This window comes from Diceros bicornis, chromosome 1, assembly GCF_020826845.1.
Source record: "Diceros bicornis minor isolate mBicDic1 chromosome 1, mDicBic1.mat.cur, whole genome shotgun sequence".
Classification (NCBI taxonomy): Eukaryota; Metazoa; Chordata; class Mammalia; order Perissodactyla; family Rhinocerotidae; genus Diceros; species Diceros bicornis.
Window position 1 is genome coordinate 52,254,082 of NC_080740.1, and position 51,953 is coordinate 52,306,034.

The following is a 51,953-nucleotide window of genomic DNA, read 5'->3' on the forward strand; positions in this document are numbered from 1 at the left end:
ATATTTTTTTGGCTGCTACAATCAAACATGATTTAATGAACTTGCCGTCAGTAAACGGCTTTCCTTGCTTGGATAAAAACATGAGTCACTCAGAAATTTACTTTGGTTGCAGCCTCCTTTTCATTTTTGATTTTTGTGAAGAAATTCAGTTACAATGAGATGGTCCATTTAAATTTTCAGTCTTGGATGATCTAGTCTCAGAAGTCATATTTATTTCTGCAATACCTTATTGGGTGCACAAGTCAGCCCTATTCAGCGTGGGAGGAGACTGTATAGGGACACGAATACCAGGAGTGAGGAGCCACTGGGGGCCATTTTAGAGGCTGCCTCCCACAATGCCCTTTTAAGAAAAGCGAATCAACAAAAAATTGCAGGTATAAACATTATTTTTGGCTGGCCCTGTGGCTTGGTAGTTAAGTGCGCGAGCTGCGATGCTGGCGGCCCGGGTTCGGATCCCAGGTGCGCATCGAGGCACCACTTCTCCATCCATCCTGAGGCCGAGTCCCACATACAGCAACTAGAAGGGTGTGCAGCTATGACATACAACTATCTACTGGGGCTTTGGAGGGAAAAAATAAAATAAATAAAATTAAAAAAAATAATAATATAAAAATAAACATTATTTTTCTCATTTCTTGAACAAGTTTTTGTTATAATGATTTTAATGCAAATATTCAGACAAGTAGTTAGTACAAATTCACACATGACTTATAGTCTTTATACACACCCCCAAATAAAATCTAAGTATACTATTAAGGCAAATGTGAATATTAATGATTTTATTTATCATTCATTTATTCATTCTTTCAACAATTATCTATTGAGTGCCTATCATATACCTCGTAGCATTATAAGCATTCTAGGCCTTAGAGGCAGGAGTGAACAAAATAGTCCTTATCCTTGTGGGGCTTCCATTTTAATGTAGAACAAAGGCACCCACAGACACAAACACACACACTTACATAATTAAAACTTTCAGGTATAAATACAAAGAGGAAAAAGCAGGGCAAAGAGACCGAATGAGTACAGGTACTATTTTAGCTAGGTTGGAGATGAGCTTTGAATAGAAACTTGAATGTGGTCTTTTAATAAATATTTACTTTAAAACATATAAGCATTAGTGTTCTTTTTAATTATTATTATTATTGCATAACAAATTGCTCAAAACTTAGTGGCTTAAGACAACAATAACCATTTATTATCTCTCACAATTTCTGTGGGTCGGAAATTCAGGTGCGGCTTTGCTAGGCAGTTCTTGCTTGGGGTCTCCCTGAGGACTTAACTGGGGATGGAGGATCTGCTTCCCCAGTTGGCTCCCTGACATGACTGGCAGGTTGCTGCTGGTTGTTGGCTGGAGGACTCAGTTTCTCTCCAGAGGGGTCTCTCTATAAGGCTGCTTGAGTATCCTCATGCCATGGAGGCTGGTTTACCCCAGAGTGAGTGTTTCAAGAGATGAGGCAGAAGTTGTAATGCCTTTTATGACCTAGTCTCTGAAGTCACACACTGTTATGTTTGTACTATTCTACTGGTCACATAGATTAGCCCTGATTCAGTGTGGGAAGGGACTAACCAAAGGCATAATTAAGAGGAAATGAGGATCACTGGGAACCATCTTGGAGGCTGGTTATGCCAATCCAAATCATAATTTTCTCTCATATGTTTGTAAAGATTTTAAGCAATTTACACAGGGGAAAAATCCACTAATGAACACTGAAGTCTAATTTTTTTATATTGGTTCAATTTCATTTCCAGTCCTTATCCACATGCATAACCTGTGTACATTAACATTTATAGAACACTCCACCCAACAATACCAGAATACACATTCTTTTCAAAGTGCACCCAGACCATTTACTAAGGTACATTTACAAAGGTACCCCATATTCCAGATCATTAAACAAGTCTTAATAAATGTAAAAGGATCCAAGTCATACAAGATATATACAAGGTATATCTGATCACAGTGAAATTAAATTAGAAATCAATAATAGAAACATCTCTGGAAAATGTCCCAATATATGGATTTCTTCTTTTTTTTTTTTTTTGTGAGGAAGATCAGCCCTGAGCTAACATCCACGCCAATCCTCCTCTTTTTGCTGAGGAAGACCGGCCCTGAGCTAACATCTATTGCCAATCCTCCTCCTTTTTTTCCCCTTTTTTCCTCCTCAAAGCCCCAGTAGATAGTTGTATGTCATAGCTGCACATCCTTCCAGTTGCTGTATGTGGGATGCGGCCTCAGCATGGCTGGAGAAGCGGTGCGACAGTGCACGCCCGGATCGGAACCCAGGCCGCCAGTAGCAGAATGCCCGCACTTAACCGCTAAGCCACAGGGCCAGCCCCCCAATATACGGAAACTGAATTTTATGCCCCTTTAAATTATTCCCTGTCTGAATTTTATTCTATTTTTGTTTATAAATTTAAATGTTTATAAAAAGTACAAAAACACTTTCTAAAAAAAATGGAGTTCTCATTACCCTGATACCAAAACCAGACAAGGACAACACAAAAAAAGAAAATTACAGGCCAATATCACTGATGAACATTGATGCAAAAATCCTCAACAAAAAATGGAGTTCTCTTTGTGGGACAGTTTTTAACTAAAAATTTAATTTCCTTACAAATATATGGATATTTGGGTTATCTGTTTATGCTTAAGTAGAAATTGTTAGTTTGGATTTCAAGGAAATTTTCCATTTCATCTAATTTATTAGATGAGTAAAGTCATCATACTATTCTCTTAGTGTCTTTTTAATATCTGTGGAATCTGTAGTGATGTCATCTCTCTCATTCCTGATATTGGTCATTGTATCTTCTCTCTTTTTATCCTGAGTAATCTGGCTAGAAGTTTATTAATTTTGTTAACCTTCTCATAGAACCACCTTTTGGATTCATTGACTTTCCCTGTGGTTTGCTTTCTATTTCATTCATCTCTGCTCTGATCGTCATTATTTCCTTTCTTCTGCTTATTTTGAGATTTATTTGCTCTTCTTTTTCTAGTTTCTTAAGGTGCAAGGTGAAGTCATTGATTTGAAACCTTTCTTTTTTTGTAATATTTAGTGCTATAAAATCTCCCTAAGGACTGCTTTAAAGGCATCCCAAAAATATTGATATGTTTGCTTTCATCTTTGGTTAGTTAAAAATACTTTCTAATTTTCCTTTGAGTTCTTCTTTAACCCATGGGTTATACAGAAGTGTATTAGTTTCCATATATTGGGGGATTTTCCAGAGATGTTTCTGTTATTAATTTCTAATTTAATTCCACTGTGGTCAGATATATCCTGTATATATCTTGTATGACTTGAATCCTTTTACCTTTATTGAGACTTGTTTTATGATCTGGAATAGGGGCTACCTTGGTAAATATGCCTTAGTAAAAGGTCTGGGTGCACTTTGAAAAGAGTGTGTATTCTGCTATTGTTGGGTGGAGTGTTCCATATATGTTAGTTATGCCAAATTATTGTGTTGATTCAAGTTGTAGATTGTATTGTTCAAGTCTTCTATATCCTTATGGACTTTCTGTCTACTTGTTCTACCAGTTATTGAGTATGGGTATTGTAATCTCTGATTATAGTGGTAGATTTGTCTATATCCCATTTTATTTCTATCAGTTTTACTTCATATTTTCAAGATCTATATTTTCAGATTATTATGTCCTCCTGATGAATTGACCACATTATCATACAAAATGACCTTCTTTAGCCCTGATAATATTCTTTCTTCTGAAATCTTCTTTGTCTGATATTAATATAGCCTCTCTAGTTTTCTTTTTATTAGTGTTAACGTATCTATTTGTATGTTTATATTTATTTTTTTTTTAATAATTTTATTTATTTATTTATTTTTTCCCCCAAACCCCCAGTAGATAGTTGTATGTCATAGTTGCACATCCTTCTAGTTGCTGTATGTGGGACGCTGCCTCAGCATGGCCGGAGAAGCGGTACGTCGGTGCGCGCCCTGGATCCGAACCCGGGCCGTCAGCAAAGAGCGCGCACACTTAACTGCTAAGCCACGGGGCCGGCCCCGTAAGTTTATATTTAAAGTGCATTTCTGGTTGGCAGTGTGTCTTGCTCTTTTATCCAATCTGAATCCTTACCTTTTTTTTTTTTAATAATTTTATTTATTTATTTATTTTCCCCCAAAGCCCCAGTAGATAGTTGTATGTCATAGCTGTACATCCTTCCAGTTGCTGTATGTGGGACGCGGCCTCAGTGGCCGGAGAAGTGGTGCGTTGGTGTGCGTCCGGGATCCGAACCCGGGCCGCCAGTAGCAGAGCACGCGCACTTAACCTCGAAGCCATGGGGCCGGCCCTGAATCCCTACCTTTTAATTGGAGTGTTTAGACCATTTATATTCGATGAGATTATTGATATGATTAGGTTTAAATCTATCATCTTGATATTTATTGTCTACTTGTCCAATTTGATTTTTGTTGTCTTTTTCCTCTTTTACTTTCTTTTCTTTGGATTCCGTTTATCTCGTCAGGTTCTTAGCTATAGCTCTTTGTTTTGCTATTTTATTGGTTGTGTTAGGGTTCATAGTATATTTAGTCATTCCCTCTAGGACTTTCTCCAAGAGAAATGAAAGCATATATCCATACAAAGATTTGTATGTGAATGTTCATAGTAGCTTTATTTGTAATAGCCAAAAATTAGAAACAATGTAAATGTCCATCAATATATGAGTGGATAAACAAATTTGGTATATCCATACAATAGGATACTACTCATCAATAAAAATAAATGAACTGTTGATAGACGGAAGAACAAGCATGACTCTCAAAATAATTATGCTGAGAGAAAGAAGGTAAAAAAAGTACATACTATATAATTCTATTTATATAAAATTTAAAAATTCAAAAAAAACTATATTTGTAGTTGTCTGGGATTGGTGGGTGGTAGGGTAAGCAGGTTAAAGTGGGTGGGAAGAATTACAAAGAAGCACAAGGAAGCTTTGGAGGGAAATGGTTTAATTATCTTCTTTGTGGTGATTTCATGAATATATACATATGTCAAAACTTATCAAATTATACACTATAAAAATGTGCAGATTATTGTATGTCAACTGCACCTCAATAAAGTTTAAAAAGAATATTGAAAAATAAGAAAACAAAAAATTTGATCTGTAACCTTACCACCCAAATATGAGAACCATTAGCAATTTGGTCACTATCAAACTCTATAGACACATTTTCAGATACCCAAGTGATATCTGAAAATTTTCAAAAACCGTAGTATTCCATTATGTTAATAAAAAATAGTTTGACCTTTCTCCCATTGCTAGGGTCAGTTTAAATTTGTCAAGGTAGAGTTGCTATTATTGTTATAATTGTATTGAAAATGAACTAAATATTTTTATTTCAATATTTATCTAGCCATCCTAACAATAGATCTTGAAATCTTCCTAGGTATACCTCTCTCACCACCATGATCAACTGTTTGCTAAGTTCTGTTATTTCTATCTTCTCAATATCTCTCATATCTGTCAGCTTCTTTCCATTCTCATTGTTAATGTGTTAGGTTAGCATAAATGTATTAGATTTGTATAAGTTATAAACAAGAGCATAAAAATCACACAACATAGTCTCTACCATAAGGGGGTGTGTTTCCTCTGGCCTTGCAGAGAGTGATGGGGATGAGATGCTGTATCAAGGTTCTGATGACCAAGGTCCCCAGGAGTGACCCTCATTTCTCTTCTGGACAATTGCAATAAAATCTCTCATTCTTTTTGTTAATGCTAAAGATATTAAACCAATAAATCTAATAAAATGTGAAAAAAAATTTTCCTTGAGCATTTAAATGTTTATTACAAGCTGATCAATTAATTAGCTATGTATTTCGTATAACTGAGTATTAATCACACACACACATATTTACAAACACCATTAACATCATGGGTTTTATTAATTTCTTCATTATTTCTGTACTAATTTTTGTCTTCCTAGTTCTACTATTTTCTCTTTTTTTGATATTTTCTGAAGAGTCTGGTAATATTATTTTGATTTCTTCCTAGGATTACATTAATATTACCAGACCCCAGAGAAAAGTTATACCATCTCAGACAAACTGAGATTGTAGAATTTGGGTCACAAATAATTTGACTCTTACTGGAATCATGGGGCTTGGCTTCTTCTTATAGTTCAAGTCACTTAATTGGTTTCTCTACTTCCAGTCTTGACACTCTTAAAAAGATTTTAAATGTTTCTTGAATGTGAGGCTCTCCTGTCATCTTTCAGATAAAATACAAATTCTTGGGCCGGCCCTGTGGCTTAGCGGTTAAGTGCACGCGCTCCGCTGCTGGCGGCCCGGGTTCGGATCGCGGGCGCGCACCACTTCTCCGGCCATGCTGAGGCCGCGTCCCGCATACAGCAACTAGAAAGATGTGCAGCTATGACCTACAACTATCTACTGGGGCTTTGGGGGGAAAAAATAAATAAATAAAATCTTTAAAAATAATAATAATAAAATAAAATAAAATACCAATTCTTTAGCCTGACATTTAATACCCTTGAGAATACAGCAATCCTCTTCGTGCCTTTGCAGCTTCAACTCCTGCCGTTCTCCAGTACAAACAGGCTTCCAGCCATGCTCAACTCTTCCTCAGACAAATACACCCTCCTTTAAAGGCTCTACCAAACTCTCCCAGTGATTATTTAAGACTCAAAGCTCTCTAGCGACTTGTTTGCAGCACTTAAGACATATCTATAATTATTAGTAGCCTGTGAATCCTCGGAGGACAGAGAAAGGTACTTAGTAATAGTTGTTAAATTTTGCATGAATGAGTGTTTTCTCCTTTGTCCGCATACTCATTTATTCCCTTCAAGATAGCTAACTAGTTAGGGATGATTTTCCTTGCGCAAATATGTAGTTGTATTGGCTTACGTGTTTTGTGATCCTAGACTTTATTATAGATTTGCCTAGTACAGAACTCATCTTTTCAGAGTCCCCTCAGGACTTCTTCAGGCAGGGAATCATTTTATCAAGTGTACAGCACAATGTCCATATAAAAAAATGTTACCCAGCAGTTCTATGGTTTTTCATTCTTGATTTTGTCTAGAATTTTTGAGAGTAAGATCTAGTACTGGGGATTTATCAGTGTGGTCTAATAGCATTTATTGGCTATACACCCAAGTGACTCTTAGCCTATGGCAACTTGTATTGTCTTATTTAATTTAAAATTAACGTAACACTCATTAATCATGACAGGTTGAACACAGGTTTTCACTGCTGCTCACTCACAAAGTGTCACAGTAAAGGGATAAAAGTAATAAAAAAATAAACCCACTAAGACAGCATGAACAGGAAAGGAGTGCACAGGAGTGCAGCGTCTTACATAAACTTTCCACCAGTCTTTCTGTCTTCAAGCCCTCCCTGCACTCTAGCTGACAAGTGTATGGTGCCATCAAATTTGGAGCCTTTCCAGAGTTCTGTGGCATAAAACGGCTTGCTTCCTTTCGACTTTCCCTCACTGCAGGCTTATGCTTTGGCCTTGTTTGGTTGTTTAAGTCAGCATCCACTATTCTATCAACTTTCCAGCTTCCAAAAGAGTTGTCACTTCTTATCTGTTTCATCTCCTCTTCTTTTTCTCTTTGCCTTATGGGTTTATGCTTTTTGTTTGTTTCTTTTCTGCCATTTTAGTTAGATTTCAAGAGGAATGGTAATAAACACATGGGTTCAATTTGCCATGTTCAACTGAAAGTTCTCTATTCATTGTTCTTTATGTTTTTGTGCATTTCTGGTCTCCCTAATAGATAGTGAACACAAAGAAACCATTCTTGAAGTGTTATTTATACATCGTTGTATAGTACCTTTCAAATAGTTCTAATGTTTGTAGTTGATATTACTGATTACTTTGAATAACATGCACAAGTACCCTTGGCAGTACACAAAAGACTTTTCCAGAACATTGGCAATTTCCAGTCCTCAACTTCCATCTGTACCCTCTTCTAAAAGTCATCTGAGAATGTTTGCAGCCCACGTATCACGTTGGCTTTCCTCTCTCTTTTATGATGCCTTTCTTCCTCTTTACTACACAATCACACATACACACAAACACACACACGCACCATATCTAAATCTTTTTATGGCGCAATTTTCACAGAGTGTAAAAACCTACAGGGCAGCATACAAAAATACAATTTGAAATATTGCTTTGGCCAACTTCTTTCTTTTTTTTTTTTTAATAATTTTATTTATTTATTTTTTCCCCCAAAGCCCCAGTAGATAGTTGTATGTCATAGCTGCACATCCTTCTAGTTGCTGTATGTGGGACGCAGCCTCAGCATGACCGGAGAAGTGGTGCGTCAGTGCAGGCCCGGGATCCGAATGCGGGCCGCCAGCAGCGGAGCACACGCACTTAACCACTAAGCCACGGGGCCGGCCCATGGCCAACTTCTTTCAACTCAGGCATCATAACCCAAGGTCTGGAGAGAGATATATATATATATTCCACGCCAACCCTCCACCCCCAGTCAAGAAACAGCCTGAAATTTAGAAAATGGATATTTGGCCTACGTCTGAATTTAGATATATTGTAGAGTGGGGAAAGGGAGGCAAGGCAGTAATGACAATTCTTAATTAAAGACTTTGCCTCTTTCATCTGTTGTCAATGAAAGCATTGCTCCTGAGGAAGAATCCTATGAAAACAAAGCAAAGAAAGCTAAGATGAGAAATGTAGAAGGTGATGACACTATTTCTTTCAGCTAATGGCAAGGCTCCACGCCTTAGGATCTAACTACCTTAGAACACTATCATCAGGGGCCGGCCCTGTGGCGCAGCGATTAAGTGCGTGCGCTCCGCTGCTGGCCGCCTGGGTTCGGATCCTGGGGGCGCACTGATGCACTGCTTGTCAGGCCATGCTGCGGCTGCGTCCCATATAAAATGGAGGCACAGATGTTAGCTCAGGGCTGGTCTTCCTCAGCAAAAAGAGGAGGATTGGCATGGATGTTAGCTCAGGGCTGATCTTCCTCACAAATAAAAAAAAATAAAAAAGAACGCTATCATCAAAATGTGTAAAAAACATACTAAGCACCCAGATCTTGAATTGTAAACACCATTCTCCAATTAAAAATCAGGGCAAACCTCTTGGAAAAGTGGTTGGTTCCAAAGATGGGGCAGGGAGACCACAAGATGAACCTGGAACAACTTGGGGTCCCAGAAGGTAAGGAAATACTAAAAAAAAAAAAAAAAAAAAAAAGAGGATTTGTTGAAAGAACAAAGGAGCCAAATTGGAGAAGTTCTCCTAATAGCCAAAAGTAGAACAATTTGAGCAACAAAATAAATAATGGTATTATTGGATTTTAACCTACAGAACAAAATAAACATCTATGAGTCCATAGTATAAATAATCCATTAAATAAATGGTGAAGAAGAGACAGCTCTTCCTTATGGTATAATTCCAATTAGTGTAGAAGGAAAGGAAATAGAAAATCACCATTTGCAAAACATCACAGTAATAATGGTCATAGGCAAGATCCACTAAAACTAGTGGGTGAATGTGAGGAGAAACAATTTGCATAGTCTCAAAGTATCTCCCCCAAGATATCTATTAACCAAAAAGGGAAAGACAATAACTTTACAATGGAGAAACCTGGCAGAAACCACCTTAACCAAGTGATTAAGGTCAACATCTCCAATAATAAATAAGACATATCGACATTAAGAATCCTGTGATATGATGGACCGAGGACACAACTTAATTTCTGTGATATTCTTCCAAAAAGCATAACCTCAGTTAATCAGAAGAATGATCACGGGCTGGCCCCATGGCTTAGCGGTTAAGTGCGCAGCACACCGCTGCTGGCGGCCCGGGTTCAGATCCCGGGCACGCACCGACGCACCGCTTCTCCGGCCATGCTGAGGCTGCGTCCCACATACAGCAACTAGAAGAATGTACAACTATGACATACAACTGTCTACTGGGGCTTTGGGGGAAAAAATAAATAAATTGTTAAAAAAAAAAAAATGATCAAAACTCTTCAAAAGTGATAAGGGCATGAAAGACAAGGAAAGCCTGAGGGACTACTAAGACAGCAGAAGACTTAGAAGTAAGTAAATGCATTTTCTGGGTAATATTCTGGAAATGAAAAAGGACATAAGTAGGAAAATTGGTGAAATATGAATAAAGTTTTTAATTGTTTTACCAAATATCAATTTCTTGGTTCTGATCATTGTACTATGGTTATGTAAGATGCTAACACGAGGGGAAGCTAGGTGAAGTATATTATATATGGAAACTAGAATATTTTTACGACTTTTCTGTAAATCTACAATCAGTTCAAAATAAAAAGTTAGAAGAATAAATAAAACCATGAATATGAAGTACACCTTCTTTGCACTTTTTCCTATTTCCAGTGCTAACTTGTGGCCTAATGCCATACTTTGATTCTAGAACAAAATTACTATATTGTACAGTCATACTAACAAAATGTTTATGAGATGAAAACCTATGATCTAATGACTCCTTTCGACATGGCTGTGGTTGAGAAATAATACATTTACATTTGCGAGGAACTTGACTTCCAGAGTTCTGCTTTTAGGCACGATGCGGAGAAACTCGGGAAGTTAGTCTCTACTTTGCCACTGATTCTGCTTTTTTGAGTGAACTGTGTGACTAGAAAAGAATAGAGTTCCTGCCCTCTGTACTTCTCCAGGCACACCTTTTAACAGTTTTAATAGTAAAAATAATTAGAATTTGTTTAAATGCCCTTACCCTCAAAAGGAATAAGAACTGACATTAAGTAAAATAGCAGAGATAACAGAAGCTTAAGATTATGCGTACAACTATGAGTTTTATTTAATTGCAAGTGATGCAATCTATACACACATTTTTTTTTCTCTTCCAAGTTCTTTAACTGCTAAAATTGCGCTTATAGAGACTACGAACATTGTAAAATGTGTTTAATTAGTAATTTATTAAATTTACCTGTCAATTGATACATTCTACATGGTGCCTTTGAAATGATGTTTTGAGAGTTTATTTATAATCTTTGAAAGCAGATGGTTCTGTAAAACTTACAGGTAATTAAAGGCTCCTTAAACTTGCAACATACATATATTTCAACATTTAAATAGAAGCCCATTTTCTTCAAAAGTAATTTTCTACTACTTTCTCATAAAAATATAAAAAGAGAACATTCATAGTTTTAAAAACCTATATTTAATCCAAATCAAGGTTTTTCTACAAATGATACCTCACTCCAAAAAGTTAAAAGACATCACAGGATAATGTGATATTAAACCAAATAATTTCACCACAGCACAATATTTTACTTTGAGAAATATTGTGCAGTATTTCTTTTTAACCTTTCATGCTAGATTTCAACTGTGTATGTGCTATGTAAACACACCAGATTAATCCAAGTCATTCATATTTATGCAGTAGACTGTCATATATGACCAGTTACCATATAAACTAGCATACTGCAATTACAAAAATGGTAAAAGGCAATCTTTATCAAAGCTTAAAAAAATCTTAATAAAAGGCAACCAACATTGCCCTAATTTTCTGTAAAAATTACCTCTCTTCTTCCTACCTTCCTTTTCCCTGTGAATGGTAACTTTTATAGCATATTAACACACAAAGATATTTATATCAGTTTTACTAAAGTTGGCCTTTTAAATGACTGTTTTTTTCCCAATACACTGTATTTATCAAAAGGCACCAAGATTAAACTCCTAAATAGTTTCAGAATTTTTGTTCCTTTTTAGCTTCCTCTAGAATGATTTTCCTCAAAATAGGGTAACTCTAAGAACCAAATGAAAATGAATGATACGACATAGTAACTTGAAACTTGCACCATCCAAAAGCTATAAATATATTAATAGGTATCTTGAACTTTTCATTTAGGACAAGAAGTCAGAATAACTTTCTGAACATAAACATAAAAATAGAGAACATTTATTATAACAGTAGGAAAACTCCTAAGCTTATAGTGACAATGTATTAAATCTTACATACTAACACAGCCAAAAGCATTAGAAATTCACTGCCAGATATTCTGATGCATTATTCTGAAAACATGTCTGATACATACCACTAACATATAAGAAAGTATGGCATTTATTTCACAGGGAGAAGGTAAGTTTCATCACAAAAACAGATTTACTGGATTTCAGCTCTGATTACGTTTTAGATATATATTTCAAAGATAAAAAAGGAAAACAAGATTCACCCTTAAAATAAAAAAGTCTTTATATATATATATATATACTCCATTATTAATACTCTTTATGCTCTAACAACATAAAACATTCAGAAACTTTTGAACTCTAGAAATTTTGACCAGTTAACCTATTTGGACTTAACATATTCTAAATTCCCTTCTGAGAATCACATTAATGTTTTCAGTTCATCAGTCCAGTATGGATGGAGCAATCCTATTTCTTTTTTTTCTTCTTTGGTGGTTCATCCTCAGAGCTGCTATCTGTGCTGGCGCTGCTGCTACTGGAAGAGCTGGAATCTGAGTCTGAGTCAGAGGATGAGGAAGAGCTTGTGGAGGAGGCAGAAGAGGATGAACTGGAGGAGCTTTCATCAGTGTCACTGTCCTCTGAGGAGGATGAGGTAGATGTTTCTTCACTCTCTGATGAAGAATCACTGGCGGAGCTGTCACTGCTATTGCTACTGGAACTGGTTACACTCTTAGACCTATTAGACAATGAACAGTTATGTGCATGGGAAGCTGACATGTAATAGAATGTTTAAAAGCATGTTTACAAGCAATTTCATATGAATATTATGTATATGTATATACTGAAGCTTTGTTATCATGTTATCCCTAGATTTCATGCTTTTGGGATTGCCTAACTGTTGTAACCTCCCCCTCTCCCTCCCAACAAAGTCTTTTCTTGCGTGTGTGTCAGGAAGATTAGCCCTGAGCTAACATCCGTTGCCAATCCTCCTCTTTTTGCTGAGGAAGATTGGCCCTGGGCTAACATCCGGGCCCATCTTCGTCTACTTTATGTGTGTATATATATACACAAATACACGCCTGCCATAGCATGGCTTTATAAATGGTATGTAGGTCCGCACCCGGGATCTGGGCCTGGGAACCCCGGGCCGCTGAAGCGCAGTGTGCAAACTTAACCACTACACCACTGGGCTGGCCCCAAGGTCTTTTACTTCAGCATTTTAACTCTCTTGGATGGAGTTCAAGATAAATTTACCTACTATGTTATGCTCCAGTGAATAATGTTAGAATAAAATTGTAGTATAACAATTGGATTTATTTATATCTCATGTGGAGTGGTCAATGTTTCATAATCTTAACTACTTTAGACCAGATATAGCTGGTCAATAATTTCTTACCAGTTTAATAACATTTTCTATTTTAAGCCAAGAGAAATTACTATTTTCAGGTATAAGGACTGTGGGAAGTTGGAGAAAAAGGAGAAATGAAGGCAATAAATTCCAGACAGGTAAAGAGAAAAATGTATCAGAAAATAGGATGATATTTAATCATGAATTACAACAAGAGACTTGAGATCCAAATCTCATAACTATTATTTTAAAATCACTCTTCCCATCCCTCCAACTAGTATCATATATTATCTATATAACACTCCTCAAGCCACACATACCTTTTTTTCTTGGTCTTTCTTTCTACATTAGTTTCTCCAATGCTGATAAACATGAGGGGGGAAAAAAAGCTCCTGTTAATAGAGTGATTATACATAGCTTAGATAAACCCTTCTGCTATCCCCAAAACTGTTTTACATTGGAGAAACACTTTGTCTTTTATAACATGTACTCAGAGTCCAGCATTTCTTGTTATAACCAAGTGGAAAGTTTCCTATTGTAGGCTGTATATGGGATATGCAGTCAACTTAACCAGCACTTAAGGAAGACAGATGTTATCAACTGTATCTTAGAAGCCAGGTAAGTTAGCAGTTAAGATGACTCAATGCATCAGTTTGGTTCTTTTTTAGTTTTTTGTGTACGTGTGAGGAAGATTAGCCCTGAGCTAAGATCCTTGCCCATCCTCTTTTTGCTGAGGAAGATTGGACCTGGGCTAACATCCGTGCCCATCTTCCTCTACTTTATATGGGATGCCACCACAGCATGGCTTGACAAGTGGTGTGTCGGTCCGCACCCGGGATCCGAACATGCAAACCCCGGGCCCCTCTTTTTCAGTTTTGAACTTAGGTTGACATAGCTAAATCAACTACTTACTGAACAACAGAACAAAGCAAGTAATAGCACAACAACAGCTGTAATTTATAATTTGAGCTTCCAGAGTCTTATTATAAATGGCCGTTTCATATAAAAAGAAAAGCAATCTTTAATTTAAAATAACCATTTCTTTTTTTTTTGCATGTCCCCCAAATGTTCAGTTATTTACTGTTTAAAAAACAGAGACTTAATATTTCAAGACTGTGTTCCCTCACATTATTTATAAGGAACAAATTCTGGTGGTTTTTGAATGAATATACAAATGGCTTGCTGCTCTATTTCTGCCAAACAACATGTATACTAAATCAGGTTTTCAAATTACAGAATTACTTCTCTTACTATATTACTGTCCTGTAAATTTAATATTTTTATATTCTGGACTTCTCCATATTTCATAGATAATGCTTCTATCCTTATTTCCTGAGTCTTCGAATATAAATGTGTATGTATGTGAAGTTGTCTTACACAATGGAATTACTTACTGAATTGTCATTTTGGGGGTTAAATAAGTGGTAGAAGTACATTTATTAAGTCACACCACAAGAATTCATGATCACTGAAATTCATACACTTCCATTGTTTTATCACTGTTTTATCACAAAAAATCAGCAGTCTTTGTCCAACAGAGCCATATCTAAAATGCATGAAGTAGGGCTGGCCCCGTGGCTTAGCGGTTAATGCAGCGCTCTGCTGCTGGCGGCCCAGGTTCGGATCCCGGGCGCGCACCGACGCACCGCTTCTCCGGCCATGCTGAGGCCGCGTCCCACATACAGCAACTAGAAGGATGTGCAGCTGTGACCTACAACTATCTGCTGGGGCTTTGGGGGAAAAAAATAAATAAATAAAATTATTAAAAAAAACAACAAAAAAAGAAAATTCATTAAAAAAAAAATGCATGAAGTTCTGTGTATTTTTAAGACCAAGATACTTTTGTATAATACAGAAAAACAAAAGTAAATGTTGGAATTAAATTATTCATAACTCTTATATTTTATTCTTTAGGACAGAGAAGTCTTCAAACATTTTTTTTGCTTACATTCCTAATAAAAGAATTTTGAAAAACTCTGTTTTCCCCTTATACTTTTTTATTCTAAGTTTTAATATGTGCAAAGCGTACAGTCTCTAGCATATTATATATATTGATATTTTAAAAAGAAAATTGTTATATCACTTTGGTCATTGTATCTAATGGAAAGTAAATGACACAATAATTTGATACCTACCATAATGCACTTAAAAAAACATATTAACAATTTTATCTTTTTTTTTTTTAAGGAAGATTGGCCCTGTGCTAACATCTGTTGCCAATCTTCTTCTTTTTTTTTTTTCTTTTTTCTCCCTAAAGCCCCAGTACATAGTTGTGTATCATAGTTGTAGAGTTGTAGCTCTGCTATGTGGGATGCTGCCTCAGCATGGCTTGATGAGTGGTAAGTAGGTCCACGCCCAGGATCCGAACAAGGGAACCCCCGGCTGCCAAAGTGGAATGCGCAAACTTAACCACTACGCCACCAGGCCAGCCCCTGAACAATCTTATCTTTAACAGTTGATACTTTTACATTGCCCTTCCTCCTCTTTGAACTTGTACTTTTATTCTGCTTTCTGCACTGAATGTAACCTAATATATTTCTATGCCTGAAAATTTTAGTGATCACTTGTGATACTTCTCTGCAATAAAAATATAGATATAATTTGAAATTGTATCTTTTAATTACCTGTGATCATAAGGCTTTAAGTGTTTAAAAATTCTGAATTGAGTTACCTTTACCATTATTACCATACAATTGATTAAAATGATGTAAAAATATACTATAAATTTTAATAACCATCATACATAAAAATAATTTTATTGGAAACACATCTCTTAATGATGTCGATTTTTTTTTCTAGTTTATGTATCCATGGATCTTAGACTGTGACAAGGTTCAGCATTACTTCAATTCCTATATATATATATATATTTTTTTTTCTGAGGAGATCAGCCCTGTGCTAACATCTGCCAATCCTCCTCTTTTTTTGCTGAGGAAGACTGGCCCTGGGCTAACATCCATGCCCATCTTCCTCCACTTTATATGGGACGCCGCCACAGCATGGCTTGCCAAGCAGTCCGTTGGTGTGTGCCCAGGATCCGAACCGGCAAACCCTGGGCCGCCGCAGCGGAGTGCGCGCACTTAACTGCTTGCTCCACTGGGCCGGCCCTCAATTCCTATATTTAATTTTAATAGATTTAACCCTCAGAAACCTTGTTAACCTAAATAGGTAGATGAGAATAGAAAGAGTTTTGTTGCAGCAATGTCATTCAACTCTTTGAATTTCTCCCATGTTATATTCCACAAATTACATAATGATGTATCATTAAAATATATTTTTAAATTAACAACTTAATTAGCTCCTCCTTCAATTTTGCTGGGAAAAAAAATTTACATAAGAATTTGCTGCCAATAATTAAGAGTCATTCACTTCCTTAGTACAAACACCAGTATTTTGAAAAATCTCTAGCTTTTTACACATGAGGACAATACACCAAGGTAAGATTATAGAGATAGATGAGAGATATGCCTTTCCTTTGTGAAATTAGAGAAAGGCTGTTGGGAGAAAGGGGAAGTGTAAAAGAAGAACCAGTAGGCAAGTTCTTGGCAGATTTATTTTTGAAAAAAGTATACATGAATGTTGATGATCTAGAAATTGACTATCCATCTATTCCTACATAACCCTTGAAAAGCCTTTTATGTCCACGAATCGGAAGACTGCTGCCTTGCAAGTCCAGATGTTTAGGATACTATTAAATAGCTAACAGTCCTCATGAAGATGCTGCTTCTAATCTGTAGCACTAAGTAGACCCAACACCTTCCTATTTCAGTTTCTCTAAAACATGTATATTTACTTATTTCATAGGAATTTTAAAAGTTTTATTCAAAGGACATAAAAGGGTAAATAATAATTTTCCAGTTTCCCCCCTACCCAGCTTTCCTTCTAGAAAGGAACCACTATTATCAATCATTTATATTTCCAAAAAATCCCATTATTCTTTTTTTCTTCTTCTTTAACATAAATGATAACATATTATATACACTGTTCTCTACCTGTTTGGATACTCAATATAAGTATCTCGGATACTTATCTTGGATATCTTTCCATATCAGCTCATATACTCTACCTCAGTATTCTGCTGCCATTTCATTGGCAATTGAGGCAATAAAGCAAAACGATTAAGAGCATAGACTCTGGAGACAGGCTGGTTGGTTTAACACTTAACTTTTCCACTTACTAGCTGTGTGACACTGAGCAAGTTACTGAATCTCGCCATGCCTCAGTTTCTTCCAAAATAAAATGGGGATGATAACAGTACCTACCTTAACAGTATAGATGTGATGCTTAAATAAGCTAATACTTGTAAAGAGCTTAGTACAGTGCCTGGCATATAGTAAGCACTCATTAAATATTAGCTGGTATTATAATCTAAATCTGGATAACCACCATGAGACATTTAGTCCCTTAATAAGTTCTATAAATATAAATAAAAAAGATTCCTTTGGATACTATATGTAAACTTACCTTTGTTGTAATAATAATCTGTTTTCTTTTTCTTTTAAAGCTTTCTTTAGTTCTGCTGTCCTTGAAGGCCTATGTAGGTATTTTCTTTTTCCTGTGCATTCATAAGTCCAATGTCCAAATTCCAAGCATTTCTGACATCTTACGTGTTGCTTATTTGCTTCACTACAGAGCAAAAAATAGAATACAGACCTTAAAATTTTGACTTGACATTTTTTGCCCTGAAAAGCATAAATAATGTAAAGTGTAAAACGATGTTTACTTTTAAGGTGAACTCAAAAATAAACATCGTTTTACACTTTAAATTGTTTATGTTAGATTTAATCACAAGGCAGTATAGTCAGTGGTGAACAGCACATGGACACTAGATAGAATTGAGTTCAAATCTTCATTCCTCAATTCCATTCCAGTAATGGCAGATTAGGTAACTCAGAGCAACTCTTCAGCTCAGAACTAGAAAAGACAGTCAAAACATTTTTAATAGTCTGCTTGCAGCATTAGAAAACTAACAAAGGGGTAAAGAATAACCAAGCCAAGGGGGCTGGCCCAGTGGCGCAAGTAGTTAAGTGTGCACGCTCTGCTGCAGCGGCCTGGGGTTTGCTGGTTCGGATCCCGGGCATGCACCGACGCACCGCTTGTCAAGCCATGCTATGGCAGCGTCCCATATAAAAGTGGAGGCAGATGGGCACGGATGTTAGCCCAGGGCCAGTCTTCCTCAGCAAAAAGAGGAGGATTGGCAGATGCTAGCCCAAGGCTGATGTTCCTCATCAAAAAAATAAAAAAAAAAAAAAAAAACCAAGCCAAGATATGGAAGAAGATGGTAACCCAGAATGGTTAGCCCTGTATTTAAGTCAACTCTTGTGCTGAGGGTGTTTGCCTAATTCAAGAGGGTAAGTATCACCTCACAACAAGCTAGGGAGACAAACTTTGTATCCACAGAGGACTCTGAAGGGCTATACCCTAAGAATAAACCAACCACACACGGAGCGCAGACCAGTTTCCAGCCATCTAGGAGACTAAGAAAAAAATCTCAATCCCTGAAATTGGATTAAGACACAGCAAGTGAAGAAAAATAGGTGAAAGAATTGGAAAAGAAATAAAATTGTCATTCCTCATTGACAATATACTGATAAAGAATTTTGAAATAATTATAGTTCATAAGCAAGTTTAGCAAAGTTTTAGATTGAGGTCAGCAAATTTTGTATTTAAAGAGTCAGATAGTAAATATTGTAGGCTTTGCAGACCAAGAGGCAAAATTGAAGATACTGTGTAAGTACTTACATAACAAGAGAGAAAACAAATTTCCACAAATATTTTATTAAGGAAAATATTTCACATAAAAGAGGTTTACTAATGAGAAGAATGGAATTCTTTTCTGGAGGATAACATTTCACTCAATTGAGGTTCAAAGTTAGTGTTCCCTATCATCAAACTGATCATATACATATATATATATATATATATATATATATATAACATTCTTAGCTCGCAAGCCTACAAGAACAAGCAGTAGGCAGGATTCAGTGGACTACGGTTTGCCAAACTATGTATTAGATATTAAGATCAACACATAAAAATCAATTGAGTTTCTATATAACAAAATCAGTTAAAATGAAATTTTAAAAGGTGATATTTATAATATCCTGAAAAATACCAAAGACCTAGAAATAATCAAAGAAAATATGCTTAAGACTTCTATGCATAAAACAAACATTACTAACGGAAATTAAACATCTAAAAAAAAATCTGGGGCCCGGCCCCGTGGCTTAGCAGTTAAGTGCGCACGCTCTGCCCAGGTTTGGATCTCGGGCACGCACGGACCCACAGCTTGTCTGGCCATCCTCAGGCGGCATCCCACATACAGCAACTAGAAGGATGTACAACTATGACATATAACTATCTACTGGGGCTTTGGGGAGAAAAAGGGAAAAAAAGGAGGAAGATTGGCAATAGATGTTAGCTCAGGGCCGGTCTTCCTCAGCAAAAAGAGGAGGATTGGCATGGATGTTAGTTCAGGGCTGATCTTCCTCACAAAAAAAAAAAAAAATCTAAAAAAGTAGCTAAATAGAGGGATATACCATGTTCATAGATTGGAAGCCTCAATATTGTAAAAATGTCCATTCTCCCCCAGCTCATCAGTGCTAATCAAAATCCCAACATGTTTTTGTCTGTTTGTTTGGTGTGGAACTGGACAAACATTCTAAAATGTATATGGAAATTCAAAAAGCCAGGAATAGCCAAAATACTCTTGTAAAGGAACAAGTAGGGAAGACTTAGATTAAAACACACTGATTTATGATAAAGCTATAATAATTAAGAATGTGAGATTAGAGCAAAGATATACAAATAAGCCAATGGAACAGAATAGAATGTCTAGAAATAAACTAATGTATATATGAACACTTAATTTATGACAACCATGGCACTAGAGAGCAGTGGGAGAAAGAACAGATTATAAATGGTGCAGGGACAACTGCTTATGCACATGGAAAAAATAAGACTTAACCTCTACTTTCCACTATATGCAAACATTGATTACAGATCTGGACAAACAAGAAAGGTTTTAGAAGATAGTATTTTAAAAAGTGACATATTTGAGTTAGGAATTCCTCTTTTTTTGTTTATTTGTTTGCTGAGGAAGATTCGCCCTAAGCTAACATCTGTTGCCAGTCTTCCTCTATTTTGTTTGTCAGCTGCTGCCACAGCACGGCAACTCATAGACAAGTGGTGTAGGTCCTCCCCGGGAACCAAACCAGCGCCTCCGAAGCAGAGCACGCCAAACTTAACCACTAGGCCACTGGGGCTGGCCCAGGAATTCTTAAAAAACAAAAACAAAACACTAATCATAAAGAAAAGATTGATAAGTTAGACTATACTAAAATTAAGAATTTCTACTCATCAAAATGTACTATGAAGAGAGTAAAAAGGGAAGCCAAAAAGTGGGAGAAGATATTTGCAACATATATAACCAATGGTCTCATCTCTAGAGTATACAAAGAACTCTTACGAACCAATAAGAAAATGATGAATAGAAAAATAAGATGAAGTGGAAACTGGAAAGATAGTATAAAAATAGGATTGGGAAATATAAATGAACAATAAATATATGAAAAAGTGCTCATTACTAATCAAAGAAAAGCAAATTACAACCCCAGTAAGATACCACTAGACACCCACCAGAAAGACTAAAATTAAAAACTGGCAATAGCAAATGTTAGCAAGGATATATAGCAAGAGGAACACTCATCCATTGCTGGTACTAATGCAAACTGGTACAACCATTTTCAAAAACATTTACTATAATTGAAGAGATGCATACTCTGTGATCCAGCAATTCCACTTGTAGGTATTTATGCAATAGAAATCCATGCACAACTATACCAGATAACATGTATAAGAATATTGCTTTCCTTTATGTAGCTTTTAAAAATTTTGAAACAATCACAACCTTACAGAAAAGCTGAAAGTACAGTTCAAACAAATTGAAGTCTTGTGTCACCTGACAGGAATACAGTGAGAAGAACACAGCATGTTTCTGTTATATTCCTGCCAAAGGTGCATGATGTTCACTACTGATGATGTTCACTTTGATCCCTCGATTAAGGAAAGTCTACCAGAGTTTGCCATTGTAAAGTTACTTTTTGTCCTTTTGTAATTGCGGTGGTTTTAGATTATGTCCACAAATGCTTTGATACTCCTCACTTCAAGAGGTGGAGCCTAATTCCCCTCCCCTTGAGTGTGGCTTAGACTTAGTGACTTGCTTCTAACTGACAGGATAAAGCAGAATGATGAAGTGTGACTTCGAAGATTAGGTCACGTATGAAGACACTCAAGCAGCCTCTAGACAGCCCCATGTGGTGAGGAACTGAGGCCTCCTGCCAACATCGCTGTGAATGAGTCTAGGGCTGGTCAAGCCTTCAGATGACTGCAGCCCCTGGCAACATCCTGACCACAACCACAGGGGAAAGCCTGAGTCAAAACCACTCAGCTAAATCACTCTTGAATTCCTGACCCACAGAAACTGTGAGATAATGTTTATTGTTAGAAGCCACTAAGTTCTGGGGTAATTTGTTACACAACTGTAATTGATAACTAACATAGTAATTAATAAGTATTTTGTGGGTTGCTACGTGAAAGTACATAAATATCCTGCTCATTATATTTTTAGTTCATTTATTCACCTATCAGCATGAACTCATATTTTTCTATTTTATTCAATGATTTATAATCCATTACCATGATTTATTTTGATGCTCAGATTGACATACATTTGGTCAGCGGGACTCTTTTCATGCTGGATTCTGTATTCTTTTGACGTGGCTCCTTCATTCTTTGAGCATCTCCTTACTGATTGGTACAATAAAAAATTCCAAGCTCATCTCATACTTTCCCTGTCCCCGTCTGAAATCAGCCTGATGCTATTTACAGTCAAGATTGGGGTACACGTGTGCTCACTGTTACTGGGATGCTGCTGTTCCCAGGTATTCTCAGTGGACAGAACTAGGGAACACACACACATATCCATGTATTAAACATACACATTTACATCTATAATTAATTATGTATTTTGAAAACCAGGAATTCATAGCAATACCTTTAATTCCTATCCAACTTCACAAGGCTTACTCTACTTTTTTCCTTCTCCATACTTCCTTCTTCAGTGAGAAATCTGGCTCCCATTATCCTTAACAGATTTACTCACTTGGTCCATTCTTCTTATGTAACCAATTGCCCACTGCTGCCACTGCTGCCCCCTCCCCCATACAGACGCTCTCTTTACTCCACTTGGGATCTGATGCTCTGCCCTTTGCTCCCCCGCCCCCATGTGTACATGTTCCTCACCCTGCTTGGGCTCTAACTCCTCCTGCCATGCCAGTCCCCCTCACGTGGACACATTTCTCTTTCTACTTAGTCTCTCACATCCCATACCAAATTACACCTCTCCTCCTCTATATGAATATTCTTCCCACTAGGGGGACAACTTGTGCTAAACTGCCCCCGTGTGGACACCGCCCTCATCCTGCTTGGGATACGACACTGTGCACTGGACCTTCCCCCCGACTAGATACCCTCCGCACCCTGTTGACTCTGCAGGCCAGTTCATGCCCCTATGTGCATGCCCTCCTTATCCTACCTCAGCTCTAATATTCCAATGCAAGGTTAACCCTATGCATGGACATCTACCCTGCTCTACACCACCTAATGGAAATAACATCAAAGTAGAATGGATAATTTGTGGTATAGAATATAGCGGAGGAGGTGACGTCAGCATCATGGCGGAGTGAGCTTTCCCGTGAATTCTTCCCCCACAAAATACAACAAAAGTAACAGCCACAGACCAACAACGGAATCCCAGACAGTCAAAAGCTGGAGCGGAGGGATCCACACTGCCGCACATCTGAGAGCGGAACGTGCTGGGCCCCCGGAGGAAGTGGGGAGAGGTAAGGAGAACTCTGCTCCCTCCCCATCAGATCAGCGATCCCGGTCCGCGCGGCTCCCAGAGAGGGGGGAGGGGCGGCCCTCGGCGGGAAACTGTAGCTCTTCGGGCTCTCTCAGCCAGTGGGAAACTCCCGCACAGAGGGCTCAGAGGAGCCACAGGGCTACCATCAACATCTGAGCAACCCAGAGAGCGGATAAAGAGGGGCAAACGAGAAGCCTCCCACGTCAGGGACCCAGAGGGCAAAAGAGAGAGCTCCCCCCTCCCCGCAACCCGGAGTCTGCAGCTCGACCAGATCTAGCGGTCCGAGGCAGACCTGAATAAACTGGACTGGACCCGTGGATCGCAGTGGGGAAAAGAAACAAAACAAAACAAAACAAAACTGCGGATCGCAGCAGAAAAACTGGGGCAGAGCGCAGGGGGCTTAGACTACACAGCCCTTTACCACCACACAGTGGCGGCAGGTGGAAATTGCAACCAGAGACTTCCAGGATGAGGAAAATCAAAAGCAACACAGGAACCACAATGCAAAAATATATGAAATCACCAGACCAGAAACAAAATGACAAGCACCCAGAAATCAACCCCGAAGACACAGAAATCCATAAACTAAATGACAGAGATTTCAAAATAGCTATCATAAAAACACTCAACGAAATACGAGACAACACAGACAAACAATTAAATGAGATTAGGAGTTTCTTCACAAAAGAGATTGAAATCATAAAGAAAAACCTATCAGGGCTGATGGAGATGAAGAACACAATGGAGGAGATAAAGGAGAATCTGGAATCTTTAAAGAACAGAGCTGACAATATGGAGGAAAGAATTAGTACTTTAGAGGATAGGAATACAGATATACTCCAGATGGAAGAAGAGAGAGAACTAAGACTAAAAAGAAATGAAGAAAGACTCCGAGAAATATCGGACTCTATTAGAAAATGTAACATAAGAATTATAGGTATTCCTGAGGGAGAGGAGAGGGAAAGAGGAACAGAGAGCCTATTCAAGGAAATAATAGCTGAAAATTTCCCAAATCTGGGGAAGGAGCAGGAAATACCAGTAAGCGAAGCCAACAGGACTCCTATATATATTAACAGACAAAGGCCTTCACCACGACACCTAGTGGTAAGGCTAGCCAGGGTCAACGACAAAGAAACAATATTAAGGGCAGCTAGACAAAAACAAAAAATAACGTACAAAGGAACTCCCATCAGGCTCTCAGCGGATTTCTCAACAGAAACTTTTCAGGCTAGAAGAGACTGGAATGATATATTCAAAATACTAAAAGACAAAAACTTTCAGCCAAGAATACTCTATCCAGCAAAAATATCCTTCAAATATGATGGAGAAATAGTAACTCTCCCAGATAAACAAAAGCTAAGGGAGTTCATGGCCACGAGACCGCCACTACAAGAAATACTCAAGAAGGCCCTCAGGCCTGAAAACAAGAAGAGAAAGGGAACACAAAGCTTGGAGTAAGGAGAAAAGTAGGTAGACAAAATCAGAGAAATAGTAGATCTTTACCGGAATAGGTTAGCAACCACTTAAATACTAAAATCAAAGATCAAAGGAAGAAATTCACCAAAAATAAATTTAACCTCATCACTGTAAACACACAGCCACAACACAAGATAGAATAAGGTATAACAAGAGCAACTTAGAAGGGGAAGAGGAAAGTGACTGAATTGACTTAGTATAAGGAAATAGGAGGCTATCAGATAATGGACTATCTCATACAGAAGATTTTTCGCCCAAACCTCAAGGTAACCACTAAACAAATAATCAAATTAAAACCACATATGATAAACAAAGAGAAAACTAGAAGAATCGTAAGACAGAACAACCAAAATGAATTGGCAGTCCAAAACAAATGGGACAAGAAACAAAGGAAATGCAAAAGAACCAGAAAATAAGTGACAAAACAGCAACATTCAACCCTCATATTTCAATAATTACCCTAAATGTAAATGGATTGAACTCTCCAATCAAAAGATAGAGTGGCAGGATGGATTAAAAAGCAAGACCCAACAATATGCTGCCTTCAGGAAACACATCTTAGCACTAAAGACAAGCAAAGGCTCAGAGTGAAAGGATGGAAGACAATACTCCAAGCTAATGGCAAACAAAAGAAAGCAGGTGTTGCCATACTCATATCAGACAAAGTAGACTTCAAGATAAAACAGGTTAAGAAAGACAAAGAAGGGAAATATATAATGATAAAAGGGACACTCCATCAAGAAGACATATCACTTATAAATATATATGCACCCAACATAGGAGCACCAATGTACATAAAACAACTATTAACAAACCTAAAAGGAGAAATCAACAACAACACAATAATAGTAGGGGATCTTAACACCCCACTTACAGCAATGGATAGATCATCCAGACAAAAAGTTAATAAAGAAATATTAGACTTAAATGAAAAACTGGACGAGATGGACCTAGTAGACATATACAGAGCACTCCATCCAAAAACAGCTGACTACACATTCTTCTCAAGCGCGCATGGAACATTCTCTAGGATAGACCATATGTTGGGAAACAAAGCAAGCCTCAATAAATTTAAGAAGATTGAAATCATAACAAGCATCTTTTCAGACCATAAGGCTATGAAACTGGAAATGAACCAGGAAAAAAAAACTGGGAAAGTGACAAAAATGTGGAGATTAAACAACATGCTACTGAACAACCAATGGATCATTGATGAAATTAAAGGAGAAATCAAAAACTATCTGGAAACAAACGAAAATGATAACATGCCATATCAAACCATATGGGACGCAGCAAAAGCGGTCCTGAGAGGGAAACTCATAGCGATACAAGCCCACCTTAACAAACAAGAAAAAGCCCTAATAGGCAACCTTAAATTACACCTAACAGAACTAGAAAAAGAAGAACAAACAAAGCCCAAAGCCAGCAGAAGGAGAGAAATAATAAAAATCAGAGCAGAAATAAATGATATTGAGACCAAAAAAACAGTAGAAAGGATTAATGAAACAAAGAGTTGGTTCTTCGAGAAGATAAACAAAATAGACAAACCCTTAGCCAGGCTAACTAAGAAAAAAAGAGAAAAGGCTCAAGTAAATAAAATTAGAAATGAAAGAGGAGAAATTACAACGGATACCATGGAAATACAGAGGATTATAAGAGAATACTATGAGAAATTATATGCCAACAAATTGGACAATCTAGAAGAAATGGATAAATTCTTAGACTTATACAACCTCCCAAAATTGAACCAAGAAGAAATGGAGAATCTGAATAGACCAATCACAAGTAAAGAGATTGAAATAGTAATCAAAAACCTCCCAAAAAATAAAAGTCCAGGACCAGATGGCTTCTCCAGTGAATTTTACCAAACATTCAAAGAAGATTTAATACCCATCCTCCTCAAACTATTCCAAAAAATAGAGGAAGATGGAACACTTCCTGAATCATTCTATGAGGCCAACATCACCCTGATACCAAAACCAGACAAAGACAACACAAAGAAAGAAAATTACAGGCCAATATCGCTGATGAACATTGATGCAAAAATCCTCAACAAAATATTGGCAAACCGAATACAACAATATATTAAAAAGATCATACACCATGATCAAGTGGGATTTATACCAGAGACGCAGGGATGGTTCAACATCCGCAAATCAATCAACGTGATACATCACATCAACAAAACAAAGAATAAAAACCACATGATCGTCTCAATAGACGCAGAGAAGGCATTTGACAAGATACAACATCCATTTATGATAAAAACTCTCAATAAAATGGGAATAGAAGGAAAGTACCTCAACATAATAAAGGCCATATATGACAAACCCATAGCTAACATCATACTCAACGGGGAAAGACTGAAAGCCATTCCTCTGAGAACAGGAACGAGGCAGGGCTGCCCACTCTCACCACTCCTGTTCAACATAGTACTGGAGGTTTTGGCCAGAGCAATTAGGCAAGAAAAAGGAATAAAAGGAATCCAAATAGGTAACGAAGAAGTGAAACTCTCACTATTTGCAGATGACATGATTGTATATATAGAAAACCCTAAAGAATCTGTTGGAAAACTGTTAGAAACAATCAACAACTACAGCAAAGTTGCAGGGTACAAAATCAATCTACAAAAATCAGTTGCATTTCTATATGCTAATAATGAACTAACAGAAAGAGAGCTCAAAAAGATAATACCATTTACAATTGCATCAAAAAGAATAAAATACCTAGGAATAAATCTTACCAAGGAGGTGAAGGACCTATACAATGAGAACTACAAGACATTATTGAGGGAAATCTACGATGACATAAAGAAATGGAAAGATATCCCATGCACGTGGATTGGAAGAATAAACATAGTTAAAATGTCTATATTACCTAAAGCAATCTACAGATTCAATGCAATCCCAATCAGAATCCCAATGACATTCTTCACAGAAATAGAAAAAAGAATACTAAAATTTATATGGGGCAACAAAAGACCCCGAATAGCTAAAGAAATCCTAAAGAAAAAGAACAAAGCAGGAGGCATCACAATTCCTGACTTCAAAACATACTACAAAGCAATAGTAATCAAAACAGCATGGTACTGGTACAAAAACAGACACACAGATCAATGGAACAGAATTGAAAGCCCAGAAATAAAACCACACATATACGGACAGCTAATTTTCGACAAAGGTGCTAAGGACATGCAATGGAGAAAGGAAAGTCTCTTCAATAAATGGTGTTGGGAAAACTGGACAGCCACATGCAAAAGAATGAAAGTGGACCATGTGCTATCGCCATTCACAAAAATTAACTCAAAATGGATCAAAGACCTGAAGGTGAGACCTGAAACTATAAAACTCATAGAAGAAAATATAGGCAACACACTATTTGACATTGGGTTTAAAGGAATCTTTTCGGATGACATGCCTACCCAGACTAGGGAAACTAAAGAAAAAATAAACAAGTGGGACTTTATCAGACTAAAGAGCTTTTATAAGACAAATGAAATCAGAATCAAGATGAACAAACAACCAACCAGCTGGGAGAGAATATTTGCAAAACATACATCTGACAAGGGGTTGATCTCCATAATATATAAAGAACTCACACAATTGAACAACAAAAAAACAAACAACCCGATCAAAAAATGGGCAGAGGAAATGAACAGACACTTCTCCAAGGAAGATATACAGATGGCCAATAGGCACATGAAAAGATGCTCAACATCACTAATCATCAGGGAAATGCAAATCAAAACAACACTAAGATACCACCTCACGCCCGTTAGAATGGCTATAATCACCAAGACAAAAAACAACAAATGTTGGAGAGGATGTGGAGAAACAGGAACCCTCATACACAGCTGGTGGGAATGCAAATTGGTGCAGCCTCTATGGAAAACGGTATGGAGATTCCTCAAAGAATTAAAAATAGAGATGCCCTATGATCCAGCCATCCCACTACTGGGAATCTATCCAACGCACCTGAAATCAACAATCCAAAGAGGCTTATGCACCCCTATGTTCATTGCAGCATTATTCACCATAGCCAAGAAGTGGAAGCAACCTAAGTGTCCCTCGACTGACGATTGGATTAAGAAAATGTGGTATATATATACAATGGAATACTACTCAGCCATAAAAAAAGACAAAATCGTCCCATTTGCAACAACATGGATGGGCCTGGAGCGTATTATGTTAAGTGAAATAAGCCAGAAAGAGAAAGACAAACACTGTATGATCTCACTCATATGTGGAATATAAACCAACACATGGACAGAGAAAACTGGACTGTGGTTACCCGGGAAGTGGGGGTGGGGGGTGGGCACAAGGGGTGAAGGGAGTCATATATGGGGTGATGGACAAACAAAAATGTACAACCCAAAATTTCACAATGTTAGAAACCATTAAAATATCAATAAAAATCAAAAAAAAAAAAAAAAAAAAAAGAATATAGCGGAATACTTCATAATAATAAAAATGAACAACTACAGCTTAATTTAACTTAGACGGATCTTTAGACATAAGAAGCCAGACTCAAAGGAAGCCATATTGTCTGATTCTGTATCAAGTTCAAAGACAGGCAAAACTAAACTCTAGTGCACAGTTAGACGGCAAAAGTATAAAGAGAGCAAGGAAGTAATTACCACAAATGTTAGGATAGTAGTTACCTTCAGGAAAGAGAGAGGAGGGGCCGGCCCCGTGGCGGAGCAGTTAAGCGCCTGCGCTCTGCTGCTGGCGGCCCAGGCCAGATCCGGGGCGCGCACAGATGCACAGCTTGTCAAGCCATGCTGTGGCGGCATCCCACATAAAGTGGAGGAAGATGGGCATGGATGTTAGCCCAGGGCCAGTCTTCCTCAGCAAAAAGAGGAGGATTGGCATAGATGTTAGCTCGGGGCTGATCTTCCTCACCAGAAAAAAAAAAGGAAAGAGGAAGGAGGTTGTGACTGGGAAAGCGCCTTGGGAGCTTCTGGTATATTGGCAATTTTTTAGTACTTGATCTGGGTGGTGGTTACATGGGATGTTCTCTTTATAATATTTTATTTATTAAGTGGCAGTATGTTGTTTGAACTTTTCTGTACATGTGTTATACTTCACAATAATGAAAGTTATTAAAACTCTTAGCTTTTTCACTATATAGCTATAGGCTCTTTACTAAGTTGATTCTTGAACCTCAGTTTCCTCTTCTAAAAAATGTGATAATATCTATGTCACTAGGTTATTGTGAGAATTAGAGGAGAGATCATAACTATGCCTTATACATACTGTGTGCCAAGAATTTAGCTAAGTACTATTTATGCATAATCACATTCAATCCCCGTAACAACCCAATGAATTTGAGAGCAATATCCCCATTCTATAGACTGGGATGTGTGTACAGCAAGTAGTAAGACATCTGGCATAAAATAATACACAAATAAATGGGAGTTATTATGATCAATCCACATATTAGGCTAACCAATAATTTGGACTAATGACAAATTTAAATTTTCTCAAAACACGGTTGCATGATGAGATGCTGCATTCTTATATTGACCTAGAGCAGTCGTCTTTTTCACCCCTGGAGAACACATAATTTATATTTAGTAAATGTTTGTAAAATGAGTGTTGAAATAGGAAAGGGTTTAAGAGAACATATATTGTTTATAGTTGGCTTTTCATTAATTAAATCCTGCATTGTGGGCCAGATTCCATAATCTTGACAATAATTTATTTTTAGCATTTATCCAAAATTTAAGCCAAATGTACTTTGAAGAACTAATGTTTCAGGTAAGGAACTAAGCCCATTTCAGCATATATAGTATTAATAGATAATAAAAAAGAGTTAGCTTTTTGCCTAGTACTAATTCTTAAATTTCAGCAAACAACTGCCAGAACCACAATTATAACTTCAGAGCTTATCTGAGTATGTAATATTGTAGCCAATTTTTAAGAGCATCGATAACAAAACACTCTATGGACTTAATACTAGCTTTTCAGGCAAAAAAACCCCACAACAACCCACTAACACATTTAATATATACACAATTATAATATGCACCCAAGAAAGCCAGCCCTGATGGCCTAGTGGTTCAAGTTAGGTGCTCACCGCTTCAGCGGCCCAGGTTCGCTTCCTGGTCATAGAACCACACCACCCATCTGTCAGTTGCCAGGCTGTGGCGGCAGCTCACGTAGAAGAACTACAAGGACTTACAACTAGAATATACAACTATGTACTAGGGCTTTGGGAGGAAAAAAAAAAAGAGGAAGATTGGCAAAAGATGTTAGCTCAGGGTGAATCTTCCCCTGCAAAAAAATAATACATATATCTGCATCCCAGAAATAATAGATTCATAAACATTAAAGGATAATTTTTAAAAATGTAAAATCATGACTCTCATACAAATATAAAATGAACACAAGTCAAAGGTTTATTTAATCATTAATGAGGGAACTAGTAAAATGTTGCAACTGCTTCAAAAGAGAATTCAAACAACAGACAAATATAGGCAATCAGGAATGATGAAATGAATTTATAAATAGTTAAAAACTGGTCAACAGCCACAGGGCAAGAGTCAATTGTACCATATTTTTATGGGTAAGAATCTTTTCTATCAGCTTCCTACAACTCACCAAATTATAAAACAGCTCAAAGACAACAAGGCACAGGCCGTCACAGTCACCCAGCCAGGAAGAGTAGGCTAGACAAGACACTTAGTAACATTTTTTTTGAAACCTATTTCAAAGCCTTTCACAATATTTCCTAACAATGAAAATATGCAGGGGAAGCCTCTCAGAATCAAGGAAATAAAGACTTCTTCTCCAACTCATAGGTTGTTTTCCTAATATTAAAAAACTTGTAACTTGGGATCCCAGTCATTAAAAATATTATCTATCAGACACTGTGGAGTTCGTTTTTTGTTGTTATAAATAGAACATTCACAAATATCTAAAGCCCACCTACGATTAATAAATTTTATAGATATTTTCTAAATATTAATTAATCACCCCTAAAGATATTTATCTTCCATATAGATTACTGAATGAGACAGACCTATAATTTCAAAATAAATAAGATTACCATTTCTTTCTACCCAAATGGATGCCCTATTCAAATAATATTCCTTTTCTATATCCTAAGCTAAAGCTTAAGGAAGTGTTTTCATGGTACGGGCTTTTTATGTGAAATGAACTTCTCTGATACCTGAAATGTTAGGACATGCCTGCCATACTGGCAAAGTTGTTTTTTAAGCTTATTGTTGGCAAAGGTGAAGAATGGGCACTCTGTATATGGTAAGATATACAGTCTTAACTGCTGGTAGGAATCTAAGTTGCACAAACTTTCTGAAGGGCCATTTGGTAACATGCAACAAAAATCTTAAAAACGTACACACCAAAAAAACCCAAGAAAGATAATATAAATGATTATCTCCCTAGAAAATCCTTATGAATGCAAAATAGAGCTACTAGAACAAATAAATGAGTTTAGTAAGGTCGCAGGATACGAGGTCAATATACAAAAGTCAACTGTATTTCAATGTACTAGCAACAATCAGAAATTGAAATACCGGCCCCCCCCCCCTAAAAAACAGGGGCTGGCCCCATGACCTAGTTAAGTTTGGCGTGCTCCGCTTCAGCAGCCTGGGTTCAGTTCCCCGGGTGGACCTACACCACTTGTTGGCAGCCATGCTGTGGCAGTGACCCACATACAAAATAGAGGAAGGTTGGCACAGATGTTAGCTCAGGGTGAAACTTCCTCAAGCAAAAATAGGAAGATTGGCAACAGATGTTAGCTCAGGGTGAATCTTCCTCAGCAAAAAATAGACAAATAAAAAAAAAACAATACTATTACAATACCTAGGGACTGTAACACTGGTGAGAGAAAGTAAAGACCTAAAAAAATGGAGAGATATACATACTCACGGGTCAGAAAATTCAATATTGTTAAGATATCAATTTTTCAAAAGTTGACCTACAAATTCAATGCAATTCCAAGTGAAATCTCAGCAGGCTCTTTCGTAGAAACTGATTACCTGATCCTAAAATTCATATGGAAACACAAAGAATCTAGAATAGTCAAAACAACTGTGAAAAGGAACAAAATTAGAGGACTAACACTACCTGATTTCAAGACTTATTATAAAGCTACACTTATCATGATAGCGGGGTATTTACATAAATAGATCAATGAAACAATAAAATCAAGAACAGACCCACACACATATATGGACAGCTGTTTTTTGACAAAGATGCAAAAGAAATTCAGTAGAGAAAAATATCTTTTCAACTACTGGTACTGGAACAATTGGACAGCCATATGCAAAAAGATGAACTTTGAAAAACAGTTTGGCAGTTTCTCATAAAGTTAAATATAAACTTACTATATGATCCAGCAATCCCACTCTTAGGTATTTACCCAAGAGAAAGGAAAACTTATATTTAGACAAAAATCTATACACAAATGTTTATAGCAGTTTTATTCTTAATAACCAAAATCTGGAAACAATCACAATGTCATTCAACTGGTGAATGGATAAACAAGCCGTCATAACCATACAATGGAATACTATTAGCAATAACACAAAAAAAGAATGCACTATTGACACATGCAAGAACTTGGATGGATCTCAAAGGCATTATCTAAGGAAAAGAAGCTGGACTCAAAAGGCTGATTCTATTCACACGACATTCTGGAAAGGTAAAATTACAGTGACAGAAAAAGATCAGTGGTTGCCAGAGACTGAGGCTGGGGTAAGGGCTGCCTTACAAAGAGTCACAAAGAAATTTTTTAGGTGATGGAATTGTTCTGTATCTTGATTTTAGTGGTGGTTATATGACTATACATATTTGTCAGAACTCATAAAAACGTACATTAAGGGCCAGCCCCGTGGCTTAGTGGTTAAGTGCGCGCGCTCCGCTGCTGGCGGCCGGGTTCAGATCCCGGGTGCGCACCGACGCACCGCTTCTCCGGCCACGCTGAGGCTGCGTCCCACATACAGCAACTAGAAGGCTGTGGAACTATGACATACAACTATCTACTGGGGCTTTGGGGGAAAAAAAATAAAAATAAATAAAAAAATTAAAAAAAAAAATGTACATTAAAAAGCATGAATTTTGCTACACACAAATAAAACCTCAATAACCTGACTTTAGAAAAATGTCCCCATCATCTGACCTAGAAATAATAATGAATACATGCAAAATTTTAGTTGTAGAAATATTTATTATAGGAAGTACAATATGGTTTATAAGAGTAAACTTAACTATCCCATAACAAAGGAAATGGCCAAAAAATTATTGTATATCCATAAAGAACACTATGAGGCCATTTAAAATGTTAAATATGGCCTAAAAGGTTATACAGTAAAATGTAAACAATGATTATCGTTGGGGTAGGATTATAATACTTTTTTCCTTATCTATATTTTCTAACTTTTCTACATTGAACATGGATTGCTTGTGAAATCATAAAACAAATTTTTTTGTGTGTGTGAGGAAGATCAGCCCTGAGCTAACATCTGTCACCAATCCTCCTCTTTTTTGCTGAGGAAGACTGGCCCTGGGCTAATATTCGTGCCCATCTTCCTCCACTTTATATGGGACGCTGCCACAGCATGGCTTGACAAGCGGTGCATTGGTGCGCGCCTGGGATCGAACCCGCGGCCACCGCAGCTGAGTGCACGCACCCAACCGCTACGCCACCAGGCCGGCCCCCACAAAACAAATTTTAAAGGACATTTTTCAAAAGAACATATAACTAAGGAATACAGAAGAGTGGTAAAGGCCTATAAGAGAAAAATCTAAAAGCCTCCTGCCAAAATGAGCTGAGACTAGTGAAAAATATCAAGAACGTTGAAAATTGTTTTTATTTTGTTGTTTTAGTTGCATTTAAAGCACAAAGAATCAAAAAAGGGATAGGCTCACTCTTTGGGGTGCTAGGCCAAACAGTCCACCAATGTTGTCATTACACAGGCTAAGGCAGCAAGCAGGACTATTTTTATTTTGCTTCAGTCTTAACTCAAACACAATTATATGCAGAATGAGAAGAGTGGAACTGAAGCTCAAGATACTTGAGGAATGGGTAACAGAGCCCTTATCCACTCAACGTGTTTAAGTCACATGGCCCAGGTGATTGCTTGCTGACATACCAGAGATTTTCCAGGTGAGTCCGCTGTACTGCTGCTGGTAATCTGAGGAAATCTGGCAAACAGGAGTGGTGCTGAAAGACTAAAAGTAGGCAAACGCTGTTTTGATTTTCAAAGGGGGAGACGGGTAGATTCCACAAACTAGACCAGTGAACTTGACAGCTACCCCAGGCAAAATTCTGGCTGTATTTATTAAATCCATTCAGAAAGAAAAGCCATGCTCACTAGGTATGAAATCATGACAGACTAATACCCTTATTGCCTTTGGGTGTTTGTATTTCAATAAGGCATCTTGGAAAGTCTCTCACAATATCCTTGTGAACAAAACAGAACAATTAGGTAAATCAGTTGAACATCATGAACAATGAGTGCTGTTTAATGGGTTCAGGTAAATATATAGAGAGGTATCTAGTGACAGGCTGCAGGGTTTGGTCTTGTTCAACATTTTTATAAATGACTTGGATGAGGACACAGATGTGCATATTTATCAAACGTGCAGTTGACACAAAGCTGAGAGGGATAGCTAATATGACGGATGATGAAATCAGGATCCAAAAAAGTCTTGACAGGCTGGAAATTAGTGTCGAATCTAACAAGATGAAATTTAACAAGGGTAAAAGTAAGTCGGACACAAGTCCAGAAAACCAATACAAATACAAGACCGGGGAAGCTTGACTTGAGGGCAATTCAAGTGGAAAACACTTAGGGTTTTTAACTGACAGAAATTATAGCTTAGGTCAAAAGCTGGGACGTTAGAAGGCAGCAGGTTTAGCTTCATCAATATTATTTTCCTTTCAGCTCAATATAAACTTTTTGATAAATTTGGAAAATGAAACAGGCTACTTCAGGAGGTATGTCCTTACTGGAGGTCTTCTAGCCAAAGTTAGATATTACTCTGGATACTGAAGAGAGAGCAGTAGAATCCAGCAGAGGGTTTAGCAGAAGAAACGACCCCAGATAGTACCAAGATTCTACAATCTACTCACATATGAGTAGATGTAATTACAATTTAAAAAGTGAAAATAATCTCATTTCGATTGATTTAAAGTTAAGTGCCTGAAAGATCTGCTGAATGGGGAGTTCAAATTTAAGCTCTCTCTTTTTTTCTTTTATTTCCCTCTTTCCTCTATTAGTCCAAAGACTTAAAAAGAATGACAATAGTGCTTTCTCATTTCCCATAACTTAAAAAGTTTAAAATTTATTATTACGGAAGTAATATATACTCCTTATAAATAAAATTAAACCTTTTTGATGAATATAAAATGAAAAGTAAGGCCAGCCCTGGTGGTCTAGTGGTTAAGGTCGGCATGCTCCACTTCAGCAGCCTGGGCTCGGTTCCCGGGCATGGGCCTTACACCACTCTGTTAGCAGCCATGCTGTGCTGGTGGCCCACATACTAAAAAATAGAGGCAGACTGGCACAGATGTTAGCTCAGGGCGAATCTTCCTCAGCAAAAAGAAAGAAAGAAAGAAAGAAAAGTAAAGTCTCCTCTTCTGTTTCCCCCCCCCCCCCAGATATTCCCAAACTCTCCTGGACTCCCCTAGCCTCTAAAGGCCCTCCCTCTCTGACTCCCTAGGGACTTATATAGTCTGTATACCATGACACTTTTTATTATACACCATATGTTTTCTTCCCAACAAGATCAGAAGCTCCTAACGCTAAGATTTGTCTTTTACTTCTGTGTAGCTCCTGTACCAAATACAGGCAGATTGCAGAAACGGAACACCTGTTCAACTTTCTAAGACTTACAAAACAAGAAATGGTGCGATATTCTTTAGGTGCTAAAAGTCTCACTTTCACTTCATATTTACAGTGCACATTGGTTGGTTCTGCCAATCCAGCATTCATGACCTCCTCTGACCTACCCACCCAGCTCATCATTGGTTTATAGAGATCCATTCAATTGTGCTGGGAAGAGAACTAGATCTAAGTCAATCAGAGCTTCACAATCTCACAGACATGGTTTAGGGTTGGGCATGTAACCCAATCTAGATCAATGAGATGCCATCAACCTGAAGCTGAGGGGATATACAGGATCCTAGATACTGCAGCCATCCTGGGACCAAAGGAGTAAATCTATCTAAGTATGGAACCAACACCCAAAAGGGCAAATCTGAAAGTTAGACCGTGGTGACGTCATTTAGCATGCCCATTAAGTATTATCATCACTCCATTCTTGATCTCAGAACTGTCTGACTTCAAAGCCTTCTTCCTCCACCAAGCATACTACTCTGACCCCAAGTCTTTATCCTTATGCTCAACAAATTCTCCTCATCAGGCATGAGAGGTAGAGTGGAATGGAGCGAGAAGAGAAGGAACACGGATCTTAAGATAAAAAATATAAATATAAAAAGAAATATAACATACATATATATGCTAGCAGACTGTGAGCAATATATTATAGGCGTGTAAATGGTGATGATATGAAATGCTGAGAGAATGAAAAAGTGACAGACATTGTTTGGGTGTACAGGTTGGCAGAAGAAAAAAGGCTTTATAAGAAAGGGGCATCTGAGATGACTACCACATTATCTGACCACAGCAAACTTCTGTGCCACTCTCTCACTCATTAGCCACAATAGCCATCTTTCAGTTCTTAAAAACTAGGCTCTTTCCTGCCTCAAAGCAATTATGCCACTGTCTGGATGCTCTTTCCCCAAATCCTCTCATGACTGGCTTTCTCACACTTTTGATCTCTGTTCAAATGCCACCTCTTCAGAGATGCCTTTCCAGTCCAACCAACTTAACTTGGGCCTTTCATTTTTTCCATCACCTCTTATTTCCTTCAAAGCTCTTATCACCAACTGGATTTACTTAAAATGTTTAGTTTACCGATTCTTTCCACCACTAGAACGTAAGCTCCCTGAAAGCAGGAATTATGTCTTGAACACCTCTTTTTCTTTAGATCCCAATTCTGGCAGGAAGCAGCAGGCAATGAATAAATTAATATTTATTGAAGAAAACGAATGGTAGAAAGTGAGACTACAGCTTGTGAGAAAAATCGGCGTTGTAGTCGGGCTGTTCCCGAGGAACAGGCGAGAGGAAGTGGGTAGGAAAAGCCAGCGGGGCTGGAGGTTGCTTAGGGAGCTGAAGGTTTACGTCGGCGAGAGTCGGGGGTGTCGGATCAGGGCTTCAGTCTTCTCTTGGCTACGAATGGGGTGGCCAGGTGGGTGGCAGAGGGGCATAAACCACTTACGGACCAACTCCTGGGCGTCCCCTTCGTGAGAACCAAACGCGAGGCTTTCTTCAGACACCCCCTAGATCCTGCACCGCGGACCTTACGCAGCCGTAGTTCACGAAATCGCTACCCCATGGGCACCAAACTTATCGCCCGGGCCCGAGCCCGAGCCCCTTAGGAGCAGGCAACTTGCGAGAAAAAACGGCCACCCTCTGCCGCTCCCTACTGAGGATCCCACGCCGGCCCGGCATCCCGGCGCCCGTTCACCCGCCGGCTGACGCGCTTCTCCCCGCCCCCAGCCCGCCCCGCAGCCCGACTCCGGCCCTCACTTACGCTCGTCTCCGGGCTATGAGCCGATGCATGGGAGTCGCCATGTTAGCGCGGCTGAGGCCTGCCGCGCTGCATGCTGGGAAACCCCTCGGTGGGGGCGGGGGCTTCGAACCCGCCGGCCACAGGCGTGGGCGGAGCCTGGCCGGCGTCTCGGGCCTTCGGGACAACCTTTGGGGCTAGTAATGGGTGGGAGGCTGGGGTGTTGTGTCTGCTGTGTGGGTCTCTAGGTTGAGGAAGAGAAGTGAGGCCATTTGTCCAGCCTGTACAGGGTTTTGAAGGATGGGTACGCGTAAATTGAGTGGAGAGGCAGAGAAAAACATTCTCAAGTGAGGGAAGTATATATATTTTATGAATATATAGTCATATATATATGAATAAAACTGTGCAGTGTTCAGAAAACTAGAAGTAGTCTGGAGAGCAAAATAAAAAGGAATCAGTTGGGGCCAGCCAGGTGGCATAGTGGTTAAGTTCGCACACTCTGCTTCAGCCGCCTCCGGTTGGCAGGCCCAGATCCAGGGCACGGACCTATGCCCTGCTTATCAAGCCATGCTGTGGCAGACGTCCCACATATAAAGTAGAGGAAGATGGGCATGGATGTTAGCCCAGGGCCAGTCTTCCTCACCAAAAAAAAAAAAAAAAAAGGAATGAGTAGAACAGGATTGGGACCATCAACTGAAAGACTGACTTTAGCAAACCATAAAGTGCAAATATATGTTAATTATTTCTATTTTTATGTATTTCATAGGGATTTTACAAGAACCAAATGAGACTAAGTAAAGCTGCTTTGTCAACTGGGAAAAGATTAGACAAATATATATATATTTTTTTTAATTTTATTTATTTATTTATTTATTTATTTTCCCCCAAAGCCCCAGCAGATAGTTGTATGTCATAGCTGCACATCCTTCTAGCTGCTGTACGTGGGACACGGCCTCAGTATGGCTGGAGAAGCGGTGCGTTGGTGTGTGCCCAGGATCCGAACCCGGGCCGCCAGCACCAGAGCGCGCGCATTTAACCACTAAGCCACGGGGCCGGCCCTAGACAAATATTAATTATTTTAGGATATTTTAGCATTTAGTATCAGATCATGGAGATTTTATTCCCTTAAATCCACGTTCTTTGAACTATATATAACTTTTTGAAATATATATGTGTGCATATTTATGAGTCCCCATTCATTTTTTTCAATTACTGTTTATCGAACACCTAAACTGTTTTGGGAACTGGGGATAGAGCACTGAACAAATAAAGTCCTTGTACACATGGAGCTTTCTAGAGACAATAAACAAAGGCAATGTCCAATGAACATAAATACTCTGAAGAAAAATGATTCAGGGTAAGGAGGTAAAGAGAGATTTACCATTGGGAGCTAGAGAAGGTGATGTCATGTGACCTTTGAGCACATCTTGTTCTTAAAAAAATGGAATCTTACCAACTATTCTGTTCTTCAGTTTGCTTCCTTCATTCCTCAATGTGCTTATGGACATCTTTTCCCATATCAGCACATACAGATCTAATTCATTCTTTTTATGTATTACTTTATGTAGATTATATGGATATTCCACAATTTATCCAATCAGTGCCCTATTGTTGAACCATTAGACCATTTACCACAAAGATGGAATGAATGGATTTTTAAGCGTTCACCTATGTTTCTGTAAGATGACTTCCTTCCTAGAAGTAGAATTGCTGGGTCAAAGGATATGTGTGCTTTTAATTTTGATATATATTACCTATTGTCTTTTAAATAGGTTGTGCAACCAAATCCTACTTTCTCACCAGAATTGAGAATGGTCAAACTTTTAAACTTTTGCCTATCTAATAAGCCAATATGATATATTATTGGTGAGGTTAAATACATTTCATATGATTGTTGAAGACTGTACTTCTTTCATGAATTATCTGTTCAAATTCTTTGCCTATTTTTCTATTGGATTTTTATCTTTTTAATATTGATTTGTAGAAACTTTTAATATTTTACATATAAATGCTGTTTTATATTTTACAAATATTTTTCCTATTTTGTCTGTTGTGTTTTAACTTTGTGATCATTTACCCTGTACAGAGGCATTAAATTTTTGTATAGGCATTTTTAACAATCTTTTCCTTTATAGGTCCCTAGATTTGGCTCATGCTTAGTATGGCCTTTTATGTCTAAGATTATTCTTTTTTCTGAGGAAGACTGGCTCTGAGCTAACATGTGTTGCCAATCTTCGTCATTTTTTCCTTTTTTTTTTTCTCCCCAAAGCCCCAGTAGATAGCTGTATGTCATAGTTGTACATCCTTCTAGTTCTTCTATGTAGGATGCTGCCTCAGCATGGCTTGATGAGCAGTAAGTCCATGCCCAGGATCCGAACCGGGGAACCCCAGGCCGCCAAAGTGGAGCACTCAAACTTAACCGCTATGCCACGGGGCCGGCCCCTATGTTTAAGATTATTAAATTTAGGGCCGGCCCCGTGGCTTAGCGGTTAAGTGCCCACGCTCTGCTGTTGGCGGCCCAGGTTCGGATCCCGGGCGCGCGCCGACGCACCACTTCTCTGGCCACGCTGAGGCCGCGTCCCACATACAGCTACTAGATGGATATGCAGCTGTGACATACAACTATCTACTGGGGCTTTGGGGGGAAAAAATAAATAAATAAAATCTTTAAAAAAAAGATTATTAAATTTTTTTCTTGTATTTTATTGTAATTTTTTAATTACAATTATGGTTATATTCTTAATCCTAATTTTTAGTTTTTGAAATACCATTTACTAAATAATCTATCACTTCTTTACTGATTTGAAATGCCAGTCTCTCATGTACCAAATATGTACAAATTTAGTTTGTTTGGACATTCTATTTTCTTCCAAAGATGTATTTGTGCCAGTATTTGTTTCATAGTTTTAATTTCCATGGTTTTATAGGATATTTTGATATCTGATAAGGCAAGTCCCTCCTCATTAATCTTTCTTTCTCCTCAATTTTCCTTATTGCTCCTAGGCATTTATTTTCCTAGGTGAGCTTTATTCTCAAATTTTCAAGTTTCCCACAAAATAATACTCAGATTTTTTGCCAGCTAATTTTAAAAGAAACTGCATTATAGCAAATGTGAAAAGGCAAGAGACAGAATGAGATATAACAAATCGAAAGGAGGAAGCAATGACATTATTTGTGATGATTTGGTCGCACACCTGGAAAGCCTAAAGAATTAGTTAAGGGGCCGGCCCCGTGGCGTAGTGGTTAAATGGGGGTGCTCTGCTGCTGGTGACCCGGGTTCAGATCCTGGGTGCACAGGGACACACTGCTTGTCAGGCCATGCCGTGGCAGTGTCCCACATAAAGTGGAGGAAGATGGGCATGGATGTTAGCCCAGGGCCAGTCTTCCTCAGCAGAAAGAGGAGGATTGGCATGGATGTTAGCTCAGGGCTGATCTTCCTCACAAAAAAAAAAAAAAAAGAATTAGTTAAAAGCTTCTAGAGGGCCGGCCACGTGGTTTAGCGGTTAAAGTGCGAGCGTTCTGCTGCTGGCTGGCCCTGTCCGGATCCCGGGCGTGCACCGACGCACCGCTTCTCCAGCCATGCTGAGGCCGCGACCCACATAGAGCAACTAGAAGGATGCGCAGCTATGGCATACAACTATCTACTGGGGCTATGGGGGCAAAAATAAATAAATAAAATTAAAAAAAAAAAAGCTTCTAGAGAGTTCAACACAGGGGCCAGACACACACACACACAATACGATAACAACTTGCTTTTTCAGTGGCAAGACCAAGTCAATATAGCTGTTTCCCATTGAGGCCCATGAGCTTGAGGGACCCTCAGCTTTGTCCAGAGGACCCTGGCTAAAATTCAGATGCTAAATTTTGTAAACTTTAATGAGTAGAAGCTGAAAAAATTAAAAACTCTTGTGAAAGCTGCAAGTAATTTCTCTCTGGCGAGGATGAACACTTTTTTTTTTTTTTTATAATTGTATTTATTTATTTATTTTCCCCCCCAAAGCCCCAGTAGATTATTGTATGTCATAGCTGCACATCCTTCTAGTTGCTGTATGTGGGACACTGCCTCAGCGTGGCACTGAAGCGGTGCATCAGTGGGCGCCCGGGACCCGAACCCAGGCCGCCAGCAGTGGAGCACGCGCACTTAACCGCTAAGCCACGGGGCCGGCCCTTCGCGAGGATGAACACTTTACCAGTCTTTAAGCAGACTATTCCTTTATTCTAGGAAAACGTCCCCCAAGTGCCTTCCAGTTATATAAGATGTCTCAAAGAACTGAGGGAGGGATGGATGTAAAAGGTGTGTGTTGGAGGGAGAGTTGCATCTCTCTGGACTGGGTTGCCATTGGTCAGGATGGTTGTTTCCTGCCCTGACCCTGGCCTGTTCATGAGCACCTGTGATTAGAGAGCTGAGCACAGAATGGGGCTCCCTTCATGGGCAGGCAAACTGTGCAGTACACAGGGCCCCATGCTTAAAAAAGTCCCACGCTTGGTTTAATGCTCTGCTATTGCCGTTTCGAAATTCTTAATAACTTTTGAACAGGGAATCCTGCATTTTAATTTTGCACTGAGCACTATACATTATATAGCTGGTTCTGCACCAGAAGTTGGTGAAAGTGTTTTCACAAGATACTGTAAGACTGAGCACAATGCAAACTAGCTCTACCAGGATCAGAAGAGGGGGAAGGACTGACCCTTCCACTTTTCCTGGAAAACAGAATCAGTCTTTTCTGTGAAGATTGGTGGCTATTGTGTAAATTAAAAAAAAATTTTTTTTTACCCATTCATTATGTTTTAAAACTAGTTATTGTAACTATTCAGGAAACCTCAGTGTTGCAGAATTGGATCCTGGTGCAAAGTCAAATGTGGGATTCTGCCTTCATACACCTTTGCAAACAAACCAAAAAAAGAGTTGTTTGTTTTATCCTTCCAGTAGGATAAGAGAATTTGACTACCATGGCTAAGGGAGAGCTTCAGAGCAGGGAGACCATTTGTTTTGTAAAGAGGAGTGGCCATGCAAGGGGAATAGCAGAAGTGCATTTGGGCCTCTGTGGGGATGAGGCTCTGGTTCTCCAAATGAAAAGAGGATGGCTCTTCCATCCACCCCTGGGCTTAGGGGTGAGAGTGGAGCCTGAAGCTCCCTGGAATGGGGTGAGAGCTGTCTTCCTCAATTATTTCCACTTTCCAAGAGGGCTTGAAAACAAAATATTGAAAAGTTATGTCACATTCTCTTACCTTCAGACACAGCTGCTTGAGCTCCTCAGAGTCCTTGGGCCTTGATGCAAGACTTTGCTGTGAGATAGCATCATGAGGTGACCATAAAGCTGTGTGGTTGTGAGTCCAGGATTTGCTGGTTCCCTCTCTGGTAACTTAAAATTATCTGCAGTAGGAGAGAAGGAAGTTAACATGCTGAGAGAAACAGAGATGAGACAAAGGGAAAAAGACCTACCTAGACTTGATTGTCTTCTCCTTTGATCCCTTGAGTTATCATAATTTCCCTTCAGTCATTCTCTTTTGTGATTAAGATGATTCAGGTTAGGTTTCTGCACCTTGTCCCCAAAAGGATCCTTGTGTTATCACCAGAGGTAAGGTTTATCTCCATTTTACAAATGAAAGGACTGAGACTCAGACATGTTAAGTGACTTATCCAAGGCCCACAGCCCTGAGCTTCTTCCGTTACACACCTTCCCCTCCACCCCCACCCCCACCAGCCAGTTTTGTTTTGAGATATGTAGAACCACTTCCCTTATATCATTTGGGATTCAAATGCAAGAAACACAAAACAAAACTTTGGCTAGAGAAACAAAGAATTTAATGGCAGTTTATTGGCTAGCTCATAGTCCAGAAGGAGGAATTGCACACTCAGCCTTGAGAAGGTCTTGAACCAGGAAAGTCCAGATCTTAGTCCTGGGAACTTATGTGCTACCTCTTTAGGCTATTGCCAGCAGATGATCAGGTCCAAGCCCCTGCACTACCTGTGCGCCTCATCTCAACAGTAAAGCTTCTGGTAAGAGTTTGCTTGACTTCTTACTGAGATGTGCCTATCCCTGTAGTCCAGGGTGGGATCCCACAATTAGCACCCCACCAAAATGAGGAAGATTATAGGAATACCTCAAGGAATGAATGCTGACCAGAAAAAGCAAAAGATGTACATTATATCTTGTGACAGGACCTTTCCACAAGCTCTTTCTGTGTAAATTTTTCACATCTAGATACAACAAGAGAGGTAGCATAGTATTTTACAAAGGCCTACCAGCGGCCAAACATTTAGAAATGTCAGATAGCAAATGCAGAGGAAATAACTGAAATGAAAATCCCCATCTCAGCTCTCTTTCTCTCTCCCTTTTGTGGTGAGGATGATAAACTTCTATGCTCTAAATCCAAACATTTTAATTGCCAAATCAGATAGATGATGATTGTTTTATTAAAGTTCATGAGAAATTCAGAATGACGCTTTAATATTTCTTCCAGACATATCCCATTCAACACACCTCTCTGGCCACCCATTCCTCCACTGCACCTTCTCTGTAATGTGGGTCCCAAGGATAAAATGACTTTATTCCAATTTGAGTTTAATAGTCTGGAAACACCTCTTCCTTTTTTTTTTTTTTTTTGGTGAGGAAGATTAGCTCTGAGCTAGCATCTGTTGCCAATCCTCCTTTTTTTTAAGTTGAAGAAGATTGGTCCTGAGCTAACATCTGTGCCTATCCTCCTCTATTTTGTATGTGGGATGCTGCCACAGCATGGCTTGATGAGTGGTGTAGGTCCGTGCCTGAGATCTGAACCCATGAACCCTGGGCCGCTGAAGTGGAGCATGCTGAACTTAACCACTATGCCACCGGGCTGGGCCCCCCTTGTTTTTGTAGCACAAGTAATCTGTTTTCATTATGGAAAAACTTGTAAGTAGAGATTAAAAAGATAATGCTTATTACCATCCACTATTTATAGAAAGAGATATTTGAGGCTCTCTTTTGAGAAATGTAGATATTTCCTATATTCATAACTGAACCTTGACTAATTTTAAACACATTTTAAAATACTACAGACAATACTTGTCTGGGAAATTTTAAATTGTCCGAAGCAGCGTTAGTAGATATTTGCTTCTCAGTGATTTTGTTTCTTTTAGCAACTACATTTATTGAGGGTCAGACACTGTGCTAGGTCCTTTATATGTAATATTTTTTGAAGTTGAGGTATAATTTATATATAATAAAATGCACAGATTTTAACTGCATAGTTTAATGAATTTTAACAAATGTATACACCTGTATAATCACAAAAATGCACCCACCACCTCAATCAAGACGTAGAACATTCAGTGATTTGAGGTATCACAAATCACGGTTGCACAGCAAGAGGCATGAGGAGTAAGAGTTCTACCATCACATCAGTCCATCGGAAATGGAATGGAGGTGTCAGTCTTTTGTATTTCCCAGTGTCCACATCACTCCCACTCCCATTTCTTGGCCCTTAGGGGGAGGATGTTCTCCTACATCTAGAATTCTGATAGTTCTTTTTTTTTTTTTTTTTTGCTGAGGAAGATTCATCCTGAGCTAACATCTGTTGCCAATCTGCCTCTTTGTTTTTTTGCTTGAGGAAGATTAGCCTGAGCTAACATCCATGCCAATCTTCCTCTATTTTGTATGTGGATCACCACTATAGCATGGCTGATGAGTGGTGTAGGTCCCCACCTGGGATCCAAACCTGTGCCTCCAAAGCAGAGCCCACTGACCACTCCGCCAAGGGGCTGGCTCCCATAGAATTCTGATGGTTTTTTATAGCTGTCAGTAGCACCTAAAAAAGGTGTCACTGTCCCTGTAGAATATATTTATTTTTTGAAAATTTGAGTGTCACATACACCCACTTTTTCTATTCAGTCTAGACAAAATTATTTTTCTTTTTTTTTTTTTTTGTGAGGAAGATCAGCCCTGAGCTAACATCCATGCCAATCCTCTTTTTGCTGAGGAAGACCTTCCCTGAGCTAACATCTATTGCCAATCCTCCTCTTTTTTTTTTTCCCTTTTTCTCCCCAAAGCCCTAGTAGATAGTTGTATGTCATAGTTGCACATCCTTCTAGTTGCTGTATGTGGGACACTGCCTCAGCATGGCCGGACAAGTGGTAGGTCGGTGCACGCCCGGGATCCGAACCCGGGCTGCCAGTAGCGGAGCGCGCACTTAGCCGCTAAGCCATGGGGCCAGCCCCACAGAATTATTTCTTAAGTTTTCGACTTTTAAAGAAAAGTTTTACTTTTGGTGAATGTAGAAAATATAGAAAAACACAGAATTTACCTATAGATCCTTAGGCATATGTGGCTTAAACATTTGTAAAAATTTAGTAATGTCTATGAATGTATATCTTAAGGTTTAAAAATATGAAGCAAGTAATATTTTATAGTATCAAACACTCCTTTCTGTGATAGATAAAACAACTAAAAAAACCTCTGTTTATTTTTTCCAAGTTACCAGTGCTACTGGTGAAAAAACCCAATCTCTCCAAACTACTTCAAAATAAATACCTCTAACTCATTTTTTGTTAGTATGCTGATTGGAAAAATACTAAATCAGGATTCAGTTTACATGGTGTTTGTAAAGCAAAGAGAAAACAGTAATTACACTTTGTTTTATGAATAAGAATGGCAAGATAGCCCCTCTCCACAAAAAGCAAATACAGCCTAAGAGCACTTCAGGGTCGGAAAGTTTGCCTTTCTGTGAAAAGCACTTGTACAGCACCAGTTCAGGTTCAAGAGAGGCTCCGGAGTTGTCAACAGATCCTTTTCTTGTGCTTGCTATCAGTAAATTCACTATAAAGATTTTCTTTTTGCACCATCTGGTTTTTATTAATCTTTTGAGAATTTGGTAAAATTTGAATTAACTCTAGACATTGTTAAGATTTGCCTCAAATTTCCAATTATTACTAGCATCTGTAAATCTTGTCCACTTCAGGTAATATACCTTTCCATTCATTACACATGGGACCGCGATTATTTTTGTGACAAAATATTCATGCTCTATCTCTGCATTTTAAAAATACCAGTTATTCTGTTTCTTTTCCATTTTCTTCAGTGAAGTTTCATGGAGCCATTTAAAAATAAATGTCATGAGGGGCCGGCCCAGTGGCGCAAGCGGTTAAGTGCGTGCGCTCTGCTGCGCTCCGCTGCGGTGGCCCAGGGTTCGCCAGTTCGGATCCCGGGTGTGCACCGACGCACCGCTTGGCAAGCCATGCTGTGGCGGCGTCCCATATAAAGTGGAGAAAGATGGGCACGGATGTTAGCCCAGGGCCAGTCTTCCTCAGCAAACAGAGAGGAGGATTGGCGGATGTTAGCTCAGGGCCGATCTCCTCACTAAAAAAAAAAAAAAAAAAAAAAATAAGTCATGAAAGACTTGTTTTTTTTGGAGGTACAATTGACATATCACAAATATTACTTTCAGGTGTACAACATAATGATTTAATATTTGTATATATTGTGAAATGATCACTACAATAAGTCTAGTTACCATCGTGTGAAGGGCTTTTTAAAACACTGATAAATCCTCAAAGCAAATTTTAATCCCCAGTATTTTTACATGAAGGTACTTATTGCACTTGCAAGGTGAGTTTTAAATGTGGTAGGTCTATTAGTCAGCGCTATTCAGGTTGCAAGTGATGGAAATCAAAATTAATGGGGCTGGCGCCATGGCTTAGCGGTTAAGTGCGTGCGCTCCACTACTGGTGGCCTGGGTTCGGATCCCGGGCGCGCACTGATGCACGCTTCTCTGGCCACACTGAGGCTGCCTCCCACATACAACAACTAGAAGGATGTGCAACTATGACATACAACTATCTACTGGGGCTTTAGGGAGAAAAAGGAGGAGGATTGGCAATAGATGTTAGCTCAGAGCCAGTCTTCCTTAGCAAAAAGAGGAGGATTGGCATGGATGTTAGCTCAGGGCTGATCTTCCTCACAAAAAAAAAAAAAAGAAATCAAAATCAAAATTACACTTATAACAAAGCAGATTTAAGGGATAGATATTGGTAGATGCCAGAGCAGGGGAGCTAGGCACCTAGGCCCAGAACCAGGGTCTCGACTTTCCTCGAGTAGAAGCCTCAGTCCTTCAGACCTCCCTCTATGGCTGGGAATAAGGCCACTGGAGCCTTGGGAACACATCCTTACAATTCTACACCTTGTCAAAGACACAAACTAAACAAATAAGCAAAGTGTTTTTATACAAGCTATTGCAATAGGGAAAGCACCCCAGATCTGAAGATCACAGTGTCTCTGCAGGGTAGTTTTGTCTGGAGACTTTTATACGGAGGAGTAGACAACATATAGGTGGGGTGATTTTACATTTGGAATTCTTTTTGTAATCAGGCCGTCTCAGTTAGTCAGATGAACAGGAAATGGTTGTGTCTAGCTGGTTTCAGGGGGCCAGACGGTTCAGGTAATCATTTATGAGACAATGAATGGGAATTTGGAGAGTCTGTGACTGTGTCATAGTTAAACAAATGGGTCATCTGTGAGTCATATCTAAGTCACCTTAGGAAGAATGGTTCTTTGCAGTAAGCTGAACATGAAAGGGTGGGAGGAATTTCTTAAACATCTCAGTTTTCCAGCAACACAGGGCTTAGATAAAGTTCAACATTGTCAAGACAGATAACAGAGAAAGAACGCTCCCTACCAGCTGCAAGTGAGGCATCTCTGGCAAGAGTGCCATGTGCTTAGTCACATGCTTATCTTCCTAACTCTGGTTCAATCTCTGTGGCCCAGTGGGAGGAGGTACTGTGAAAGATTCAGCCTGGGTTATGCCCACCCCTATTGTTAGAGTGGTGAAGAGAAGGGGTACTGGGCAGATAAAGAAAATAGCTTCCCAGTGGGCAAACTCACAATTTAATTCCAATGGAACTAAATTTGAGAACTTTTTGTTAAAGCAGAAGACATAAACCTTTGTTCAAAATTAAATAGTGGCACTGTAATAATGATACTAGTAAATTACCATGAATCCTTTTTCTAGACCTTTAAACAGTCCAAAGAGTCTCACATGACATCCCATGTTTCCTTCCTCAGAAAAATTGCCTCTCCCTCCCTCCAATCTCAACGCTATAAAATTCAAACAGCAAATATTAAGAGGCTTCAGTAATATTTCAAGGTACATTCTGTTTTTGACAATTTTTTTCAAGGTACTTGCCACTTTCCCATTCTACCTCAAGGCCAAATTTGGCTTAATGTGGGCTAGAAATCACAGAAATCCCTGCTTCCACCACCTAACTGCTTTAACGCCTCAAGGTATGTGAATCAATATGGCAAGAAAACAGCCCATTGTAATCAAGTTCCAGGGAAATTTGACTTCTTGGACCAGCTGGTGCCCCAAGAAGCAAATAGACTGAAAGTCTTAGAGTCTAAGGAACACTTGAGAGATCTGAAACTCCTTACCTTCACCAGGCCAACTGCAGATAGGGAAACAGAGCAAAGAAACCCCATCCTTGAAGGATTAGGATTCCAATTTGTAGTTAGTTGGATTTAATTTAATCACAGGTTATTTAATCAGGCTGCTATTCGTGAAATCTTTGCGGTTTCTTTCTTTTTTTTTTTTTTTTGCCATTAAAATTGTAACCCAGATATCACCTAGGGGCTACAGTGCACTTACAGAATTGGGTAAACTTGGCTCTAATCCAAGGTCTGGGGTAATTCAAAGACTGCTCTACACTTTTGTGGTGTAATTCCTCTTAGGCTTCTCTGTCTGTTTCTGCCCCAGATCATACCTGGATATAAAGCTGCATTCCTCTTGCAGGTACCCACCAGAAATCCCATCACACCAAGCATCTCATGATTTTATTGAAGACTTATGGGCTGCAGTAGAGGTTGGTCACATTGTAGGTGACATGACCTCTCTCTCTCTCTCTCTCTCTCTCTCTCTCTCTCTCTCTCTCTGGCAATCAACGACCTCCCTCACTTCCTTTCAGATCAAGACCTCTTCCAAAACTCCACAATCCCTACACATCAGCTTATGAAACTCTCTGGAAAGTGAGGTATAGTAAATAACTCCCTCCCCCTTCCCCCAATATATAATGTTTATTTCAAAGCCCACCCAAGCCTATCTGAGATTCCTCAACTCTCCAGTATTCTGGGGCACGACATTTTCTCTCATGTTATCAACACTGTGAGACATCTTTTGGGATGTCTTTCTAGCTCATGATGACAGTCTTCTGAGACTGAGTGTTAGTGACCCTGTATTCCCAGCTATAGACTTGACTGAACAAGCTTGACTGATCCAAGCTGGACCAATTAGGGTCTCTCACCTGGGAATTTTACATAAGAACTGAAGGTCTTCAGTTTTCATCCCTGCGTAGGGCTGGGCTTGAAGCATGTACGTTCTAAGCCGAGGGGCAGCCAGCATATGGAGAGAGAGAAACCTGGTCTACGGAGAAAGAAGTATAGCTGGAAGTAATAGAAGCTTCAGCTCAAAAGGTTTCATACTTGCCCCAGTGTGTCTGTAATGCTCTCTCTGTTGCTTGTCCCTTCTTCTCTAGTTTACGGCGATGGGCCTCTATTAATTCCCACTGTGTGGCAGGTGTCCAGTATAGGTGTCTTTGGAGGGCCCCTCTGGACCTCCCACTCTACAGTTCCCTCATGAGGGAGATCCCAGCTCCAGCTTGATCATCCTTCTCAATTGCTATCTCTATTTTCAGGGGTCCCCTCTCCTAGCCAGCAGTCTTCTGGGGTAGGGTCTGGTGAGACACTCCAAGGTCAGCCACCTATTCCAATGTACAGTGGGTCCAGGGGAAATATATATTCCTTTGTCACACCAGACTTTCCTCTATCAGTACCTTCTTATAGCCAGCTGTCTCCAGTTTTCTTCTCCTTTGTTTATATTTGTCCCTCCTTTGTTCAAAGGGAGAAATTGGCAAGCACACTGCCTCAGCAGATGGCCAACTAAGGCACACAATGGAGGTCTCCCCTCCTTGCATGCATCTCTCTCTAGTCTTTATAAGAACCTTTCTTTTCACTTGTCTTCCCCTGAGAGACAGCACCTTCCACCCTCTCCTACTGGGAGGAGGAAATCGCTTCTCACCGTGAAGTGATTTTGCACTCCCCGCAAAGCAAATCACCATCTCCTTTTCCCTCCTCTTCACTTCTCCACAGAGACTGGAGGGTTGCGGTGTTCCAAGTGGGGAGGAGGCTGGAAATGGCTAGATTGTTTCTGCCTACTCTCTTGGGGGAGTTGGATGGCTCCAGTTACTGGCAATTTTCTTAAGGGTGTGGGTTAGTTAGCACTTTTTTGTTCTCACCTGTGGGCCCTAATCACCAGTTCTAGGACAACTGGGAAAAATTTGAAACTCTCACGCAATATCCTGTTAGAGCAACAACAATAACAACCATCTCTAATATTTCTTAAGCAATTGCTGTGTGTCAGGCAATGTACATTTTATATTAACTATCTTATTTCATTGTTAGATCAATCATATGAGGTAGGTCCTATTACAGTATTTCCCCTGTTTTTCAGGTAAGGAAACTGAGGTTTATAGACTATTAAGCCACTTGCCTCAAGTCATTCAAGCAATACCTGGTGGAACTGGTATTCAAGCCCAGGTTGCAGGGCTTAAGCAATCTACCATATGCCCTTTCTTGTATACACATGGGAAGCATGCTTGCCTGTCGTTTTTTAAGGATATATTCCTAAAAGTAAAACTATTGTCACAGAATATGCACACTTTTACCAAAATACTTTCTA

The 51,953-nt window shown here is 38.9% G+C and overlaps 1 protein-coding gene across 3 annotated transcripts; it reads right to left on the reverse strand.

Moving 5' to 3' along the window:
• Window positions 1-11,874: 11,874 nt before the first annotated feature.
• Window positions 11,875-38,336, reverse strand: ZCCHC10 (zinc finger CCHC-type containing 10). 3 transcript variants are annotated; one of them, XM_058540341.1, is made up of 4 exons: window positions 38,277-38,336; window positions 17,718-17,879; window positions 13,574-13,615; window positions 11,875-12,641 (listed from the first exon to the last, which is right to left on the reverse strand). In XM_058540341.1, the coding sequence occupies exons 1-4, from the start codon at window positions 38,315-38,317 to the stop codon at window positions 12,374-12,376; spliced, it is 513 nt and encodes a 170-aa protein (XP_058396324.1). In that variant the 5' UTR covers window positions 38,318-38,336; the 3' UTR covers window positions 11,875-12,373. The 3 variants fall into 3 exon arrangements, with proteins under 3 accessions (XP_058396324.1, XP_058396321.1, XP_058396328.1); XM_058540338.1 differs by having other exon boundaries at window positions 13,574-13,645; XM_058540345.1 differs by lacking the exon at window positions 13,574-13,615.
• Between the last annotated feature and the right edge of the window lie 13,617 nt (window positions 38,337-51,953).

Coding starts and splice junctions, on each gene's coding strand:
- ZCCHC10 (XM_058540338.1), bottom strand. CDS start 38,317: ATGGCGACTCCCATGCATCGGCTCATAGCCCGGAGACGAGC. Junction 17,880..38,276: donor CTCATAGCCCGGAGACGAGC/GTAAGTGAGGGC, acceptor TTTGCTCTGTAG/TGAAGCAAATAAGCAACACG. Junction 13,646..17,717: donor AGATTATTATTACAACAAAG/GTAAGTTTACAT, acceptor CTCTATTAACAG/GAGCTTTTTTTCCCCCCTCA.